Here is a 72,089-nt window from a genome sequence, read left to right as displayed (position 1 = left end):
TTGGCTGGAAAAATGTACAGCCAAATTCTCTAATGCTTTTGGAGATGGAGCATCTGGGGCATTGAGTTTCGACTGTGTGATAAAATTGCACATTTTTGCATCTGCCTTTTATTGTGGCCAGCATATAACATATGAAAGAAAAAGGTATTTTATGTACATATGTTTGTTCTCCCTGTGCATCGCAGCAAATATTAGTATTGTGTGTATATTTTTTTGAGTCATTACCAACAATGATACTCACCAGTTTGAGAATGACGTAGTACATAGAAAAAAAGCATAATGCAAGCTTCGTTCTTCACACGGGGGCGCCCTCCAAACTCTACAGCTGCTGCCGCTGCCAGGGCCTAAGTTTCTCCAGCCATCAACACTATAATCTATCGCAGTCTATCCCAGTAAATTTACTTTCTAAAAAAATAAATGTAATAATTTCTCTCACTTACGCGTCAAAAGCAGCGTTTGTTTTAAAACGTTTGCTCAGGAACAACACAAACACCGCCCGTGTGGGTTATGCAAGTACTTCAAAAGGAGCGCTCACTCACAGCTACTTCTGACGTATTCACTCTCGCGGAGTTTGACATGCTAGCAAAGAAGAGCACAATGTGGAGAAGAATTAAGCATTTAATTGGAGTATAAGTACGCGGGTAAGATGACGATTAAGCTTGCAAGTTGCCTTCTACCAGCCTATGTTTACTTCACATACGGTCAGTGACAGTTAATATTAGCTACACGTTTGCCGTATTCCAATATGATCAGATATCAGAATGCGCGTTCCTTGAAGTAATTGTAAAATGTAAGAATGGTGTCAAATTAGAGTACAGCTAAGAACGGTGACATAGGTCGACGCAACGCTTGTAAATACTCAATTGTTCTACACTTCGAAACTCAAATTTTCACATCCAGGCCGCTTTATGTGTTCTTCGGCTTTGTAAAACGTGGTGACGATCAAGGCATTAAACACATTCCTGCTTCTAGCGACCAAGAGTAGAAGTGCAACAACATGCAGGATCCATGAAGACCGTTAATCCTTTTTAGTTTCCTTTCTTGAGTAAGTTCCCATATAACACAGCACTATATATTCATTTTAAATGATTTGTCTTGAATTCAAATGGATAACAAGTGTTGTAGTTTGTCTCCATCCAGGTGGCTTTTAACCGCATGTCGACATTTTATCTTGTAACATTTGACCATTGTTTTGACCGGAGCTACATTAAATGTTTTATGGTCGATTGTAATTCTATGGTTATAACTATAAGATATAACATTTTCCAAACCTGCTATGCCAGCCTTAGCTACGTTTAAAAGTGTATTGAATTGATTTTTAGTTCCGACAAACCAAAGTCTGAGATAAGCAAAAAACTCTACAAAAACCAGCCTAATCTATTCTTTGAGGGGAGGCCCACGGTGCCACACTTTGAAAACCCCTGTAATGGACAACTTTTCGTTCTTACCAGTTTTGGATTTGGTCAGTGGTTTAATATTTGTTTTTTTTTTCTAGATAAATGTCTTCACCCAGTGAAGTCGAAGAGGATGACATGGGAGAAGTGGAGTTCGTGTCTGTAAGTTTCCCATAATTGTAGTAGTTGGCATATCTGCCTCACAGACAAGACCCTGTATATATTTTTGACCTGTGTTTTTCACAGGAGGGGCCACTCAGGCCAGTGACGGAGTGTGTGGACCTGCTGAGTGATAGCGGTGAAGAGGGATGTTCTACATCGACAGGAACAACAGTGAGAAAAACAATATTGTATTGGAATAAGGTGGTAAAGACACAGAATTTGACTGATTCATCAACGTGGTCTTTCTTCTCTTCAAGATCGATGATGAAATTGACCGCCAAAAAGCACACGTGGCATCTACTTTGGATAGACTGGTACAGCAGGTGGCCCTGGAGAAGCGGCAAAGAGCAGACAAATGTAGAGCCTTCAAGGTAAGGAAGCAATGCATTGTTGTGCATCAGCAGAGTCAATAAATCTTTGGCTTTCCACATACTGGCAACAGGCATGTCCATAAATATGGACAATACTGTTATGATTTGTTTTTTTCCAGGAAAAACAAATACAACAAAGAATCCATGGACAGCAGGAGCTTATGATTAGGTCAACAAATCCAAAGACTCAAGAGGCAAAGCGCTGTGTGGATGCGTGGCTAAAGATGCCTGGTATGTACAACAAAATATGGAGCAGATACATTGGGAAATGTCCCCAAAAACACACTTTTTAAAAATAAATAATTTTTTTTCCAGGCCTCCAGTTTGGAGTGAACAATTCTGGTTCAGGAAGACGCAGACGTCGACAGTCTGCTTTCCCACTGAACCCTTCAGTAAAACACACATGTCCAGTTATTAATTGTGGTCGGGTTTTCGAGAATGTGTTTCTCCTTGATGGTCATCTAAAAAGGTGCTAGTCTTTTTTTCCCCAATCAGAATGATTTGTTTATATTCATGGTTGTTTTTTTTTGTTTGTTTTGGTAGGTTTGACCACTCACCGTGTGATCCCACCATCAGTCTTAAAGGAAGTCCCACGATGCTGTTTTCCTGTGTGGTCTGTTGTCGTCACTTTCAGACCAAAGAAGAGTGGAGGACACATGTTCAATCAAAGGTTTCCCATCTCAGAAATGTTGAACTTTATTCATAAAAATAGCACATTGTTGAATGGATTCATTTTTCAGGCATCCTCATCTAATTCTGGAGGTCACTGCACGTCCCAGAACTACCAGCTCATTGTTTGCTTCGCTTGTCCTGCCTGCTACCTCCTCTTCAACCTGCGAGATGAGTGTCTTCAGCACATGTCAGCCAAAAACCACTTTACAGAGTCCCTCACTATGAGCAGTACTGGTAAAACTAACCTTGGTCCTCAAAGTTATCCAGTAACAATGTCAATTCAACACAAACCACATCAAGTTAGAACTCCTGGTAAAAACCATAATGAGTTCTCTTGGTCTTGTGTTCGTTCCAGACAGTAAACAAGGAGCAGTACCTGTACCCATGCCACAACACGCTAAAAATCGCCTCATCGCACTGTGCAAGGATGCCCCGTTCACCGTCAAATGCACTCTGTGTCAAAAAGTGTTGAGTTCGCATCAGACAGCGCAAGCTCACTTTAAGTAAGTTTTTTTTTTTTTTTTTTCAAATTCCAATTTCTGTCATTTCATCCATCTTGTCGAGGTAGGTACCCCTCACAGGTACTGTGGTGTTTTACTTAACGAATATTTATGACTGAATACATCATTGCCATCCATCCATCCATCCATCCATTTTCCTCCGCTTATCCGGGTCCGGGTCGCGGGGACAGCAGTCTTAGTAAGGAAGCCCAGACTTCCGGGTCCCCGGCCACTTCCTCCAGCTCCACCGGGAGGACACCGAGGTGTTCCCAGGCCAGCTGTGAGACATAATCCCTCCAGCGTGTCCTAGGTCTGCCCCGGGGCCTTTACCCAGCTGGGCATGCCCGGAACACCTCACCTGGGAGGCATCCAGACTAGATGCCTGAGCCACCTCAAGTGACTCCTCTCGATGTGCCTTGATGTACATAATTGCATCCGCTTTAATTAAAATATACCCAATTATCTATGTTTTTGCGGTAAAAATGACATATTGTTAAAATAAATGGTGCCAATGGATATTAATTTAATATTTTCAAGTTCCACATCCAAAAATAATACAATTTGACAATTTGGGACTGCAATTTACAATGGGATTTTACAATTTTACTCTGTCAGAAGGCGTTTTTATTATGAGTGTTACCAGAATGGATTATTTGATGGTAGTTTACTATATCTGCAAGATATAAAGAAAAACATGAAAATTGAATTTGACCTTGATATTCAGCAGACACTCACATGTTCACATTGCTGTTGATTCAGTGGATTGCTTTTGCTATCTGTCTGTCCACAGTGTGCACTGCAGACAGGGCTGTGCTGTGGCCATGGCTGATACAACCGTGGCGCAAGTAGCAAAACAGCTCCAAGTGCGAGGCCAGTGCTCTCTCTGCTGTTTAATCTTCCTGAGCGAAGAGGAAGTGGAAAGGCACAGAGAAAACACCCAACATCATGTGGAGGTCAACAGGACCATGGAGCGAGCTCTTCTTCAGTTCTGTAGGTTTTCTGAAAATCAACACAGGGCTGACAATGAGGAGAAAAGGCCAGTCTCGAGCAAACAGTTTCAAAAAAGAAACAAGAACGGCGGTGAGCGTGATGAGTGTCCCACCAAACGACAAAAACTAAGAAGCTCTATCACCATGTGGTTTTGTGAGTGTGGTCAGAGGTTCTCAGAGGCTGGCTCCGCCAGTAAGCACATCTTGGCTGTCAATCAAATTAACTTTCAGTGTGGCGTATGTGGCAAACTCATGGGAGAGTCTTCAATCACCCGCCTACACATGAGCCGCTTTCACGGAGGAGCGCACCTCTCCAACTTCTGTTTCTACTGCCGCAAGTGCAAACTGGAGATGCCTCGCTTGGAAGATATCATGTCACATGTGTCGGACGTACACCAAGGGCATACTTTCTTCACCGAAAAGGAAGTACCCGCGGAAGCGGAGGCCAAGCCGTCCATCAAGGATCCATGCTCTTCCTCCACACTCACACCCGTCCCAGCGGAGGTGGCATCCGTTTCCAAAGCGGCGCCGACTTGGATGTGCAGGATGTGCGAGGACGTCTTTGACTCGGAAGCAGCCGTCCACAAGCATTGCAGTGATGTGAGCAGCCACAGCTTCCAGAGATTCGCCTGCGGCCACTGCCCGCAGAAGTTCTTCAAGGAGTCCACCGTGCGCCGGCATTGCGCCAACGAGCACAACGGGCAGATGAAGAGCGCACACTTCTGCGGCCTCTGCGATAGCATGTTGTTTGAGTCTGAAGGCGAGTTCCGGCAGCACTATGAAAGCCTCCACAGCAGAGACTACTACTGCATGGACGACGGCGACCGTGTTCAACCTGCTTCAGCTGCTGAAAGCGTCTCACCTGCGGACTCATGTCCATGCATGGGCTCAGAGAAGACCAAAGATGCAATGAAAGCCACATACACGCGCTGCATGGTGAAGCTGGCCTCTCAAGGCCACTGTCAGTACATGTGTGCGCCTTGTGCTGTAACTGCCCCCTCCTATGCTCAGATCAAGACTCACGTCCAAACCACACACGCGGCCTTGAACCTGGACAAAACCTTTGAAGTAGAATGCAGAACTTGCGGGGAACACTTTGCAGATGTTCCAAGTTTCCATAAACACCATCACTCTCAGCACTGTACGCTGGAACCATGCATGAGCTCCAGGACCAGTGGGGACAAGGTCGAAGGAAAACCCCAAGTACTGAATGCTGTGGAGGTCAAAGAAGAACTGCATGGTAAAACACCTTTTCATATTTAGTCTATGCAGCATTTCGTTCCATTAAATTAATTTAATCCAATTCTACCAGGAATTTGCATTATAGATTTTTTTTCAAACTATATTTGTGTTGCGTTTTAAGTTAATGTGTTTGCATGAGTTTATTCAAACGTATGATTCAAAATTCGGTGCCATTTTTCTCGTTCGTATTTGAATTTAGTTGAGTTCCACAAAATCGTCATAGAAAGGTTGCAGTTGAGCGACGCATTGATTTGTGAAAAGACATCGGGCATGCATTAAAAAGGTGTAACATTGAAATAATGTTACACCTAAAATAATGTTAATGTTAAATAGTGCATGTATGTGTAGTCTCAGCTCCAGTTTCCATACATAATTGAGCAGAATTATGCTCTATAGGTGGGTTTCTATAGTATGGATGCAGGTGACCTTTCCATTACATACAAGTTGGGTGGAACCTTGGTTAGCGTTCACCCCAGTTAGCGTGTTTTAACATTAACATCAAAAATGTATGGCACAGTTTTGCGTGCGTTCATTGCACGCACTGGATTGTCGTGTTATGAATAGAAAGGCCCCAACTGCATTCAGCACAGTCAGCACCCCCAATGTTCTGGCATCCGTCCAAAAAGGGACGGGGGGGACGGGGCAAAAGGCATGGGGGCAAGGAAAATCTAAATCTGCTAGAGCAGTGCCGTGCGAGGATTGGAGCGCCACTACCAATGGAATCTTCAACGAGTGTGCCTGTCTGTCCTACATCAACAGGAACTGTGTTCAGGCACACTCATAATTGGGAGTTGTAAGTCATTTTGATGCTGGGTAGACTTTGCAGTTGTGTGTTTCAAACAGTAAGGTAAATAGGGAAGTTAACAGGTTCCTGCAGTGGAAAGGGGGGGTAATGTTGTTCTGTACATAGCAAAGTCAGTCAGCAGCTCCTCTGCTGCTCGCATCCCAGTAGTGCACTTCATTTTCCCTCATTTGACACAATTAATCAACCAGTGGCTCTCATGGAACATAATTCTTATCACTGTTTGTTCATCCCGAGCTCTTTGTTTATTGAAAGTATTTTTTTCTTGTCACGCAGAGATGAAAGATGAGATGCTGCAAAGGTTTTTAAAAATGGAGCAGACTGAGAGAGATGTCTGTCAAAGTGTGGAACAAAACCAGCATGGCTCTGACTCAACAGGTATGTACAGTAAACCTCGGATATATCGGATTAAATTGTTCCCACTGGTTTTGTCCGATATAAGCGAAATCCGTTATATGCGTATACCGGAAAATGTCCGTTTTACGCATATATCAGATTTATATCCGGTATATGCGTAAATCGTATTTTATCCGTTATAAAAAGGCACTTCCTTGACTATGTTTCCAATGTACCTGGACTGGGCAATGAAAAGAGACGTAAGGTAATGAGAATTGAACTTTATTGGACTCTGAGCATAACAAATTGTTAATTAAGCTAGGCCCTGTTACGCCCGTCAGGCCTACGTTATTTCCAATAGTGAGGTTAAGATCTCATTCACTGCTGTGCTAGTATTATTGACGTCACTCACTTTTATATTTGTCCTAAATCTGGAGCCAGGAGAAAGACAATAGCCAGTGACATCAACAAGATTAGCATAACGATGCGGCCATCCGATATATGCCAGGGAAATTTAATGGAAATGCATTGGAACGGGACTGGAGATTTTCTCCGAAATAGGCGAAATCCGTTATAAAAAATCAGATATATGCAATGAATTTTTATTGGAAATGCATTACAGAAAAATGGGTTCTTTTTTATCTGTCCGTTGTGAGCGAATTTCCGATATATCCGAGTCCGATATATCCGAGGTTTACTGTATTTCAAATTTGTAGTCCTCACTTGCTGAATGTTTTTTGTTATGTATCTATTATTGTGCATTTTAAGTGTTTAATTTCAATATCTTAAGCTCGGCCCCATGTTATCTATGCTAGCCTCTCTTACTGATATTTGTGGAATTTTCACTTTGGAGCTTAATTTAGACTGATATGGGAGCAGTTGCTGCTATGGTGTTTTGTAGCTTGTATTTTCCATGTTTGTATTCTTCTACAGATGATGATGAGGTGAAACAAGCACTTGCTTTGAGCGTAGAGGAAGATCAGCAAGAGTCGGCAGGTATGTCATTTAAAGGCCAAGCAAGAGATCTATAAATTGCAGGGCTCGACAATAACGATGTACCGATGGCCCGGGGCAAGTTAAAACAAAATTGGGGCAAGTAAATCCAATCAGTGATATTCCCGTGGGGCAAGTGTACTTTAGCATGCCATACTGCCAAGAGTTTTTTTTAAGCGGTTCTTTTTGGGTGTTGGTAAAACACGGACTGCGTAATTCCGGTGGTAATTTACAAACCAATCCTTGCAAATTTTGAAATGGACCAATCAGAATCGTTTATTTAGACCGCAGTCCACATTTTACCCACACCCGTTATTGTTCGTGATGAACCGATCAGCGATGGTTTGACTAGGAAAACATCTATCATGGCGTCCCTGCCAGCATGGTCTAATTCTTCAACAACTTGTGAAGGAAAACAGCAAAAAGTGATGAAGCAGTGCCTCCTAAACAAGTATTTTATTAGCGGCAGCAAATCAAATGATGGCACAGGTGAGTGAATCACATTGCTGTGACAATTTGAAGTGGTCACAATGAAACACCACCCATTAGATCCAATACCAAGTGCTGATTTTGCACAAGCTACAAAATCTACCTTTACTTCACAAATTATTGTTTGACCATTGAGCATTTTTTTCTGGATTCCAAACACTTTTCTTGTACACAAATGTATCTATTCAATAATGTTTCATTGTGGTGCACAACTTCTAAAAGGCAAAGTGCCTAGAAGTCTCTTGACAATCCAGATTTCCATACATCATCATAATCTATGTAGGATAATCATTTCATCTTTATTTGAGATTCTCATGTGATGCCACAAAAATGAGATGATATCATTATGGCAGTCTTTTCATTTTACATGGGGCAAGTTGGGGTAAGTAGGTCTCATTTAAGGATTCTTAAGTCATTTTTGTTTTTAATGTAGAGCCCTGAATTATCAAAGCTAAAAACAAATTTTCAAACAGGGAATCTGTGCAGAAAGAGTAGGTACCGTTAGTAATTGTGTCTGACATGTTTGCTTAAAAGTAGTAAAACAAACAACCATTGAGACGGCTGCCACTTTAAACATGGCACGCTACCAAACTAACCAGTTCACCACCAATTAGTTTATTCTAAACTTAGGAAAGGCTTTCAAATAGAGTGGGGAAGAGGAACTAAGTAAGAAGCCAAAAAGTAGCACTTCCACACGGAATGGGAGAAGTCGGACGTGTCATGGCGAACACCATGCAGTGTGAAAGTCATCTAATCTAATGACTCTATACATGATGTATACATCTCTAGAACAAATACAGTGTGACATACAGGTCAATACAGTACAGTACACCGCCCACACCTCCGAGTTGGTAAAAATGTTTCACAACAGGACACACCACTTTTATGACGCCCTCATAAAGTTACACGTGTATAAAGAGTCTTACACATTGGTTAACTTCAATGTTAAAATGGCGACAGGTTGACTTCAGCTAACCGATTATTTTGGTTTCCACTACTCTGTCAGCAGAATGGTTTTAAATTATATCTGAGGTAAACAACTAACACTAATGCTGCCTCAATCTTTTACAGAATTTGCCGAGGCTCTTAAAAGAAGTCTTCTGGAGTACTGAGGAGACAACTGTTGCACCTTCCGCAGAAGGTTTTTCAGTTACATGACTAAAATATGTCAAAAGATATTCCACAGTGATGTTGTCCTGTAATACAGGACACGACAGGTCAGAGATGAACAGTTAGTGTATTTGCAGAGCTGCTGTTTGTGTCTTCGCTCTGTGGGGGGGGCGAATGGAGACGTGCTATTGATGGCATCGATGACGCTGCAGGATGCCACCGTGCTCGTATGACCACACTTGTTTGTAACGCCACACTGCTAACTAGCCAGTTGCTTTCTCTTTCATTTTTCATTGCAACACTGAAAAGCCTTTGTTTTGTATGCAACCTTAAGGAGTGAGTCCTGTTTAAAGCTAACTACTATTAGCAAGGATGTGTTTATTTAGGAATGGAAACATGTTTAATGCCTCATCAGAACAGAAATAAAAGAAACTAATGAGATCTACAGCTAGGAGACCCGCGTTCAATTCCACCCTCGGCCATCTCTGTGAGTTTGCATGTTCTCCCCGTGCATGTGTGGGTTTTCTCCGGGTACTCCGGTTTCCTCCCACATTCCAAAAACTATTAATACTTTTGCAACTATTAATGCAAAAGTACAATGAGCTGCATTTGAGTGTGCTCGGAAATCCCAGAAAATTCACTCAAAAATTCACTCTTCTAATTTATCTTTCTTTCAATAAAACACAGTTAAAAGTGGGCATATTTCAGACATAGTTGCAAATGGTAATTAATCGTGATTAATTGAAAACAGCAATTGTCTGAATTAAACGTGATTAAATGTTTTAATCATTTGCCAGCCTTATTGATGATTTGTGCTAGTATTTGTGCAATTAATTTACTATTAGTAGTAGTCGTGATAATGGCACCCTATTTGTGTATTAGTAATAGTAATGGTGGTCTATAAAGTATACATATTTTTAGTAGTAGATACCTATTAATACTTGGCTAATAAATGGCTATCATTTATTGAAGTAATATTGTTTTATATTGATAGTAATATATTTCTGCATTGTAATTATTACTAGTGATACATTTCGTTAGCTATAGTAATTTTCTATATAGGTAATTGAATAGTAATACTTAGTAGTATACTGTAACTGTCAAACACAGACTCTAAAACGTCTACAGACATCTGGAGGTCCCGGAAGGTAATCGAGTGTTCGGGATTCATCGGTAAACTTCGGCGAGGTCAAGGAGAGGAAGTCGCAGCCCATGTTAGGAAATGTTTCCCGGGGCAGTCAGCTGCACTCAGCAGTGTGTCGCGCGGTCACTTCCACGGAGGTCCATTGTAGAAAATCCCACTTGAAAAAAATATCGACTACATTTACGACGCCACCGTCATGGCTCAAGCTAAAATACAAGCCAAACTCAACGAGGTGTCCTGCAGCAAGTTCAACAGAACTTTGTCTATGGCGGACCGGGCTGGACAACTTTTGGCCGGTTTGGATCAACTGGAGATAAGGTAATGGACTGTAGATTATACTACATACCATATATATATATACGTGTTCTATTGTTACAACTTGTAGCTAATACTCGTGTGTTTGAGTCAGGGTGGAGGCTTTACGGGAAGCAGCCTCGGCCATGGAGCAGGAGAGGGAGTGCATCCTGGAAATGATTCAATCTTTACAAAACAGTCAAGAAATGCACAACATCAGTGCTGGTGAGGACAATACTACATATATAATATATAATATATGTATATATTGCTGTTCTTATTGTCATATTGTGTACTAAGTAGGTGATTGTTTTCTGCACCTTCAGTGGTGAGTGGGTGTTGAGAAAAAACAAGACAATGGTGTTTTTTTTTTTTTACCCTCCACCCACTCTGAAATATGATGGAAGGAACACTGGTTAATGCATCACAACATATCATAGCAGTCAGCCAGATAACAATGCAAGTGTGCCCTCCAGTGGATGGAACCATTGAGCGCGTGTAAACTGCATTTAACCTTCATTTAACCTTAACAAAGACAATGGTTCTACTTGTGTTAATAAAATATCCGTAGGCTAATTTAAAGCTAGCGTGTTGTTTCACAGGCGAGAAAGAAGAGTTAACACTGACTGCCGAGCGTCTACTGGGTCGTACGTTGTCGGTGGAGATCAACGTGGGCACCATCAGGAGCAGCCAGCAGGAGGAGGCCCTGCGCAAGGCCACGTCTATCATCGACGACATCGTTGAAAAGCTCCTGGCAGACATGGCTGGCTCCAGGCAGCGGCTCCTGGCGCTGCACTCGGCCTGCGTGACCGAGGCGCCGCCCGTGCCCGTCGACCAGAAGTTTCAAGCCATTGTGATCAGCTGCGCTCTGGAGGACCAGAAGAAGATCAAGAGAAGGCTGGAGATGCTGCTGAGGAACGTTGAGAACGCACAGAAAAATATTAAGATCATGGACCACCATAAGGTAGAGCATCCAAAAGCCAATGGCAGTCAATGAGGTCACATCCGATCTCCTGCAGCCTCTTCAGATGCACCAATACTCAGACCCACGTTTGTTTTGTACCTGGGGGCCAAACATCTAGCATGCAGAAGTGATTTCCTAGCATGTTCATTTTTGGGCTTGCATGAATTACTTTTTGTATGAAGCCAATTCATAGTCGCATTCATTTCAAGATTTCAGCACGTATTTGCAGAAAGATGTTTTTGTCTGAATGTATCATGTGGTTCTAATAAAATGACACCACGTATATTTGTCTATTGTCTATGCTCTATTATGGACTACAGAGAGTATCAGGCAGTTTGGAACTTCTAACGTCTCAAACTCAATTTACCTGGGGGCCACTGGAGCTAGAGTCTGGGGGAGGCTGGGCCGCATCAGGTTTTCAAAAAAAAAAAAAAAAAACGCATTTATTAAAAACAGAAAAATGAATAAACTTAAAAGCTCTGATAAAACATTCCACTGTTCTCAAATATCTTAATTTTTATTTTTCTACACAAAATAAGATGAAAAATAAATAAACAAATCAAGAATAAAGAAAATTGATCAATCAGTAATAAATACATAAATATTAAGATATGCCTTTATTCGTCCCTCAGTGGGGAAATTTGTAATATAATATAATATATAAAATATAACAATAATAAAAGGGCAAATAATAAAAACTTAAGAAACCACATATAGTTGGTGGGTAGACAAATTATTTTTTCAGATTAAAATGAACAAAGGGGCGGCACGGCGGTCGAGTGGTTAGCGCGCAGACCTCACAGCTAGTAGACCAGGGTTCAATTCCCACCCTCGGCCATCTCTGTGTGGAGTTTGCATGTTCTCCCCGTGCATGCGTGGGTTTTCTCCGGGTACTCCGGTTTCCTCCCACATTCCAAAAACATGCTAGGTTAATTGGCCACTCCAAATTGTCCATAGGTATGAATGTGAGTGTGAATGGTTGTTTGTCTATGTGTGCCCTGTGATTGGCTGGCGACCAGTCCTGGGTGTACCCCGCCTCACGCCCGAAGACAGCTGGGATAAGCTCCAGCACCCCCGCGACCCTCGTGAGGAAAAAGCGGTAGAAAATGAATGAATGAATGACAATGAACAAAGCATTATTAGAGCCCTGTAGACATGACAAAACACGACTATAGTCACATTTATACTCTTTTTATTTACAACATATTGCGCAACTGCAGGGTCTTGAGACACATGCTAACTCGCAAACTAGAGAGCTAGCGACCTAAACGGTAGCCTCCAAGTTATTTCCTTTCAACTTAAAAAGCCAAAAACGTACCACTTCCACACGGATAGGGAGAATAACTATTAACAGTTATTTAACCTTTGACATGAACATTAATCAAACTTAATAATTTTTTCTGGGTACATGATACCATACAGCATCCATATCAAACTTGCGCGGGCCGCACTAACATTAAACTTTCATATCAAGGCGGGGGCCTCAAACTAGGGTCCTGCGGGCCACGTTTGGCCCGCGGGCCGCGTGTTTGAGACCCCTGTTCTAACATCTTCCTTGTCAAGTGCACTGTTCATTGTCGTTTTCTAACACTAACAGTATATACTATTTTAATGTGCTAGGAGGAGCACGGTTATAACATAACATTATAGTATGTATTTGTAGCCTCCATTTTCCTTGTTGTCATGGTGATGTGATCTTTTGGCATTGCTGCTTTCTCAAGTCTGGTGTTTTCTGTGACGTCAGTGTTGTGTTTTGTCTCATTTATGTATGTATTTATTTGTACCTTTCAGCTTATTTCCCTGTTTTGAATTAATAATCATATATAATAATCATTTAAGAATGAAGTCATAACATTACCAGCAAAATAAACAACTTTATGAGAATAATGCATAAGATTAGACACATGCAATCCAGAAAATAAGTAAATGTCGCAAAAAAGTGAGCTAATAAATTGACACACAAAGACTGCGGATTTCAGAAAATAACAGATGAAATGATACAGCACTCTACAAGAAGCAATGAAGTCTGTAAAATTAAATAATTACAAAAAAAATCACAAAATTTTTAACTATAATGATAAAAATGGTAATATTAATGATGATTATAATGATGGTAATAATGATAAAGATTATAACAATAATGATAATGATAATAATAATAATAATATTACAATGATAATAATAACAGGGGAAACAAGACAGTGGCATGAACATGATTATATCTTGCAAAAAGGGGTAGGCATTTATAAGCTTTTGCTTCAGCCTACTCCTTTTGGGCTTGTGATCAGATAGTTGAATACAAATGTAAATAATGGAAAGTTATATTTTGATTGATGTAAGAAATGCACTGTAATGATTCATATATTTGCCCAAATAAAGGAAAAAAAAAATCAGAATATAATGAGGTAAAATGTATGTAACGTTGGGAGAAAAGAGTATTTAAGCCATCACTAATCAATATTATCACTTTCTTTTGTTTTTATTTAATTGTTGACATAGTTTGGAAGATCTTGGCCTGATGCTTGAGGGAAAAACATTGAGTCAAGAAGGTAATTCCATAACGACGTATTTGCAGAGCTTGTTAATGAAGTGTTGACTGGCACGACATAAAAGAGCCTGACAACAATGTCATATTTATTCCAGATTTCCCACCTTCACCATGTTGACCATGACAGCTGGAGCATAGCTGAGTGGCACATGTTAGCTTACATTGGATTCAAACTCAAAATGCAACAATGATTAGTCATTTACATCAAAAGACTTACGTCAAACTTTTTTTTTTTTGTTTCTAAATAAACGCAAGAAAGTACACACAGATTCATTCAACACCTGAGTGGCAGCACATATCACTATGATTTATCTCCGGGTTATTATTAATATTCTCTGATATGCTATTTTATCGATAAAGTGCGTGAAATCCATCCCATGAAAAAGCAAAAGAACAAAATAAAGAACAGATTCTGTACAAATGTGAAGGGTTGAAAATATAAGACGATGTAAACACGATTAAGGCATTGTGGCGTTGCAACCGTGAAGGAATGAGACGTTCACTGACTTTTCACAAAAGGTTTTTGCATGCATTACAATTACACCACTTGTTTTTTTGATCTCTTTCAATAGTATCGTTGATAGTGTTACATCATTAAATGTTTGAATGTTAGACGCAAGCATACTAGTGACAATCAGTTCCATGTGAGCAAAAATAAATAAATGTAAAAAAGTAGTTTTAATGATGATTTGATATTTCTGCAACAGCTGTGTTACTGTGCTTGGTAAACCCACCTAAACCCTAACCCTAACCCTAACCCTAACCCACCTAACCCTAACCCACCTAACCCTAACCCACCTAACCCTAACCCAAACCCTAACCCTAACCCTAACCCACCTAACCCTAACCCTAACCCTAACCCACCTAACCCTAACCCTAACCCACCTAACCCAAACCCTAACCCTAACCCACCTAACCCAAACCCTAACCCTAATCCTAACCCTAACCCACCTAACCCTAACCCTAACCCTAACCCTAACCCACCTAACCCTAACCCTAACCCTAACCCACCTAACCCTAACCCAAACCCTAACCCTAACCCTAACCCTAACCCACCTAACCCTAACCCTAACCCTAACCCTAACCCACCTAACCCAAACCCTAACCCTAACCCTAACCCTAACCCTAACCCAAACCCAAACCCAAACCCTAACCCCTTTTATATTCTATAGAGAAGCTACTGGATCCAAGTATCGTTCTTACTGGGAAGCCTGAAAACTGAAACGAGTTTGGACTAACTCGGCAACACCTCTGCTGGATGCAACCAAGTGGCACCCGATCAATTCTACACAATCACCCAATGCTGAAAGGGGACCTGTTATGCTCATTTTTTGCTCCTTTGTATTGAGTTGTGGACTCCTACAGAGGAGCTACACACAATAACCCGCACACAAAGCTTTCCAGATCTTACAGATTCAGCACCTCTCTGCAGTGTTTCCATGGATCTCCTGCTTCCCACCCAAACGATCTGTTGAATTTACTCCACTCCTGCCCCCCCCCCCCCCACCCCCCACGGGTATAGTCACACTTCCAAGCGCTCCTGATGACTTCCAGACTTTGTCCGATTACTTACAGAAAATAAACACAGGACACGGATAAATTGCTACTTACAGCTTCTGACTCTTCAACATGGCCAGGAATGGTAAACTCCAACCACTCATGCCTGATGCTTACCTCTTTAGGAAAGTTAGCTTTCCCTCTCACCCCAACAAACATTTCCAGGAAGCCATTGCTCCGTGCTAACATGGTGATAAATTTGACAAAAGTGTAAAGCAGAGCAGGGGGCGGGGCTGCTGGCGTACAGTGTGTCCATATAAGGAAGTCTGGGTTACATTGACATTAGTAGAACTCAGTGTTAGAAAAAAGTGTAAAACCAAGCGTTTCAAGCCATCCCAAACTTCTTTCAGTGCTCACAAACCTCCTGATCTGAAACGTTGGCGTGGTTTAACAAGAGAATACAACATTCGAACGACATTTATAGGTCAGCAAAGCAGAAAAGCATATTAGGTCCCCTTTAGTGATCAATCAATGATCGGAGCTTACAATCTTACATACTGAAAATAATTCCAAATGCTTATTAATGGCGAACGAAAGTGTAAATGAACATTTAAGACATGATGTTGCAAGAGCAACACTTCCCTGTTCAGCCATGAGTTATTTCCTGAATTCAATAGTCTATATCTCACCTCAATAACCCAAAATGACGCCAAAGAAAATCACAAATGCCAGCATTTTGATAAAGAATGTGAGAAACACTATTGAATTCAAGAAATAACTCACGGCAAAACAGGAAGGTGGTGTGGTGTTGATCTCATTGTGTCTCTGGGAACAGTTATATGAATTCAGTGAAGGTATTTATATGCATTGAGAATTGACTTATGTATGTAAATCTATATTTATGCAGCTATAAAAGTGTGTTTTGTGTAGGAATGGCATGCCATTTTGTCGGCAAGCTACTCACGCATGTTACACTTTGCCTTGAACGCATCGTATCGCTAGTAACGCCGGCTGAGCGGTTTGCTCCTAACGACGATTACAACATTTCAGTGAAAGAGAGCCCAGTTATTATTAAAGTCACTTAAGTTATCGATGTGTTTTCAAATTTCAGAAATAACAGCCTCTCTCCAATTAACCCCCGACCTCTTTGCAACTAGCATAACTAAAGACCTTATAATAGAGCAAAACCTCAACAGCCAAACAATAAAGAAGTGTTGTGCTTTATATAACGTATGGAAAGGTCTAAAGCAGGGGTGGGCAAACTACGGCCCGGGGGCCACATCCGGCCCGCCAAGTGTTTGAATACGGCCCGCCCAATCTTTCCAAAGTATTTCATTTAAACTCAACATACAACCTGGCATCATGGCCTGAGCCAACCTTTTGATGGTTGTATCAATTTCGTTGTTTGACATGGTCTGTTGTTTACAAAGTGCTCCTGAAAAAAGGGACACAAGCACATAATAATAATAAAAATTAAAATAATAATTATTTTATTATTATTATAACTATTATGATTATTATATTTATTATATTAATGCTAATTATTATATTAATTATATATAATATTGTTATATTTGCATATTTTACATAATAATATTATAATAATAATTATTTTAATTTTAGTTATTATAATATTTTATTATTTTTAAAATATTTAAATATAAATATAAAATAATAAATAATAATAGCAGATTGCATGACAATTTTACAGATACAATAATACCAGGTGGACTGTTACGTGTAAAATATATAGTCTGCCCCCCCCCCCCCCGGAAATTTTGTTATATCAATGCGGCCCGCGAGTCAAAAAGTTTGCCCACCCCTGGTCTAAAGTGTGCTTGGTAAAGGATTAATTAAGATTGAGTAAGGAAATCAAACAATGCACAACGATGAGCCAATTCAAGAAACAATACAAGCAGTTGATGTTTGCTAAATACAAGGATGAAGAGTCTTGAACCAGTCATGATGTGCTATATATATCACTATATTGACACGCACTATGGTACCCATTATGGCATTGGATGCTCATATCACCGAGTACTTCGGTACGAGGTGCATTATTAAAAAAAAAAACAAAAAAAAAACCTTAAACTGTATTATGGAAAGCAGGAAGTGAACAAATGTAACAGTTAGTGATTGTAAAAGTACCAGATGGAGGGGTAGGATTTAATAAGCTTTGCTTCTTCCTACTCCTTTTGGACATGTGGAACTGGGAACTGATTATGGGATGCACTCAATTGGAATCTGATGCATATTCAAATGAAATTAAACCATTACCAATTAAAGTTGTACCAAACATTAGAACCTCCAAAGTCAAACACCCATAAAGTACAGTAGTATACCTCGAACCAAGGTCCCGCAAGTGATCTCATTTTCCCAAATTCAGGATGAACTGCACATGCATGTTTGTCCATTAGTTGTGATGCCGGTGATGGCAAAGGGGAAAAGTGTGATGATAATCATAGAACAGAAAACTTACTCCCATTTATCACAGGATGTGTCTGTACACGGTTAATAAAGATTCACTACTTACACAAATCAATTTGACAAGACGTGTATTCATTCCAGCAGTACCTATAAAACACCACTAGGTGTCAGTATTACTGTGCAAATAGTTTTATAGATGGATGCACTTTGGAGGTTCCATTGTTACTCAAATTAAAAAAACAGCAATGTCATGCAAGTATGTCAGCCTCCTGTTAATGAACGTTAAATGGGGTGGCGTTTACATCCCGACGTACATGTTACCACACGCACAGGCGCCACAATTTGTTGGACGTGGACAACACGTCGAGGACGTAAGGTGATGAATGCATCGTGTGACTCGTGCGCTTCATGTAAGGCGCTCGTATGTTTCACTCACCGGGGACGTTCGTGCGTGGGCATTATACGAGGCTCGTGCAGCCCACTCACTTCGATTGCAAAATGCCTGCAGCTCCTACGTCTATGGTTGCTAGCAGAAGCAGAGTGTTAGCCGGGGGAAGCCGAAGACGCATTCACATCAGATACGCCATACGTATGTACAGCCGGTTTGATGGTTTGATAATCTGCGTGGGCCACATGCGTGTCTGTTGCCATTTTGCCCATTTTTGCACGTACATTGGGATGGAACTCCCCCTTCAAATGTGCTTAATAAATCGACAGCGTGAAGCACATATTTTTGGTTAGCGCAATTGATTATTTAAAAGTTACATTCAAATCCAAACATAAAGTCATTGGCACCATGAAGCTGTTAACACTTCAATATAGCATCACTCAACACTTGTATGAGTTGTATAAAAATACATCTAACCGTACGACTGACGCTGAATTCAGGAGGGAAACCGTACGCGTACTGGTGCGTGTATTAAAATACTCAGCATGTCTCGGGTAGTACATCCAAAGATGCAGCAAAACAATGACCAATCAAACAACGAGAGGGGAGGGGAACACGAGAAGGTCAAAATGGGCTTATGTTGTTAAATGGGATTATATGCTGTTAAAAGTTAAACACCAGATGACAATAAAAATACAGTAGATCCCCAATTTCCACAGCTGTGCTGTTCAACACATATAATGGAGTAATTGATATGCCTTTTAAAAAAAATGTCACACACAAATCACCCCTCCGAAACCTCCTGCCCGCTGGATATTGACATTGTCCTCTGATTTCAGATCAACACTTGCAATAAAAGTAATTACTCGATTAGATTCAGCTCCAGAACGCTCTCTTGTTCACTATTGAGGGAAGCTAACAATCTAAATCAGGGGTGGGCAAACTACGGCCCGGGGGCCACATCCGGCCCGCCAAGTGTTTGAATACGGCCCGCCCAATCTTTCCAAAGTATTTAATTTAAACTCAACATACAACCTGGCATCATGGCCTGAGCCAACCTTTTGATGGTTGTATCAATTTCGTTGTTTGACATGGTCTGTTGTTTACAAAGTGCTCCTGAAAAAAGAGACACAAGCACATAATAATAATAAAAATTAAAATAATTATTATTATATTATTATAACTATTATGATTATTATATTTATTATATTAATGCTAATTATTATATTAATTATATATAATAACATTGTTATATTTGCATATTTTACATAATAATAATAATATAATAATTATTATTTTAATTTTATTTTAATTATTATAATATTTTATTATTTTTAAAATATTTAAATATAAATATAAAATAATAAATAATAATAGCAGATTGCATGACAATTTTACAGATACAATAATACCAGGTGGACTGGTACGTGTAAAATATATAGTCTGCCCCCCCCGGAAATTTTGTTATATCAATGCGGCCCGCGAGTCAAAAAGTTTGCCCACCCCTGGTCTAAATGCATAATCCAGTTTAAATGGTTCTCACCACGAGTGAATGAGCCGAACAAAGTGTGAAACAACATAGCAATGAAGTATAAAGACTGGGATATGTATGCTGTACATTTTACCTGTATTATCACATATTTAGAAATTGTTACCGAATGAGAAATGATTTATCTGGAAAAAAACATTCCATGGAGGAAAAAAATATGAAAAACACACAAAAAAATCAGCAAATTTGCAGGGCTATAAATGCCGATTCCCAGTTGGCGGGGGATCTACTGTAGTTATTGAATCATGCAAAATAAGTATGAAGATTGTTATTAAAGTAGCATTAGTGAGATGATTCCCAGTCTCTGTTTCTAACTTTGGTTTCTACCTGCTACCTGTCCATGGTCAGCACAAAAATGAGCTCATGTCGTCTTTTAGAGGAGGCTGCAATTCCCAAATGGATTTTTACTCTTCTTGGTCCTTTGTTTGTTAGGTCGCAGTGTGATGACTTCTCTGCCGTTGCTTGAGCTCTGGTTGCAGACATTACTACTTGTGGTATTAAAAACACCTACATGGGAACAGTACAACAGTACATGACTGACGTTAGGCCGGGAAAGGAAATGTACATATGATGTACATATGATGTACGTATGATGTTCTTACCTATTTTATTGCTGGTGGTGTGTACCGCCTCCGTCTCCTCTGCTGTTTGCAGTTTGAGTTGTTGAAGATACTTCTCAGCTAAATACTTAAACACTGCAAACAAAAATAGCAACAAATAACATTCCAAATTAAAGCCTTGTTTACAATATTTTTAAACATTTATATAAACAGCCAAAATGAGATAGCTAATATAATAATATATATATAAATAACTAATATAATAGTAATATTATATATATTATATAAATAACTAACATAATATAATAATAATATATATATATATAATATTATATTATATTAGTTATTTCATTTTGGCTGTTTATATTAATGTTTAAAAATATTGTACAAACTAAAAAATTATTCTATATATATACACATACATACAAAAAAAATATATATATATAGACACATACATACATACATACATACATACATACACATACACACACATATATATATAATATTATTAGATTATATTAGTTATTTCATTTTGGCTGTTTATATTAATGTTTAAAAATATTGTAAACAAGGCTATATATATATATATATATATATATATATATATATATATATATATATATATATATATATATATATATATATATATAAAACTATATATAACTAAAATAATATATTTTTCAAAGTATGAAATGTGAAATACTGATGTTAAAATATGTAAAAAACGTATAAAAATATGGTTAAAAATATAAACAACTTTAACTGGAAAACACACTAACCGAGGCTCCGCTGTACATGCTATACAGCTGTAACATCATGTGTCTTTAGGCAGAATATTTAATACAGCTCTTGCAGTGGCTCCAATTGTGCAAGTGTATCGCTGTATGCGAGTATTATTTACCAACTCCATGTTTGGAAGGTTTTGTACAGTTTTCAATAACTTACCCTCTGTGACATTTAGGTCTTCTTTTACTGAAGCTCTGTAAAATCTCAACTTAAGCCTCTTTGCCAAACCCTCTGCCTCCTCGCTGTAAAGGGAATTAAAAAATGACTTACTATACATTTCAATATGTAACTAGACTGTTACATAACCTACTTTTTTATAAGCGTTTCTTCCAGGAGGTCAATTTTATTCTGCACCAGGACTGTCGGAATATCTCCCACCTCTGCTTCTATCTTCTCCTTCCAGTTGTCTATCGCCAGGAAAGAATCCCTGTCTGTAGTGGAGAAGACCAGCACACACGCTTGGGCGCCTGCAAAGTTAAACACACACGGCAGGCGCCATGCATCATTTATTCTTCACACCTGCACGTTGTCGGAACAAGGACACAGGAGATTTGCTTTGCAGGTTAAATGTAACACCCGAGGGACACTTCATTAGGTACACCAGCACAAAGTAATCAGATCCACTTCATCACAGATAACAGATAACTTTGTTGAGGCTCACTATTAAAAGACGTCAGTAACAAGTAGAGCATTTTTTTTCTATGCCGCTTATCCTCACTGGGGTCGCAGGTACGCTGGAGCCTATCCCAGCTGGACTGGTGGCCAGCCAATCAGAAGGCACATATAGACAAACAACCATTCACACTCACATTCATACCTATGGACAATTTGGAGTCACCAATTAACCTAGCATGTTTTTGGAATGTGGGAGGAAGCCGGAGTACCCGGAGAAAACCCACGCATGCACAGGGAGAACATGCAAACTCCACACAGAGATGCCAAGCAAGAATCGAACCCAGGTCTTCCCGATCTCCTGACCCCTGGGACATACTTACTAAATATTGAACGGTGGACTGCAGACGTGCCATGAAATGTGTACTGTATTGTATAAAACGCCACTTGACTGACAGCAACACGTGTCTTACCGCGGTAGTACGCCTTGGTGATTGCATCGAACTCCTCCTGACCAGCGGTGTCCCACAGCATAAGGCGGACATCTTCATCGTTCACGCTAAAACCAACGGTGCAGCGAATGAGAAGAGATAATAATAACTGCTCTCCAGTCACCATGACAACACAATCCCACAAATTGTCACCGACTGCATCAGGGTCTATCGTGGCTTACATGATCTGTCTTTCCAGAAAGTCCACTCCGATGGTCTTCTTGTAGTCCTTGGTGAAGACTCCTTTACAGTAACGCTGGATCATGCTGGACTTTCCCACAGCGCCGTTGCCCACCACGACCACCTTGATGGCCACTTCCATGTCCTCCTCCAGCATGGCGGCAACGGACCTGTCGCTGGTCTCACTTTCTTGTGGGCGGAGCTCTTACTCACCAATGGGATGCAGGCACATAAATACACTGTAAGAATAAAATAAAAAGAAACTGATTTTAACTCATTTCATCCCAGCCATTTTTCAAAAAACAACCCTTTCAGTACAGATGACTTTAGACAAACACAAAAAGTGCTTTTTAACATCAATGTAAACATTTATTTACAAATATAACACCATGAGCTATTTACAATGTTCACATTCGGAACTAAGTGTGTGTGCATGCATTCAAATGTCTGCAATGTTTAACCTTCTGCACGCTTCACTCCTCCACTCTCGCCCACTTCCTCCTTCCTTCCTTTTTTTCAGATTTTTTTCAAGGGGGCATTTTTGTGATGCAAATGTATTGCTCTTTTGAAAGCATTGTGTTTTAAGAAGCCAAACTTTTTACTTGAGTGGCTCCACCATCTAAGCGGAACTTTGTTCACGTTTCACATAAGGATTGTGAATGATGTGCAAAATACCCCCAAAAAGTGCAGTTCCCCTTCAATTGAAGACCCCTGGTCAACAGTGTGCGTCAAGCCCTCAATGGTCCGATAATGCCTTGCAAACAGCCACTTCCATATGACTGCATTATCATTCATAGTAGCGATCCTGTAGTTTATAATCCAATATAATCCGAGAGCTTTTCGAAATCTCATCAAGTTTTTATCTTGCAAGATCTTGACACCCCTACTATTTATAAAATTAATAATTTTGTAGTTAGAGCATCAAAAACTTTTTACAACCTGTTGAATATGATTTTTTTTAACATTATTATTGCTTCTAAACATGACATAACACCTCTATAGTGACATTGACAATTGTATTACCCATTACAGTTTGTGCAGCAGGATGATCAACAGCGATGGTCACACCACAGTGTCTTTAAACTACTGTCACACGGCGAAGAATTATTTTATTGCAATTTAAGTGACCTGGAAACATGCAAAAAATAAAAAATAAATAGTGTGGTGTGAATGGTCATTTGTTTATAGTATGTGCCCTGTGATTGGCTTGCGACCTGTCCAGGGAGTACCCCGCCTCTCGCTCAAAGACAGCTGGGATAGGCTCCAGCATACCCGTGGCAGAAAATGAATGAATGAATGAAAGTCATATACGTATATAAGTAAGGCAGTGATGTGTGTAAAAGCTTGGAACATGAATACATTTATTTTACAGCGAGTTTGTTTGGAGAGGCTGTCCGATATGTTTATTCTCCCATCAAGAGGCTGCAGACGCCACATGATAAGTCGGACCGTGGCATGTTTGCGGCTGCTGGGTGTAACGCTAAACAACATACTGAAGGAAATCTGTTCCTGATGGACACTGGCAGTGTCATCGTGGCGACCAACAGGCTGCCAGGAATCCACTCACAATGTGTACGCCACCAGAAACGTATTAGTCATTGAGAATCATTCGGGAGGATGACGTTCACAAGTGAAACTAAAAGCAGAAAAATGAAATATTTTGGAAAGCAACACATGTAGATATGCTCAGATGTTATACTGTAGATAGATTTGAAGAAAAAAAAAGTGTACTATTAGTATGAACTTAGTACATTTTCTTTTTTCTCATTTTTGCTGTGATTTCCCACACAGAAGACCTCAAATTTCTTCTTGTAAATGTTTTTGATTCTCAAATTTGTATTACATTTTAATAACTTTTTCCGCGAACAAATTTGAAAAAAAATGAAACTTTATTTTGTTTCTCATATTACTTCAAAAACACATTGTATATATTTTAAGTCTTAAGCCACTAATGGAAAGTTATTTTTCTTGATATTAGGAGTTTATTCTTGGAAAATTTGCTATTTTTTCTTGTTTGAATATTTTCACTCGATACTGGTAAAATCACAGCTGTTTTTTGTAATTTCCCAACTTTCTCCTTGTGAATTTTATTCCCATAATATAATGATTTTAGTCCCATACAATTATACTGTACCTACTTACTGTCTCTCCACAGCTGAGCACCACCACAACCACACCTCTGAACGCAATTACAGTGCTGTTATTTCACGCAGGCTCCCACTCAGCGCTGTTAAAATCGAAAGTGAGGGGATTCCACGGACAAAGTGACATGATTTATGTCCGCTCCTTTTACTGACGCCTGTAGCTTCTTCATCGTCTTTTCTTCAAGAGGCTCCAAAGTGGCCAGCAGCTGCTCACGTCTACGTGCAGTTCTGCTGGCCAGCGTGGGTGACAAGCAGACAATCAAACCAAAGAAGAAGACATATTACTTACCTTTACAATCAGGTTGAAAGTCACTCGGTGTCACACACCATTAGATGAAGAAAGTGACTCTTGACACTGACTTGCCCAGGTTAGCTTTTCTCAGGAGAGAAAACGCTCCTCCTGATACTCTCGTCTTGCAAAAAAAACTACTCACACACATTAAGATAAGCCTCATAACAACAAGTAAAACCAGATCAGCGTCGATATGTGATTAATATCTGTGCCATTTTCCAGCTCGAAATGCATCGCCCCCACCCCGATCTTCAAGGATCCAAGCTAGCGACGTAGCGCATGAGAGTGGCTAGGTCGCATTGCTAGCTCGCTAATGTTTGTTGCTAGGCAGCAGAGACTGGCGGAGAGCGACGTTACGTCAGTTCTAGAGACTCATGGGAGTTGTAGTTCGGTTGTAGTTCCCGTTTGTAGAACTTCAAGTTACAGTTTTACGATACAATGCGGTCTATAAAGTTATTTATTCACTGCGGTCATCATTCCTCATACCAAATCTAGCCACTCAATATGATAAAAACTGTATTAAAATATAAATAAAATGAACATACTGTATTTATGCAGCAGTTCCAGGCCCGTCAGTTGTGTGGCTGTTGTCGCTTTTCTATTTTCAACATAATAGCTTTTAATATTCGCCAAACTTGAACGACAACGAAGGATATCTTATTTCAAACGAGAACAAAAATAGCGGGACGAAGAGAACAGCAAAACAAGTGCTCATTTGACAAGAAGGGGCGGAGCCTAACGAGTAGGACTTCTTGGTTTGGCCATTTCATCTGTTCATCAACAATTGCCCGCGTTTCTCCAACAGCCCTCCCTCTGTGTTTGGCGGGATTCAAGCAGGAAGAAGACGCGATTTCATTATTTGCTAGGTAATTCACGTAAACATATTATATTGTAAATGTTATGACCCTTAGCGTTGCTTTTATGTTTGAGTTCGTTATTTTCCCTGCTGCTAAGTTATGAAGGCTAGTAGAATTGTCTTATTCCTTTGTAGACCTAAAGCTGTTAAGTGTATCATGTCTTGTTTGCAACAAAAGTATACAGCATTACAATAAATGTAACCTTAACTGCGTCAAGCTAAACTGTTTCTCACCCAATATAAGACATTTACATTCGGATTGCCAGCTACCTTCACAAAATGTGCTGCTGCTGTATTGTGATCGAAATATAGACTATTTTGCTCCTCCCGTAAAGGTAAATAAGATCCAATCAATAGATAAAAGCCTCTCAGTATGTTGCCACTTTCGGCACTGTAAACAACCACAGCAAGACCAGTTGTGACTTAAAGTTTAATCATATTTGTCGTACTTTGTCGTAAAATGTGGTAATTAACCTATGGATTACCATTATTTAGGTAGTCCCTCTTTCTTGATTTGCCATGCCAAATAGTCACAGTGGTGGTCAATGATTGTAAACCACAGAAACGTTGCTATTCCTCACTGGTGCTGTATACTGTATGTCATAATCCACCTTTGCTTGCAGACAACATGCTGTTTTCCGGCAGACAGAGAAAGTCTGCTGTTAATCCTCAGACGGAGCTCTATGGACATCTTTTGCAGTTCTATGGACAACCTCCACTTGAAAACCTCCCTCTTACAGAATTTGAGACATTCGCAGTGGAGAGATTGAAATGTAAGACATTTATATGTATATACGTAATATTCCTGTAATGCAGGGGTGTCCACTATGATATTCATTCATTCATTTTCTACCGCTTATCCTCATGAGCGTCGCGGGCATGCTGGAGCCTATCCCAGCTGTCTTCGGGCGAGAGACTGGACTGGAGACCCTGGACTGGTCGCCAGCCAATCACAGGGCACATATAGACAAACAACCATTCACACTCACATTCATACCTATGGACAATTTGGAGTCGCCAATTAACCTAGCATGTTTTTGGAATGTGGGAGGAAACTGGAGTAGCCGGAGAAAACCCACGCACGCATGGGGAGAACATGCAAACTCCACACAGAGATGCCTAATGGGTAATTTAACCTGGATCTCCTAGCTGCTTGGCCATGTGTGCTAACCACTCGATCACCGTGTAGCCCACCTTGATATTTAATTGTTTTATAAAACGACTTAAAAATACACATTAATGGCCAAATCTATGGGTTGATTATTATTATTATTAACATTTCAAAAATGTTTTATTAACATTGTGACTTTTTGCTCTACATTTCCCATTTTTGCTGTTTTTATGGTTTAATTTTATTTGTACAAGGTGCTGCGAGTCACAGGTCACATTTTTGACACCCAATTCTCTATTGTTGATAGAAAAAAAAAGTTCTTCCTCTCTTTCATGTTTTGTTGCCCCTGCAGTGTTGAAGACTGTTGAGAATTTGGGCGTGAGCTACGTCAAACTTTCCGACCAGTACATCAAGAAATTGAATCATGAGATTAAGAACCTGAACTTTCCTTACAGAGCTGAGATGGTGAGTATGTTTGGCACTACTGTACACACATCATGAACAGGGCTGCATATACAGTATGGGCTCAGTAATTCCCTGGCTTAAACCCCAATTACACATGTCCTGGTGTGTCCAAAAACACATAAAAAACCTGCATACATACAATGTACTCAGACACACTGATTTTTGGCACACATGCACCCAAACATGTAGTATGTTTATATTACAGGATGACAAAAAATCTCAGAGTGGGGTGAGTGAATATGAGAAACGTAGAAAGGACCACATCTCCCACTTCATTCTGAGACTCGCCTACTGCCAGACGTAAGTAATGGTTTTATTTCATTTGAACATGCATCAGATTACAATTGAGTGCATCCCATAATCAGTTCCCAGTTCCACATGTCCAAAAGGAGTAGGAAGAAGCAAAGCTTATTAAATCCTACCCCTCCATCTGGTACTTTTACAATCAGCAACTGTTACATTTGTTCACTTCCTGCTTTCCATAATACAGTTTAAGGTTTTTTTAGTTTTTTTTTAATAATGCACCTTGTACCGAAGTACTCGGTGATATGAGCATCCAATGCCATAATGTGTACCATAGTGCGTGTCAATATAGTGATATATATAGCACATCATGACTGGTTCAAGACTCTTCATCCTCGTATTTAGCAAACATCAACTGCTTGTATTGTTTCTTGAATTGGCTCATCGTTGTGCATTGTTTGATTTCCTTACTCAATCCATTCCATAGTTTGATTCCACATACTGAAATGCTATGGCTAGCATAACGTAGTCCTAGCATAGAAGTGTTTCAAATGTACTTCTTCCCTGAGATCATATTTCTCCTCTCTTGTAGAGAAGTATTGGATGACATTTTTAGCTAACTGCTTATTTTTTAGCCTTATGCATTATTCTAGCTGTTCGAAGATGAACTATATCAGCAAGTTGAAGTATTTGTGATTTTAGAAATAAGGAGTTAGTATGTTCTCTGTAGGCGGCATTATGAATTATCCTTACTGACCTTTTTTGCAGTACATTTAGCGAGTGAAGATTGCTTTTATAGTTATGACCCCATATTTCCACACAATAAGTAAGATATGGTAGAACCAGAGAGCAATAAAGAGTGTGGAGTGATTTCTGATTGAGAACAAATTTTGCTTTGTTCAATACTGAAATATTTCTGGCCACCTTATGTTGTATATTTGTAATATGAGGTTTCCAGCTCATATTTTCATCTATTGTGATCCCCAGAAATTTATTTTCCTTCACCCTTTCAATGTCCACACCGTCTATTTGTATTTGCTGGTGCGTGTCCTTTCTGCTGTTACCAAACATCATGATTTTAGTTTTACTTAGGTTCAAGGACAATCTATTATCATCAAACCATCTTTTTAGTGTGACCATTTCTTCTCTGACCTTTCGAATGATTTCGTCTGTACTCCCTCCAGAACAAAAAGCAGTGGTATCATCTGCAAATAATACCAGCTTTAAGTCTTTCGTAACTTTGGAGATATCATTGATGTACAAGTTGAACAGTTTTGGCCCCAGTATTGACCCCTGGGGAACTCCTCACGTAATATATGAACTTGCAGATGTGTATTCTCCTAGCTGTACGCATTGCTTCCTGTCAGCTAAGTAGCTTTTGACCCAGTTCAGAACTAATCCTCTTATTCCGTACCTTTCTAATTTAGTTATTAGGATGTCATGATTGATTGTATCAAAGGCTTTTTGTCAGATTCATGAATACTGCGGCTGCACACTTCCTCTGATCTATAGTGTTAGTGATTTCCTCTGTAATTTTAATCAGTGGCATGGAGGTAGAAATGTTAGCTCTGTATCCATACTGACTTTAATTCGTTGGCATTAATAAATTTATCCAGCCTGTTGTGATGAGTTTGTATGTGTAACGACATAATAACTAAAATGTTTTATATGGGATCATCACAGGGAGGATCTCAGACGATGGTTCATACAGCAGGAAGTGGATCTGTTCCGTTGCCGCTTTAATGAACTGCATCCGAAACTAAAGCTGGAGTTCATGCACAAAAATAATCTTCAGTATGATCCGGTAAGATGTACTATGGATGCCCGCACATTGTGCGCACACTGCACCACTAATTTGCTGATTTTTGGTTGGAAAAAAATATATTAAAAAAATATTTTATCTGCAGAAAAACACAACCCGCATCACAATCTAAGTTGCTAATAATGCATTATTAAAAATATGCGATAATACAGCTAAAATGCAAAGCATACAAGTAGCACTGTTCAATAAAAGGCTCCAGCACCGCCTGTGACCCTAATGAGAATAAGCAGCATAGAAAGTAGATGGATGAATAGTTGTATATGTTTTATTGCTATTTAAAACAGACAGAAGTTCAGTCACCCCCAACAGAGGTTCTTCATAGCGTCACTAGATGGCGCTGTTTGACCACAATGACAACCTTTGGATTTTTATTCTGCTGAATAGTAACAATACTGCATGTTTTAAATATTATGGAGCTGAATAGTGAACCTGATTATTTCAACTTTATTTAACACATAAAAGCTCTAATGGTCCATTCAATCCAGATGTCAATTTTTTGCTTTTATTGATTAACTTTTCAGATTAGTGTCCAGGAGAAGCGAGCCCTGCAGGAAAAACTTGTCAACTCCAGCTACTCTGTCAGTGGAGTCACTGTGGAGGATCAAGATTTCTACAAAGTGAGTCTCCCTCATCTCTCTCACCCACTTCTTGGGCGGTGTAGCACTTCTGACAGTAGAACATTGAGCGTGTATTTTCAGAAGTCAGGATAACTTGTCAAGCCTTTGACACTCCTGCAGTGTAATAACAATGTCTGGACGTAGCTCTTGATATTGTTCAGCTTTGTTCTTCTCTGTTCTTCTTTGCTGCTGGGTATACAGTCATGGCACCCATGTGCTTCTGTCAGAAAATGCACCACTGCTCCGAGTATTCATAGCTTTATTTCTTTTGTTTGCATTGGAACAATACAAAAAAAGCCAAATCTGTTCATTCCACACAGAACTCAAAAAATGAAATGGGCAAAATTATTAGCATTTTATTGGAAGAAATAATTGTATTGCAAGCATGCCATGCTCTTTTAATGTGTAATTGACTCACTTGCTGGCAATTTAGAACTCCTCCTTGCAGCCAGTTAAAATAGGAAAAAGGTGACTCAACCTTTGTGGTGTGTGTGTGTTTGTGCACGCCACAGTGAGCATGGAGAAAAGAAAGAAGAGCGACAAATTGTCACAGGATTTGAAAACTAAACTTGTGTAAAAAGCATAGCTGCAAGTCCATCTCCAGAGATCTGAATGTTCCTGTATCTACTGTGCCAACATCATCAAGAAGGTCACAGCCCATGGCACAGTAGCCAAACTCAATATGCGTGGACGGAAGAGAACAATTGGTAAAAGATTGCAACAAAGCATTGTTAGAATGGTGGATAAAGAACCACCATCCACTTCCAAACAAATTCAAGCTCATCGTTTGAAGGGAAAGGGACGCTGTGGTAGGAGTCCCAGGTGGACTCCAGACATATTAAAAAACAGGCTGGAGAACCCAAAATTTACAGGTTACAGGAAGCGACTGATTTCAATTATTTTTTCCAAAGTTGAGGGTGCTAATAATTTTATCCAGTCCATTTTTGGGGTTCTGCGTGGAATATCAGATTTGGCTTTTTTCTCTGGTTTTCTCCGGGTACTCCGGTTTCCTCCCACATTCCAAAAAGCTAGTTTAATTGGCCACTCCAAATTGTCCATAGGTATGAATGTGAGTGTGAACGGTTGTTTGTCTATATGTGCCCTGTGATTGGCTGGCCACCAGTCCAGGGTGTACCCCGCCTCTCGCCCGAAGACAGCTGGGATAGGCTCCAACATACCGCGACCCTAGTGAGATAAGCGGCATGGAAATATAAATGAAGCGGCATGAACATTACGTTTAAGCACATATAATTGTTTCAATTGTTTGGAAGAAGTGGTGCATTATCTGACAGAAGCTCAGGAGTGCCAGTGTTTTTGGCCATGATTGTATACTGACTAGTAATCACCAAGTCATAAACTGTAAATTGACATTTTAAGTCTTACCAATAAATATTACCTTGGACTCAGTAAATCCTTTTAAGCTATGAATGCTCCAAAGCCATTCATGTCTTAACTCCCTACATGCATATGTTGAATTGATATGATGAATTTGAATAAAAACCCTACTCTTCTACATTTCTTGCTTTTCAGGTGCCTTTTCAAGATGCTCTGGATCTGGTCCGAACCAGGAAAGTGTACCTAAAGGCAGGCTACGTATACATCCCACATCAGGATATTGTCACCATTGTGCTAAATGATTTTCGCACAAGGCTGTCCAAAGCTCTTGCGGTAAGTCCCTGCAGCTCTGAAATGTTTGACATGACTATAAGGCTGTGTAGAAGGATAGTGGGAAAATTGCTGCTATGAACAAGGAGTGCATGCTAATAAATAGACCGGGGTCACAATGGTCAGTGATTCAACCACACCTGTCACTGACTGTTTTCTGTGAATCATACTGCACGGGCTATGCGGTATTTACAATAGCTGTTGTTATACTGTATGTGTTCATCTTTGTGCTGCAGCTCTGCCTCTTTGCTTATCGCCCCGAGGCCTAGTGAAGAAACACAGGGTTCAAATGAGGGAAATGAGTATGCACATATGACACAAGATATCTGCAGGCTAGGCCAAGCATAGCAAGTCTATATCCACCCCCACGCACATAGATACAATAATCTTGTGCATGCTGTTGTTGTAGACACACTGAATGCCCTCAGGTGCATGCAACATCATGCAACACAATGGTTCTGGGGGAAGTTTTGAGGGAAGCTGGAGGCCTTTTGTGTTAAAAGTATGAGGAGACGACAGTCCAGTTATGTAGTGGTGCTGGGAAAACACAAACAACATTGTTTAATAGTTCTGAACATATGTACTGTACTATAGCTATGAGACCTTGGTTCGACTCCCCCCTCGGGCATCTCTGTGTGGAGTTTGCATGTTCACGCCGTGTGCGTGGGTTTCCTCCCATGGTCCAAAAACACGCATGCTAAGTTAATTGGCCACTCCAATTGTCCGCAGGTATGAATGTGAGTGTGAATGGTTGTTGATTGATTGGCTGGCCACCAGTCCAGGGTGTACCCCGCCTCTCGCCCAAAGACAGCTAGGATACGCAACCTAAGCGGTATTAAAATGGATATGGCCGAGGGTCTGCGTGCTAACCACTCGACCGCTGTGCAGCCGTTATGGAAATCTTCATCATATTTTCCATTTACAACATTGGACAATATCACAACATGACTGCCAACACAATGAACCGGAAATGTAGCCAAGTGTTGTATACAAAGGCTGCAAGAGGAGAGGCACTACAAGGAGAATCAAACCTGGTTCAATGGCAATTACTGCTATTATTTGCTAAGTTGGCCTGCACATCCTTGTCATGGGACTGCTCGCCTTCTTTTTCAAATAGGAGAAGCAAATGAGAAACCAATGTAACTATGTGTAATGTCCTCCACTGGGGACATGGAGCGCTGGTGCAGAAAATGTAGCACTCTTAAAAAGCATGAAAGCCTCCTGCTCAAATTGAAGCGTTTTGTGGCAATATGTGCAATACTTTACCCACTGTTGATTAGCGTCCTATTCATTAAATAGGAGCTGTGTTTACAGGGATCCATAGGCTGAGTTAATCAATTAATTACAACCAGGTCACAGTGAAATCCAGAAAGTGTTTACAATTTCATCAACTGCATAATTTCTTCATTTTTTTGCATGCCGGTTTTCCAAAGAAAAAGGTTATATAAGCCAAGCTACAAATCCATGTTGTTGTGTTGTAATTAATGCCCTCCACGGTACTTAATCTTTGCACTCAAACGCCGTGTTGGCTGTTCTCATCCTTCGACCCACCCTGTTTGCCATTACTCAAGAGATGCCAATCTCCCCTACAGCTGACGGCTCGCTCGCTACCGGCGGTGCATTCTGATGAACGGCTCCAGCCACTGCTTAAACACCTCAGGTAAGCAGCGGGATTCATAACTTTTAGCTGACCCTTCCACCCCCTTCCCCAACACCCCCCAAAAAAGAGCTGTTGTGGAATTGATTCTTTGCACCCAAGAGGCATTCCTGGTCCTGCAAGTGCAGATGCGGTACACGCAGTACACACAAACAGCAAATAAACCGCGGAAGAGCACACATAACACAACACGTTTTTCATAACTCGGACTACAGTATGAGCTGCATTTTCTCAAAGCAGCACATCAATCACACTATTGTTCGAATCAATTAAAAAGCAAATAATCGTTCATTTAAATATTGCCTTGTATTACCGACAAAACACTCTTTTGAACAAAACCACGACTTCATGGACAAATCAATACCTAAATAGAACAGCTCAGAACACAGTGAGGGTGGCGTCTTTGTGATAAAGAGAATCACATTAATTGGGCGGAGGAAGCCATGTCGGCTCATTGTTGTGATGAGCGTTAGTGGGCAGGCCTTTAATCTCTCTGGTGGCGAAGCACAATGTGATGAAAAGCACTGCCGCTTGAGATTGCCAAAATCTGCCGATATTGATTAACTGCCTTTAAGGTCGTGGTTCTTTTTAAGATTTGAGGTGAGGTTAATGTGGCAATCATAGCAGTTACTAGCAGCGCACAGGATTCATGCATTGCATAAAGTCATTCCAGTCATTCCCATTACTTTTTCACCTAAATGACTGCCATTTTACCTTAATATTCCGACGGCCTGCAACATGACAGCAGATTCCAAACGATTCTACCCTGAATAAACCCACTTTCCATTGAAACTTTCTTCAGTTTGTTCTTTTTATAGCAATAAAAATGTATTTTATAGACAACACGTGCGGGAAAACACTGTGAAATACGATAAACAAAATGGATAAATAAACATCGCACTGCAACAATTAATACACGATTAATCGGTTATCCAGTTAATCAACAACAATTTTGGTATTTGTTTTTTATTATCTTGAATACGCCTGTATGCTTCACAGCTCTCCATTTTGTTGCATTTTCCTGGTTTGAGTTTGGAGTTCGGTCTGCACATGAATAAATAAATATCGGTTTCTCGATAGTATTTTAAATTGGGGGGTCGTGAAAACCTTTATGTCCCAGCGGGGAAAGGAGCAGAACAGCAAATAATTGTGATCCACTGGTCTAGATTCTAACAGACTTTCTACTTGATTAATCGAAAAAACAAGCTTGAAGTTAATCGGCGAAGAAAATAATCACTTTCACCTTTCCTGAAGAGGGTGGTGAGGCGGGGGGGAGAGAAGAGACCTTTACCCCTTTTGCCACCTTACCTTCCTTGTTTTGTTTTTGTTTTTTTTCTGCCAGGATGGAACAGTCTAGTTTGTGTAACATCCTCATGAGTTTGTCAAATTAATGAGCCTACCAAGATACCGGAATATTGCATTAACTAAGCATTGTGAGATCTGGTGTTGGGTGTGTGAATAAACAAGCAATGCTAGGAGTAGTATGTCCACATCATCCACGTCACTACCAGACATTTTAATGTGCCGAAGTGTAAAAAGGTTTCTGTGCAATATTACATAATAACCTAGACCAGGGGTGGGCAAACTTTTTGACTTGTGGGCCGCATTGATTTAACAACATTGACGGGGGGGCCAGACTATAATATTTTACACGTAACGGTCAATTTTTACACGTATATTTCACACACGTTTTACATACTGCTATATGTGCACTTTGAAATTATTTATTTGATATAAAGTGTGTTAGAAATTAAATGTATAATAATAATAATAATAATAATAATAATAATGATTATTATCGATATTTAATAACTATTTTTATTTATTACTATTATTACTTAATATCATTAATATTAATAATTATGTTTAAATTAATATTTTACGAATTAACATATTCGTATTAATTATTAATGGTAATAATTAATAATATTTATTGATTGTATTATTAATATAATTATTATTTATTTAATATTATTGGAAAAAATATATATTTTTATATTTATTATTATTATTATTATTATGTGCTTGTGTCCCTTTTTTAGGAGCATTTTGTAAACAACAGACCACATCAAATAACAAAATTGATAAACCAGCTACTTCAACCATCAAAAGGTTGGCTCAACCCATGATGCCAGGTTGTATGCTGAGTTTAAATGAAATACTTTGGAAAGAACAGGCGGGCCGTATTCAAGCACTTGGCGGGCCGGATGTGGCCCCCGGGCCGTAGTTTGCCCACCCCTGACCTAGACAGTATATGAGAACCAAAGCAAAATGTTGGTAAAACTTTTTTCATTATTTTCTATTAATTTCCTCCTAAATCTTTGATGAAAACCAAGGTGATTTTTCCCATAGGAAAACCCCTAAAATGTCTCAAATGAACAAAACGTGTATATAGAGAAGATGTGTATGCTTACATGAAGAAAATAAATCAAAATAATAATAAAAGACGAATGGGTGGAACTTGATGCGAATGTCTTTCTGGAAAGATCAAATTCAACAGTGTTTCTCAAATTGCTGTCACTTTCTTTGGCCCCGTGGCAGGTTATATATATAGCAGTTACGCGCAATGAAAAAATGTACGGACCACGAGTCAGCAACTGCTTTGTTTGGCCACTCGATTTTGTGGAACAATACAGTACAGAATAATTGGACTAGTTTGTTCTGTGTAATACTGTACCAAAACCAAGGAAAACAATGTCGCTAGAGGTTTTTGACAAAAAAAAAACTAAACATGAAAACTGGGGCAAAACCAAAGTTTGACTACATTGTAATGATGTTGGTAATTATGATACGTAACACTGCCTGCCCAACAATGCTTGCTTGTGATTTGGTGCACAAATAAAATCCAACTATACTCCTATATCGTCACCTTTGTCTTTCACAGCAATGCCTATTTGGGACAGGACTACAGCATCCAGAAAAATGTTGGTAAAATCTCCTTGGAACAAATAGATTCGGTAAGTGGCTTTTTATGTTGTTTATGTGGTACAAAAACAGAGGAGAACATGAATAAATAAATAATCTCTTTTTGTTGATGTCCACCTGTAGCTCTCAGGCAAGTCCTTCCCCCTGTGCATGAGGCAGCTTCATCAGGCCTTAAGAGAGAACCATCATCTCCGCCATGGTGGCCGCATGCAGTACGGCCTCTTCCTCAAAGGCATCGGCCTCTCTCTAGAGCAGGCGCTGCAGTTCTGGAGGTCGGAATTTATTCGAGGCAAAGTGGATGCAGACAGGGTAATACTTTGTTTTTGTTGACAGTTTTGTTCAATGAGTCGAGTGATTTTGATTGCTGTTTTCAACTGCCCTCAATCGGACTGACATACTAATGGTGTTGCTTTGCTGAAAAGGACGTCTTTGGTCATTATGTACTCAGGACTGTCTGCATGTCCACATTATGTTTTGAAAGCACAATATTAGTGGTTTTTACATTTGACACAGGCTCTACCAAATGAATCCACAAAGTCAACAATCAATTATCACTTCATTGTTTTAGACTTAAGAGGAAAGCGGTAGAAAGTGTGTTCTTTCACTATTGAATATTTATTCTTTTTCAGCTAGTCTTGCAAAAGGGGAAAAACAATGGGATGTTGGTCTGTAGCTTAGTTGTTTATTTATTATTGCTTTGATAAACCTAACCCACCTGCTCTATTGGTCCTTAAAAGGGGTGTCCAAACTTTTTTCCAGTGAGAGCCATGCATGTTTTCACATATTTGAATAAAATGCAACCAACACTGGTTGAAACAATGAATGAATGAAGAGGTTAGGCTAAAGTCGGTGATTAATTAATCTGATAAGACATGACCTGAACTTTAATTTGATACATCATTCACTTCTTAACCCCAAATATTAAAGAATTCAGAGCAAATTTCATACCATACCAAATAGTGATTATGATTAATTGATGCATACACTGTGATTGTGGAAAATCATGACATCCATAGTTTATGTGAATATCAGAGGGAGACATTGAGTGTATTTAACAAAAATAATGCACATACAATACACCGCTATCTCGTGGCTTTGTGTTCACTAACTATAACCCCAGCAATTCCACGCACCAGTTTCAGAGTTTAATTCTCAACAACATCTGTTAGGCGTCCCCATAAACACATTATTATGGGGCTCGGCTGGGGTGGCAGAATTCATAAAAATTATATGCACATGCGTCACGGCCAATAAATTAGACGTCATCTACAGATACAGTATAATACCAGCTTGTACACCTCATGCTTGTAAGTAAATACCTAGAAGTGCTATAGTGAAGTCCAAAAGCAAAAAAAAAAAAAAAAACCTTTACTCTAAACAAGATGCAGTGTATTCTGTCTCGGCTGTGATACATGCAAATTCAGGTCGTTCTTCATTCATATTGTAAAGAATAGGTCTCACTGCTTGCACCTGTATTGGAGTGTAATATAATACCTGTGGGAGAAATACAGATGTGGTTCCATAGCTCATCTGTGAAAATCCATTTTCAGCAATGTCAGTAATGGTTTGTTAGTTTTGTGCTTGCTAAAAAACACAAATGATGTCGGGCGTTATGCCTCAATGTCCTGCTGCCATCCAAAAAACACTCCAGTGGAATAATTAACAACTTGCTCATCAGTTTTCTCCCGCCGTCCCTCGTGTCTTCCACCATCTGGTTGTCAGGAAGACTCATGTGAATACTCCAGTGCACTGCTGTCACAGTACAGGTGTCTTTTACTCTATGTTCAATTCCCAGGGTGTGTGACGGTGGTCTTTTTGTGCATTAAAACACGACACAGCAATGACCAGCTTGCCATGCACTCGCTGTGTGTGTGTGAGTCTGGTCTTTGTGGTGGGCTGCACAAAGTCGCTTCATTAGTATGCGACACGCGTGGTGGAGCGATGGGCGCCAGCGATGCCGAAAGGGAGGCCCGGAGGGAGAGAGGGGGGTGGGGGGGTGATGAAATCTGTACATGCTATGCATTGTTCTTGTAGAAGAATTTGATGGTGGGAACTCTATGTGCTGCATGTGTGTGGCAACACATTTGGAACATTGTACTGTTTGTGTTGTGCAGGCCTTGGCTGTTGGTTTAATTGACTTTATTGATTTACACAACTTGACAGCAATATTCATTTTACAGCCAGGATTTCCTGCGGTGTCTTTGCAACAACAGTTGTAAATATGCATTACACTCTCTCATAACTGCGCTCTTATTACCAGTGCACTTTTTTTATATTACCACTTTGTAATAATTCATTTGATTTTTTTTTTTACATGGGAAGAAAAACATAATTACATCATTTTATAGGTATGTTTACAAAGATGATCGTCATGATGGTTCCTAATGTCACGTCTGCAATGAACACAACACAGTAATCCCTCGCCATGTTGCACTTCCAATTTCAAGGTTTCACTGTATCATGTTTTTTTCCATTAGTAATAATAATAATAATCATTAATAAATCATCCTCTTGTTATTGAATATGGCCTATTATTAGTAAAAAATAAAATTTGAAATTTGCAAGATTATAAATGGTTAAATCAAGTAAATTACAAATATGAGGCATTTAGAAGATGCATTCAAAGATGCTACACCGGTCACTAGTTGTCAGTAATGTTACTGTAATGTCCTGCAAGACACACAAGCACCAGACTTGATTGCTAGAACAACAGGTTTACATTTGCAGATTTGAATGATCTTAAAACACAAGCTACTGTTGCATCCGTAACCTACAGTAGGCTAAAACTCAACTTTGAACACTCAACGTAGTGCCTATTCGCCACCCCCTCCCCCACTTAACTTGATATACTGAAATACCCCGATTTGAAATACTAGAGAAACTGATATGTATTTATTCATCCGCACTGTACTTGAAACACCAGGAAAATGGAATAAAATGGAGAGTATACAAGCATAGTCATGAGTCAAATTGCATGTTAAGTACTATCAATTTGTACATGTAGGTAGGTCTGCATTAAAATGAAAGCCTTTTCACTTCCTGGTTTCTGCAGAACATGTATTTCTATGAGAGAGATGCTGTCCAAGCCCTTATGAAACGCACTTCTGCTACCTTGTGGCTGTTTTGTCAGGTTAAAAACGCACCAAAATGATCTCTTGTGTAATTCCATCAGTACCTCTTTGTGCCTCTTGTGCAAAAAAAAACAACATAAAAGACGTATAAATAATGTCTTTGGGAGCAAGCAGTCTGGTAAAAAAACAAAACAGAAATGCATCTTTGGTAGCGAATGAGTTAAAGGCCACTCCAAAATGTGTCGTCTAGCCATATGGAGAGTCGGTGTGAAACCCATTTGCTGAAATACCATATATGCCAATCCAATACGTGACATGTCTGGTGAGTACGCTGGCCATGCAAGAACCGGGATGTTTTCAGCTTCCAGGAATTGTGTGCAGAGCCTTCCAACACGGTCCCATGCATTATGGGACCGATGGTCATGGATGAATGGCAAAAGGATGGGACTCAATCAAATCAAAAGGCCATCAATAAATTGCACCTGTGTTTGTTATATCATATCACTGCCACCGTGGGTCACTTCATACACAACACAGTACAGCATACCCACTAGACAAGTCAAGTTACATATTGGGATTGGAAGAAATACTCCTTTTGTGTTGGTGTAATGCAAATAGCCGCATAATTTTTCGATTCTAAAGACTCCCTGTGCACTGTGTCCTGGAATGACTTGGAAAAAGTAACTTTTACTTGTACAACTTGTCTGTTCTATATTAATCTCGTACCTTGTTTGTGTGTGCAAATGCCTGTGGTGTAGATTATCAATGGAAGTATTTTAATGAAATTACATCCAAGACAGATTGGACCTAGAGGGAGATCAGTCACTATGGACTGTGCCTAAGAACCTATGCCAAGTTTATACATACACACTTGCACATAATCCCTTTGATTGTGTCCTATTTCGCTGTGTGCAACGCCGCAGGTTTTTGTAAATGCGTCCTCATGCAAGGGGGGGTGGATGATCAAGAGCTCATGAGCCAAGATGCTGCACGAGATGCGTCTCTGTTAATGCATCTTTTGTACCCCCTTTTTTTTTAATTTCCCCCTCCCTGTTAGATGTTCTAAACTCCTCCAGAGGTCAGCTAAATTGCGGGTACATCCAGGATTATCGTTATCACAGTTGGAGATTAAATGACAAACTCTAAACTAATTTTTCCCATCCCGGGCCCCATCAGCAGTACATGGCCTGTTAAGTTTGCCCTTAACTCATATTATTAACTTTTGCATTTGATTATGGCAACACATCAGGGGGGGTTCAAATTTGAATTCAACCAATTCAATTTACAATGATTGTAAAGTGCTTCCTTCAATACTTGTAATCTAATATCACACCACTGGAAGAATCACAAAAGGAGTCACATGCAGCTTGCATCCCTGCAGCAAAATGATAAGCGACACTTATTGCATTACTCCAGAATGGCATACTGTACACTTTTCATACGGGTGTTTGTGCCACATAGAAATGTGCAGTTTCCAACTTGTATAGTTACCAGCATTGTTTAATTTAATATTTTGCAGTATTTTGTTATCTGACACAAACATAATGTGTTAATTCATTACATTAGATGTAATCTGATTAGTTTGTAATCTAGTTTGAGGGAAGTGCTGCTGTATTGTATGTATCTGTATTGGATGATATACGTATCGGACATAAAGTGCGGTCGGACAGCCAATGTCAGCTGTGTAGTGTAAATGTGAAGAGACTCACTTCCCAGGTACAAACGGTAATCAGTGTTAAGAGTGACTACATAGTTTATACGTTCCAATATTGTTGACTTTTGAAGTTGAAATTTAATATTTTTATTAGAAAATGTAAAAACTCGAGGTCAACCATCCCCCCCCCCCCCCCCCAAACGGATGGTGAATTGGCTAAGAAATGTATTGGATCAACATTTCAAAAACTGCAAAATGGTGATAAATAGAGGACGTGGTATATAATTGGTAGAATCTGTAAAGGAATCGTAAAGAATCGGGGTCACTGCAGTACTTCCAGTTTAGTCTTACCTGGAAGATACAGCATGACATCATCTGGCACACGAGGTTTTTATGTTCTAATTTGATGTTGAATAGCCATTAAACACACTTAACTGGCAGCGGAGTGTCAAAGTTCATCTTCATAAAGGAGGTGGGGGGTCTTAGACTCCAGAGGCTGCCTCTCATGAATCCCGAGAGCCTCTCAATAATTAATAAGAGATTTATTGTACTTGGAGAAGACTTGATGCGTTTTAAATTGCCATGCTTAAATTGTTACATTAGCAAGTTCAAGGGCTTTATTGCATCATGAATGGGTTATTGCATGTGTTTATGTGAGAATGTAGAAGCAATATACTATTTGAGTTTTAGAGGCGGGAAACCTTAATTCACTTTTAATGGCTGCACAAAGGCGCTCCGTCACATTCTTTTGAAGCATGCATGAAAATGCCAATGTTAAGACAAAAGCATGGGCAGGAAAATGGCTGTTAGCCACCACTCCGCTAGCTTCACCTCCACCACAGGTTCCATCTAATAGCGTCATATTTCTTTGAGGGACAACAACAGCGTCAACACTGACATGATGTATAACAACATCTCTTTTCACCCCAACCTTGTCCCCCCTCACCCCGTCCTCCCTTGTTTCGCTCCCTTTTTCTGTCCTCAGTTTGACAAACAGTACGCTTACAGCATCCGCCACATGTTTGGCAAAGAAGGCAAGAGGACAGACTACACCCCCTACAGCTGCATGAAGGTGATTTTGTCAAACCCACCCAGCCAAGGCGACCATCATGGTGAGTTGACAGCTGCTAGATGGAACATTGAAGCAGATACTACATTTGAGGTACATGATATGGAAAAAATACTTTTGGATCATCAATTCATTAATCAATCCCTAGTGAGGATAGACACCTTAGTTCCACTTTATATGTCCTCACTCGCCACAAAAGCTGTCAACTTCTCGCAAACTGCTGTAAAATATGCGGTATACTTTACACACGCTCAGTCTGCTTGGAAAAACAAACAAAACGGAAATTATGAAGAAATAAAGAAATAAATCCTTACTTTTATCCCTGTAGTTGTCTTGCACACCGGAAGGGGCGTTGCAAAGGAGGGAGAGATAAGGTTATCTGGAGGAGGACGTTTGACAACAGAAGATCATTTGCCATCTTTAGCCTTCATGATGGTCGTGGCGTTTGAGCAGCTTGTAACGGGCATGCAGCCAACCGATGTTGATGACTCCACTGTGTGTTTTACGATGTCTAATTCCACTACGTTTTAATTTTCACTTTCTTTTACAAGCTTCCCCCAGAGCCTGCCTCACGCTTGGGGAACATAATGAAGTGCAAAAAATAAATGATTACACAGATGCGAATTACACACACACACACACACGGTATTCATCCATCAAGCGGGACCTTATAGAAAGAATGGTGTGACATTTTTCTGCATGCTTTGAATGGGACTCAGTCGCACCTCCCGGTGGAGAAATATAAAAATAAAAGGCCGATATCGTAATTTCCGGACTATTGACCACACATGAATATAAGCCACGCCCACTAGATTCAAAGAGAAAGAACCATGTGCTGACCGGTACGTGTTAACATGACTGGTTAAACAGTAGCCGACCTGAAAAGTCACCGTCATTGCTGTCCTCATCCTCCTCCTTCCACACTAAAACCACTAAAGTTGTCATCTTCGGTGTCGGAACCCGAAAAGCCCCACAATTCCGTTGCCACACACCCCACCAGTTTTGGTCCCTCTTTTGAAAACTTAAAAGCACAGAATATAAATTTGGATACGGTATTTTCAACAATTTTATGCAATGGGAACAACGCAAGGTCTATAAAGGCATGGTTGGATAATTTGGCGTGCAAGAAATTGAGAGTGAGAATCTTTAAACACCAAGCATTTGTGACCTCTGACCTCTTCCGAATGAATGGCCCAAACAAATCCCACAGACACACTCCAACACCTTTTGAAAAAAAGTCTTACCAGAAGCTGTTTCCAGCTCATGTCCTCCTGTTCCTCTTGTGTGTTCCAGGATGTCCATTTCGACACAGTGACCCCGAGCTGCTCAAGCAGAAGCTTCAGTTCTACAAGGTGTCCCCCAGTGGGATCAATCAGGTAGGTGGAGTCCTCAGGCCTACATTGTCACTCCTGATCCCCGCTACGCTGCCATCGCCGCCTGCTGTAGTTATTGATTTCACAGCCGTGCCAATGAGGCGACAGCTTTCGGTGCTTTTCTTAATATTTACTCTTGAATCTGTTTATTCCAATGGCAATCCATCCCGGTGCTTAATGTTCCATTCAACAAAAACAAAATCTGTAATTGCCTCCAAAGTTAATTCAACTAAAGGTCAACTCATTAATCTAAGAAAAATCCTCAATATACCTGTCAGTTTGTTAATTATATCTGCGGGGAAGACATGTTTGTTTTTGTAAACATCATGACTTTTTCTTCCCTGTCCCTACAGATTTTGGAGTTGGTCAAAGGGATGCACTATCAGCTGGCCTGCCAGAAGTACTTTGAGCTGACACACAATGTAAGTCAATATATTTTTTAAATTGGATGTTACCACGGAGAAGCTGAGGCTTGATCTTTATCCTCAAATGTCCCTCATACCTTCTGCTGATAGCTAACGTCTGTACATTTTACAGGATTTTATTGCACCGTTGAATTATTTATTCCAATATGTGTTGATGCTGCACTCAGCATTACTCCATATTGAGCTACACGGAAGGGGGAAATATTAGAAACAATGTAGTCAGTCATAGATACTGCAATGCAAACTGTTGACTACTTTTAACAGTGCATTCATTATTTCATAGATTGTATTGATAGCACTGTTTTAACTATGAGCTGAGAGTGGAATGCGCTGAAGGGGCGATCCACACGGAAACGTGAGGATAGCGACCACGGCCCTGGTGAGGACAAGCGGCATAGAAAATGAAGGAATGAATGTTACTCAGTCACATTGAAGCTGCTGACCAAATGTCATCACATGTTTTGTTTGTAAACAAAGCGATATGGCATTCAATACCGTATCTTTACCAGCATCTGCTATTTCATTGCAAGCTAACCTTGAATGAATGCATTTCTCCAGATAGAGGATGCCAACTTCTCCCTTAATCACCCTAACGAGTACTTTTTGGAGAGCCAGAAGACTTTGGGGGGAGGCAAGGACACCAAGCAAGAGACGGACACCCCGCAGAGGTCGCAGGGTAACAACTCTGCTGCCAGAAACTCTGCTGCTACTCAAGAAAAGGCGGCGGTCAACACCAGTGCATCGCAAGATTGTTCCGAGATTACAGAAGACCTGGACTCGTACTTTCAGGATGCCTGATTCGCTCATTCGTCTATTTCTATACATATAAACATATCCATCTAACGCAGGGGTGGGCAAACTTTTTGACTCGTGGGCCGCATTGATATAACAAAATTTCCGGGGGGGGGGGCAGACTATATATTTTACACGTAACAGTCCACCTGGTATTATTGTATCTGTAAAATTGTCATGCAATCTATTATTATTTATTATTTTATATTTATATTTAAATATTTTAAAAACAATAAAATATTATAATAATTAAAATAAAATTAAAATAAAAAAAATAAAATAAAATAAAATATAAAATAAATTAAAAATAAAATATGCAAATATAACAATATTATTATATATAATTAATATAATAATTAGCATTAATATAATAAATATAATAATCATAATAGTTATAATAATAATATAATAATTATTAAATTTTTATTATTATTATGTGCTTGTGTCTCTTTTTTCAGGAGCACTTTGTAAACAACAGACCATGTCAAACAACAAAATTGATACAACCATCAAAAGGTTGGCTCAGGCCATGATGCCAGGTTGTATGTTGAGTTTAAATTAAATACTTTTGAAAGATTGGGCGGGCTGTATTCAAACACTTGGCGGGCCGGATGTGGCCCCCGGGCCGTAGTTTGCCCACCCCTGATCTAACGGCATTGGGCTCTGGGGTCACCTTGAAGTGTACTTTATGGTACTTTGGTAAAAATGTAGTCCTTGTGAGGCCAGCTGCCTTATTACCAATGTCATTTGTATTTGCTGGCAGGAATGTGGATGAATGGTGGCAGGAGGTTGTATGGTTATATGGAAATAAACAATTCCCCGTAGTTGTATTATGCTGCCTTCCCCAAGAATATTGCCTCACGGTGCACAATATATTCCTCGCAGACGTGGTCTTGCTGGCAAATTTTCTTCCTTTCCTTTCCTCGTTTTAATAATTTGTGAAAAATGGTGGCTGTCTAAAAGTCGGGAACCTTTTGTCCCGCTAGAGTAGCGCTTTGTCTGTGTGTGCCGTGTTGGCAAAGCAGCCTAATCTTGCTTTTTCAGGACATACGGTTTTCAGACGCTTATCTGCACATTTTGCAATTTATTTTTTTAACACCATTAGAATTTTGAGATCCAATTAGAGTCAGTCCTTTATTGTATGCATACAAATATGATTTGCCAAAGGAGCGTTGACTTGAATGGTTGAGTGTAGTTTAATGATTAATTTAGTGTGTAATTTAATCATTTCTGGTGGTGTTGAACATTCAAAATCAAGCTGCTTTTCTATGCCAAGACAGTATTGGACCAGAACTCCTTGCTATTAAACACTGATGTTTCACCAACATTAGAACAGGCTGCTCAAACTGTAGCTTGTGTTGGGTCTAAGCGCCGAGCATGGTGCTTAACGTGGAGGATTTGTGGGTAACTGGTGCCGTCACTAAGAGGACGTTGATGGGTTTTTTTTTTTTTTGGTAGATCACGACTCCGCTATTAGAAAAAGCTGCCAGTTGATCTTCTCAGAATGGATTTGCAATCATTAGTCATGACCTTCGTCGTTGGTACGGTTGCTACATGGTGTGGGCAGAACACCTTTGTAACATGCTGACAAGAAGGTATTTTTGCATCTACATAATACTACAGTATAGGCAAGCTGAATTTTAATCACACTGCTGTGTTACGTATCTCTTACTCTGCATCATCTTCTTTTCCATATTACATTATTGTGCGTCTTAAAGCGCCGACCACTAAAACATTAAGAATAACACCGTTTGTTGTACGGTATATCTGTCTGATTGATCATTTTAGATGTTCATGTGGTTGAGGTGGATTATGAATTATAAGCTTTTCTTCTAGAATTACCTGTGCAGCTCCTTAGTTTAATTCCCGCTCCACTGCAGGCTAAGTATCGTTTCCATTCATTCATTTCATTCATTTTCTACCGCTTATCCTCACGAGTCGCTGGCGTGCTGGAGCCTATCCCAGCTGTCTTCAAGCGAGAGGCGGGGTACACCATAGTCTGGTGGCCAGCCAATCACAGGGCACATATAGACAAACAACCATTCACACTCACATTCATACCTATGGACAATTTGGAGTGGCCAATTAACCTAGCATGTTTTTGGAATGTGGGAGGAAACCGGAGAGACACAGACACAGAGATGGCCGAGGGTGGAATTGAACTAGCTGTGAGGTCTGCGCGCTAACCACTCGTCCACCGTGCAGCCCCCCAAATATACTGGCCACAACATTAGGTACTCGTGTCCTTTCTGCTGGGCATAATCAACTAAATCAAGCAGGGGTCTCCGAACGCCACAAGCCCAACACATGGAACACGTACTGTATGCTAAGAAGTTATATTGTATATAATTGAAAAAAAAAAACATCTGAGTTTTGTGATATAGGTGAAAAAGGGTATTAGTATGAACATGTTTTATAAATTACACTCTTTCCCCATTTTTTGCTGTTTTTTCATCATATGTCAGCTTTCTTCTTAAATAATCTTAGTAAATATTTTCATAACATAATTTTATTCCAATTGTATTTCACTTTTTTGCCAACTTAATATTAAAAAAATATTTTTTAATATTTCATCTGTATGCTACCAAAATGTCATGATTTTACCTGTGATATGAATTTATTAATTATAAAAGTATATAGCTTTTTTCTTGTAAAATTGCTATTTCAATTTTGTATTTTGCAACCCCATTTCCTACAAAGGACACTTTATATGTTGTTTTGTTTCTCATAATATCACAACGTTATAAGGAACACCTTTTTCTTTAATATTTAAACATTCTATTACTAAAATTATGTTTTCCTCATCATATTACAATAAATGTATGGCATTTTCTGTTAATGTTTTTACTTAGTTTTGGTCAAATTACTGCTCATTTGTCCATTTTTGCTGCTGTTTTGTTTTTTTGAAGTTGTCTTGTTAAATGATATTTTTAGAATGTGCCACAGGCCAATAACGGAAAAACAGACACGGGCTACAGTTTGGACACCACTGCAGTAGAATAACAGATCTGTATTGTGTGCTGTAGCATATCACTGTCAAAATATGGTGTCTCGGGGGCACGAGTACCACACCTGTAGAGGGCGCCGATGTGCAATCAATGTTTGATGAGACACACAAGCACCAGATTTGATCGCCGGAACAATAGGATTTTATTTATTATTATTTGTTCTATATTATGTAATATGAATGTCATGGTGACTGTAGGGGTGTTATATCATGTGCAGTCTTCTCATAATGTGAACATATTTAGAAGGTCATAAATAGGCTTTCTATGCTCCAACAACAAAATATTCCATTCATGAATAAGGAACCGTATTTCCCAATTATCACAGTTAAGTCTGGAACCAATTAAATGCAATAAACAATGGATTACTTTAATTTTTAATTAATTTACGGCACTTTGCAAAATACTGAGACAAAAGGAGCGTTTTTTGGGGATTTTCTTTTCTTTCCCAAAAGCCAAATTAAATTGACAATGCTTTTATTGTTAAAAGCAATAAAAGGCTAAAATGTCCAAGGTGAGTGAATACCTTTACAGGGTACTGGAAGTGTGCACAGAGGAAGTGTGTGTGTATTGCAGTGTCGGAGTGGCAGCTGAACGCACGTGGTGTTTCCCTGCAGGGCTTGTTGGGCAGACAGAGCACAGGAGGTCGCTGATGCGTCATGAACTGACACCAGAGTTAGTGGCGGCAACAGACGGGAGATAAGAATCCACAAGATTGCCTGAGGGGTAACCGATGTTGGGAACCATTTCCTGGATTTCCCTTTTGACATTGATAGGTGGATGAGATGCTGCTTAAAGCTGTCCAGCAGATTGCCACCTGGGGATTGATGGATCCACAAAGAAAGTTTCCTCCCTCCCTTGTTTCCAGGTTAGATATCCTCCTCGAGGGTTGCTTCTGGACAGGTTCTTACAGAGACAGAAGGTCAGCGTATCTCATTCTATCTGTTTCCATTGTAATCCACCATTCAGAAGCATCCCCCCTTCCTCTCTTCTTTGGTTTACTTGTGCAGGAGCAGCCTTCGTCCAACTTCACGGAATACCAAAAGGAGGACCAGAAGTGAACCTGATGCTGAACTCTGACCCCCATTCTGGTCTGGAAACCCACAAAGGTATGTATAGTACAGACACCTACCCGACTTGATGTTGCTCGTGCAGCAAGTGAGCGCCATCCTCAATGTGATCATGTTTACAGTAGACAATAAAAACTGTGTTCAGATGTAAATACAGTAAACCTCGGATATATCGGACTCGGATATATCGGACTCGGATATATCGGAAATTCGCTCACAACGGAGAGATAAAAAAGAACAGATTTTTCTGTAATGCATTTCCAATAAAAATTCATTGCATATATCGGATTTTTTATAACGGATTTTGCCTATTTCGGACAAAATCTCCAGTCCCGTTCCAATGCCTTTCCATTAAATTTCCCTGGCATATATCGGATGGCCGCATCGTTATGCTAATCTTGTTGATGTCACTGGCTATTGTCTTTCTCCTGGCTCCAGATTTAGGACAAATATAAAAGTGAGTGACGTCAATAATACTAGCACAGCAGTGAATGAGATCTTAACCTCACTATTGGAAATAACGTAGGCCTGACGGGCGTAACAGGGCCTAGCTTAATTAACAATTTGTTATGCTCAGAGTCCAATAAAGTTCAATTCTCATTACCTTACGTCTCTTTTCATTGCCCAGTCCAGGTACATTGGAAACATAGTCAAGGAAGTGCCTTTTTATAACGGATAAAATACGATTTACGCATATACCGGATATAAATCCGATATATGCGTAAAACGAACATTTTCCAGTATACGCATATAACGGATTTCGCTTATATCGGACAAAACCAGTGGGAACAATTGAATCCGATATATCCGAGGTTTACTGTAATAATAATAACACTACTGACTGCCAAATGCTGTGAATTTATTTTTATTATATTATTATTTTTATAGTTTTTACATTAACAGGAAATCGACTTAACCAAATTCCCTTCAACTTTAATGGATGGGCAAAATAATACATTTGGCAATTATTTGATAATAGGTATTGATTGAGTTATGGATTCGATAATTCAGGATCTATAGCACTTATAAAAACAGCAATCACTGGATAAATCTGAACATGAGTATAAAAACACCAATAGTATGTATCTATAGAATAGAAAATACAAACAAAATGTACATGATACAGTCCCTCGTTGCTGCGTTTTGGATATTAATTAATAAACGATTTTGTGGTCGAGTATGGTCTATTAGTACTAGGGCTGTCAAATAATGACAATTTGTAATCAGATTAATCACAGATTTTAAAATAATTAATCATGATTAATCACCACTAAGAACTTTGTCTGAAATATGTCCATTTTTACTGTATTAATGAATAGAAAGGGGCGGCACGGTGGTCTAGGGGTTAGCGCGCAGACCTCACAGCTAGGAGACCAGGGTTCAATCCCACCCTCGGGCCATCTCTGTGTGGAGTTTGCATGTTCTCCCCGTGCATGCGTGGGTCTTCTCCGGGTACTCCGGTTTCCTCCCACATTCCAAAAACATGCTAGGTTAATTGGCGACTCCAAATTGTCCATAGGTATGAATGTGAGTGTGAATGGTTGTTTGTCTATATGTGCCCTGTGATTGGCTGGCCACCAGTCCAGGGTGTACCCCGCCTTACGCCCGAAGACAGCTGGGATAGGCTCCAGCACCCCCCGCGACCCTCGTGAGGAAAAGCGGTAGAAAATGAATGAATGAATGAATGAATGAATAGAAAGATAAATGATGATACACATTTGTAAGTATTAAGAGCTCCAAATGAGCTAAAAAAAGCTAGCACATAAGTCTAAGAATCCATTTGTCTGATACTAGTTTCTTGAATAGTACAACCTTTGAATCCCATGTACTTTCAACTTTTATTATTATGAGCAAATAGTGATTTTGGTCACAGACATCACATAGTTGAAGGAAAATGGCATTTTTTTCAGTGTCATTTCAGCCTACTTAAAATGTAGCAAATTGTACGTCTGAATTAACCCTTGAGGCGCCAGAGTTTTGATACTAGTATTTGAAATATGCTGAAAATGATTAGCGATAAAGGCATATTGTAAATGAGAAAAAAGAGCCAAAGTTAGTATATTCAGTCACCTAATGTGCACATTGTGACATCATGATTATTTACAGTGGGTCTTGAACGCCACTCCGTCTTCTCCTTCATTAGAAGTGTATTTTCCTACGCGTATTCTACCATATTCTGTCCCTGTTTCCGCAATGTTCTTTGTTTTTTCATCCCCTCCCCACCTCCACTACTTTAGCGGTGTTTTCACTTCTTCTTCTACACCGTATGTTGTCTTTTAGGAGAATAGAAGCCGTGCGCTTCAGTGTAGCGGCATTTAAATCTCGGAAGTGAGTGATAAGAATATCCAAGTCATGCTTTTCTTTATCTTCCTGTTTATTTACACAAACACATGCATTATTAAGTCGTTATTGTGATGCTGGGAGTGTCCCTGAATGCATCTTGCGTTCTTGTACTGAGAATGGGAAAGAAAGGAAGAATGATCTATAGAGACGTGGTATGGAGATACATACAGTATATAGTGTATATCTAATTGTACTGCAGTGTATGACGTTATAAAACAGTGTCAGGCTGTGAAGACGCTCCACAGTGCAAAAAAAATAATAACGTCATAATAAAATTAATTAATTAACACATTATTTCTGACATGCCCAATTATTATTCTAAATATACTGAAATACACATCATATTCTGGACATTGGAGGCGGCAGTAATTATCATGTATAAAAAGTTGTCCTCCCATTCCGTGTGGAAGTGGTAAGTTTTTGAAGTTTAGAAAATGTTTAGAAAAAATACAGTAAATTTCAGGTTTAGCCGGTTAGCTTGCTAGCTAACCAGTTTTATTAATGTTCAACTTCACCCCGTATGCTGTTTCCCAGGTGCAATGAATGCACCATCATTACTTGGCCTTTTGTATTGAATACGGACGGAAGCCGTGAGGCACATACAACTACTAGTAAAACAGCATGGACGTTCGCACGCAAGCAGCAGCGAGGAAGTTTCTATATTTAACCCCCCCGCAACGTTTAAATGGTATGTTTGGAAACACTACGGATTCTCAAAGAACACCGGAAAGCTCGACAAAACGTCCGTCATGTGCAAAGAATGCCGCATTAAGAAGCCGTACAATGGCAGCACTACAAACATGCAGACCCCCTCTTAAAAAGGGGACACCACAACACGGACAAGTCTACCGCCGCCTCCCCGTCTAGTTCCTAGTCGGACACAGAGGAAGAACCAAGCAAATCAGGTCAGAACAAGTGGACCCCCCCCCCAGTTGGCTTCTTCCTGTATTGTGAACCAATTTTAAAAGGGTAAAAGTTGTTTTCCACTTCCTGCTCCCCACTACTGTATTAGCCTAGCTGCTAGCTCATTCATATTAGCAGTATGTTTTGCAGACAGGAATATAAACAAACATTGATTGCACTGTTGAAGGTGTCACTTTAACGTTGTTGTTGCTGTACTGTATTTTTTACAGCAGTAATTATTGTTTGTTTGACTCCACCACTGAACCACTGCTATTGGAATTGCATAGCCGATGTGGAAGTTGTTTTTGAAAAGTTGTTTCTGTTTTAAGATGGCAAAAAAAATGCTCAAGAAGTGGTGCAAAGTAAAAAAAAAAGACAAACAGCACTTTAGTTGAAAGTGCCTAGAAGGAATAAAGCCAAATTCCATTTTTTCCATTATGTTGAATTGCATTATATCGCAAGAAATTGCATCATATCATATCAGATTGCATTGATTTGAACTGAATGATTATTGCATCATATCGTGAAGAGGGTGAATCGTATGGCATTGTATCGCCAGAAAATTCCATGTATCGTTAAAGTATCGTACCGCTGGCAGTGCATCGAGATGTGTATCGAATCGTCCACGGTGCTGAGATTCACACCCCTAATGTCTACAACGCTCATATAATGTTACGAACCATATTTACAAAGTAATAACTTGTTTTTTGTTTTCTATTTATATTATATTTATCTTTTATATTTATATTTTCTTTTTACATTCAATTCCGTTGAATCCCATACCGTGGAAATTCATATCTCGTCGTCATGTTTGGGAAGGAATTAACCACTATAAACATTCATACATATGCTAGATTTAGAGTCATCAATTAACCCAACATGCATGTTTTTGGAATGTGGGAGGCAACCGGAATACCCGGAGAAAACCCATGCAAATTCCACACGGAGATACCAAGCGGGGAATCGAGCCCATGTCTTCCCGATTCAGTTTACTTTGACAAACACTATCATTACTGGAACAACCTGCCTTTTTTTGGGCGCCTTTCATGTTGGCACAATTTATTTGTAACATTAAATCCCAGCTGACACCAGACATTTATTAAAAAAAATAAATGGTTGTAGAAATGATGGCTTTGCGAGGGAAGCGATGCACCGGCAGCCCACGTCCATCACATCGGTGGATTGGGTAATGTCTTTCTTGGGGTCTGTAATTTCACCCCCTTTAGAGGCTAGGATTTTTTTCCCCCACCGCTGACACGCATTTTCCATCTTCACAGCTCCTCTCGCACGTCTCAGCATAGAATGGCAATGTTGTCTTTTTTCATGATTATCAATTGTTTGACAGCTGAGGTTGCAAAAGCACCTGATCCACCCACTCCTTATTTTCATAGTCCATCCAGGATCAGCCACTTAAACAATATATTCTTCATCCAGGCCAGGGGTGGGCAAACTACGGCCCGGGGGCCACATCCGGCCCGCCAAGTGTTTGAATACGGCCCGCCCGTTCTTTCCAAAGTATTTCATCATCATCAAGTCAACATACAAGCTAGCATCATGGCTTGAGACGACATTTTCATGCTTTTATCAATTTTGTTATTTGATGCGATCTGTTGTTTACAAAGTGCTCCTGAAAAAAGGGACACGAGCATATAATAAAAATATTAAATCATAAATTTATTCTTCTTATTATAAATTGATAACACACTTTACATCAAATAAATGATCTCAAAGTGCACATATAGCAGATTGCATAACACTTTTACAGATACAATAATTTCGTTATTTGATGCGGTCTGTTGTTTACAAAGTGCTCCTGAAAAAAGGGACACAGGCACATAATAATAATAATAATAACAAATAATAATAATAATATAAAATAATGATAACAAATAATATAAAATAATACTAAATTTATTCTTCTTATTATAAATTTATAACGCACTTTACATCATAATAATAATAAAAATAATGAAAATAATAATATAAAATAATAGTAACAAATAATATCAAATAATAATAAATGTATTCTTATTATTATAAATTTATAACGCACTTTACATCAAATAAATTATCTTAAAGTGCACACATAGCAGATTACAATAATTTCGTTATTTACAAAGTGCTCCTGAAAAAAGGGACACAGGCACATAATAATAATAATAACAAATAATATAATAAAACATAATAAAAAATTCTTCTTATTATAAATTTATAACACACTTTACATCAAATAAATGATCTCAAAGTGCACATATAGCAGATTGCATGACACTTTTACAGATACAATAATTTTGTTATTTGATGTGGTCTGTTATTTACAAAGTGCTCTTGAAAAAAGGGACACAAGCATATAATAATAATAATAATACAATTAATAATAATAAATAATAATAATATAAATAATAATGCATTATTATAAATTTATAATGCACTTTACATCCAATAAATGATCTCAAAGTGCCCATAAAGCAGATTGCATGACACTTTTACAGATACAATTAATATATTTTAAGATATGCCTTTATTTGTCCCTCAGTGGGGAAATTTGTAATCATTCAATCATTCCAGGTCGCCTCTTACGTGTAAAATATCGAGTCTGGCACCTCGTCAATTTTGTTAAATCAATGCGGCCCGCCAGTCAAAAAGTTTGCCCACCCCTGATCTAGGCCTTCATAGCCTGCAGATGAAAACTGCGAGTATTAAACCAGATAAGAAACCCTCCAAGAATCCATCAACAGATTACTTTTTTCAATTAAAATTCCCTCTATTGTCTAAGACTTCTCCATATAAATACATTTGTATTTTACTTTTCATCCCATCCCAAAGAAGAAACACTAATGCAACCCTGCGGCTGCCACACCGATAAGATGAGGTCAACTTGAGCTCATAATTGACTTCAACAGTTTACTGCTGCAGCCCTCCAGGGCACGTTACACCACCACCATGAAGCACAAGCCTGGAAATAATCCACTCATGTCTCAGCTACAGATTGTGGAATGCTTCTGCTGCTTGGATTCTATCAAGGTTATGATTAGGAATACAATCACAAATACCGAATGGCAGCACCGAGACCTCCATCGAGGTCAACTCAAATCATCCCTTTTTTCACCACAGCGCCATCTACTGGATGTGGTGTGTTACTCGCTGTACCATTGCTCAATAAGCACCTTATTCCAGAAGGTCCGACTCGATGCGAAACAGCTATGAGCCGACTACATTTTTCACGATAGGAAATTATGTAAATCCACTTAAGCTAAAAATTTTAACACGAAAACACATTTTTATACAGTAAACCTTGGATATATCGGATTCAATTGTTCCCACTGGTTTTGTCCGATATAAGCGAAATCCGTTATATGCGTATAACGGAAAATGTCCGTTTTACGCATATATCGGATTTATCCGTTATAAAAAGGCACTTCCTTGACTATGTTTCCAATGTACCTGGACGCGCAGGCAACGCTGCAAACGCTGCAAATGACGTCGTATAGCGGCCTGTCACGATTCGGCGAATCGGAGCGCCACGATGCGGCCATCCGATATATGCGAGGGAAATTTAATGGAAATGCATTGGAACGGGACTGGAGATTTTGTCCGAAATAGGCGAAATCCGTTATAAAAAATCCGATATATGCAATGAATTTTTATTGGAAATGCATTACAGAAAAATCGGTTCTTTTTTATCTGTCCGTTGTGAGCGAATTTCTGATATATCCGAGGTTTACTGAAGTTTTACATACAGAGAACAATAGTGTTTTCTGTATGTTGTGTTTCTCACCTCAGTAACCCTAAAAAAAGCCAAGGAAAGTCACAGGTTCCAGCATTTTTATTAAAAAAAAAAGTGAGAAACACTGTGAATTAAAAAAAATAACTCATGGCAAAACAGGAAGGTGGTGGTCATTCTGTTTGCCACATTGTGTCTTTGGGGAATAGTCACGTCTTCAGTGAAGGTAAAAGGACCCTTAAAGGCATAGTTTGTTTTTTGTTTTTTTACATGAAGTTGTATGACATCCTCATCCTCATCGACAATGACCTTTCCCCACTTGGTCCCGTGACCCAAGTGTTTTTTTGGTGTTTTAAGACAGTAGTTCCGGCTAGCTGGTGGGGTCACTGAAAAGTATTTTGTATTTTGGCCATCATTCACAATGCTTATGTGAAACATGAACACATATTTATTTCCCGTTTCTGTGCATTACAACACAAGTTAATATGAGCTAGCTAACAACAGATGGCATAGGAAATACTGATTGACGATGCCCCGAGAAAAGAAGTTTTGACTTTAGACTTTTGAGGTGTGTTGGTATTGGCCTTTATTTCAATCCGATATCAAGAAATAATTTAAAAACTCTCTTTTCCTCCCTCCCTACTGCCAGCTGATACTTGTATCCTGAGCATTCCTTCACCCACGGCACCATCACCACAGCCCGCGTTAGTGGCAGAGCCAGTCTCAGCCAGAGCGAAGAGGAAAGTTTTCCCGCGTGGAAAACGTTCTTAGAGCAACTTTTTAGCGTCATCTTAGAGCAAATACAAATGTCAAGGTAAACACTCTCAAAATTGTAATAAAGAAAACATCCCAGTGTGGTACATCTGACAAGTACGACTACAAGTACCACTACAGTGAGCAGCAGAATAATGTAAGGGCAGAGTAAACATTAGTGTAGTACCACTTGATATGCATTTGGCATATTTGAAAGAAGTCTGCTGATATTGCTGATAAAGACGACTTATTATGCTTTTTCCACTTTTCTGACCTATAAATGTAGTTAGAATGTTGTATATTTAAGGATAAACCGATACATCGGCCGGCCGATATTTCGGGCCGATATTTGCGTTTTTTCCTTGTATCGGTATCGGCCGATACGCGCGTGGGTTCGCCGATGTATTTTTCCACCGCATGATTTACAGGCATCAGCTGGGGCAGCTTTGTGTTGCGGTACCCCACCCCCACTGTTGAATGCAGTCATCACATTGATGCTATATAAATTTAAACTACGACAGAAATGTTTTGCACATGGTTGAATATTTATTCCTTTTAAAGTTGATAATGCCGTTTAAATGATTGTTTAAGAAAGCTGAATCCTACTGTGTTCAGTGTTTACATTTCAATAAATATTTGTTTAAACATGAGACCTGGAATATTTGTTATCATGGTCATTTTTTCATGTAAATTGAGGGATCAGAAGCAGTATCGGCCACAAATATCGGCTCAAGCAAAATCAGCCATCGGCAAAGAGTGATGGAAAAAAAATCGGTATCAGCATCGGCCCCAAAAAAACCATATCAGTCGATCCCTAGCTGTATTGCCATGTTAAATGATGCCAAAGTTTCATATAATGAGGTTTGCGCATTTGGAAGTGAGCCCTAAAAACGTTCGGGATGCCTCAAAACGCTCAGTTTCAGAAGGTGTGGTAAAACTGCCCCTTTGTGATGTCACAGAGGAGCGGACTTCCTTATATGGGCGTAGCTGTAAGGCAGATAATCTCTCTGCCCTCCCCCAAGGTCTGTTTCCCCCCGCCCTTCCTCAAGCTCTCCTTCTCTGTTTACTTGCTAGCAATGGCTCGTAAGGGAACACCACATTTGTTTACAATTCCTAAAGACACCACCATCAGGCACAAGTGGTTGGAGTTCCTGATTCCCTACCAGCAAAATAAATGCATTTTAATCTGTCATCAGCATTTCACACTGGACTGTTTCGTAAACATGGGACAGTATGCAACTGGACTAGCCGATGTAGCAAAAGCTTCATGACTACATGAAAAAAAGCTACATGAAAAAAAAACCAAAAAAAAAAAACTTTAAACTGTGTTAGGAAAGCAGGAAGTGAACAAATGTAACAGTTAGTGATTGTAAAAGTACCAGATGGAGGGGTAGGATTTAATAAGCTTTGCTTCTTCCTACTCCTTTTGGACATGTGGAACTGGGAACTGATTATGGGATGCACTCAATTGTAATCTGATGGTACATTACCATTACCAAAAGTGCTTGTCTGTGTAGCACTATATAATGTGCATACAGTGAACGGGGTTGCGTTTTTATATCTTTACAACACACAGAAAAGAGAAAGAAATACAGCATGTGTTCATGTGTCTCATAAAGATGGTGGATGATGAGCAAAATTCCCAAAAAGTGTTTTCCTTTCAACCTTGAACCATCATGTGCAGAATAGACGTGTTTTTGTGTCGGCTGTGAATTAGAAGTTGTCCCAGTCGATTCCGGCAGCTCAGATGTGAAAGGAAATAAACAACAAAAAACATTTCATTAGGGATCTTGGTGATGCTGAACCTGACACTTCCATCACAGGCGCTGTCGTCTGAGGCGTTTATCTGACATGTCATTGCGCTGACCTCAGAAAGGGGTGCACGGATGAAAAGAAGTGGGAACAAAACATCCAGGCCTGCGGTGCCTTCATTGTCCACCGTGTGTACGCCGCGCGCAAGCTAATGGGACTTTCGTGATCGTGGCGCTCTCACCTGAAATAATGACTTGGATTTCATTTGCATTGTGAAGAGGCTTTGGAAGATGATCAATGAGGTGCCGGTGAATGAGGTGGAAAGCTCATACAGGAAAGTGAAGGACGTGGTAAACAAGAGCGGGGAAGAGACTTATTTTCAGCGGCATGTCAGCCACAGTTAGGAGGACATCGTGAGAGGACAAACTGGTTTGTGCTGCTGAAAAATCAAACTTCCTCACGAGGGTCGCTGGCATGCTGGAGCCTATCCCAGCGTAGGCGAGGTACACCCCGGACTGGTCGCCAGCCAATCACAGGGCACATATAGTCAAACAACCATTCACACTCACATTCATACCTATGGACAATTTGGAGTCGCCAATTAACCTAGCATGTTTTTGGAATGTGGGAGGAAAAACCGGAGTACCCGGAGAAAACCCACGCATGCACGGGGAGAACATGGAAACTACACAGAGATGGCCGCGGGTGGAATTGAACTCGGGTCTCCTAGCTGTGAGGTGATCCATTTTCCACCGCTTATTCTCACGAGGGTCGCAAGCATGCTGGAGCCTATCCCAGCTGTTTTCGAGCAAGAGGCAGGGTACACCCTGGACTGGTGGCCAGCCAATCACAGGGCACATATAGTCAAACAACCATTCACACTCACATTCATACCTATGGACAATTTGGAGCGGGCAATTAACCTAGCATGTTTTTGGAATGTGGGAGGAAAAACCGGAGTACCCGGAGAAAACCCACGCATGCACGGGGAGAACATGCAAACTCCACACAGACATGGCCGAGGGTGGAATTGAACTCGGGTCTCCTAGCTGTGAGGTGATCCATTTTCTACCGCTTATTCTCACGAGGGTCGCAAGCATGCTGGAGCCTATCCCAGCTGTTTTCGAGCAAGAGGCAGGGTACACCTTGGACTGGTGGCCAGCCAATCACAGGGCACATATAGTCAAACAACCATTCACACTCACATTCATACCTATGGACAATTAACCTAGCATGTTTTTGGAACGTGGAGGTGGAATCAGGTGTTGTCACAGCTGGCTGTTCAGCAACGATGCCGGTTTTCGCCAAATCTCGGACATCAGTGAAAGCAGATACCTTAGCCCAAGCATCCACAATCTGCCTCCATATTCGCCGCCTCTCACGGCGCTTGCAGCTTCACTTTGAACGCGCTGTTTACGCCAATGTCTAGCAGCTGGAGTTCTTTTGTTAATGAATGATGGCAATCTCCAAATGAATTTGCGTCACTTGGTTTTTCACAGTAGTGGAGAAATGGGGGCAATGTTGTTTTGCAGAATACCGCTAGTATGCCCTACCGGAGGCCTGGCGGACGTTGTGGCTTACGTAATGTTCTCTGATTGGTTTGCCGCTGGCACGTCATTTTCTGGCAGTCAAGTGGAGCACAAACCGAAGCAGCACAACAACATTTTGACACATTTTGGAACTCACTGCAAGGCATTAAAAAGTGCATCGTAGATTTTGGAGAAAATTAACATAGACCTAGACTTTCTTTATTGGCATTGCGCAATAACACAGCAGTGAAATTGCCAATGAAATGTCGTTGCCTGACTCCCGTGTAATAATAAATAATAAATAATAAATAGGCGGCACGGTGGTCTAGAGGTTAGCGCACAGACCTCACAGCTAGGAGACCAGGGTTCAATCCCACCCTCGGGCATCTCTGTGTGGAGTTTGCATGTTCTCCCCGTGCATGCGTGGGTTTTCTCCGGGTACTCCGGTTTCCTCCCACATTCCAAAAACATGCTAGGTTAATTGGCCACTCCAAATTGTCCATAGGTATGAATGTGAGTGTGAATGGTTGTTTGTCTATGTGTGCCCTGTGATTGGCTGGCGACCAGTCTAGGGTGTACCCCGCCTTACGCCCGAAGACAGCTGGGATAGGCTCCAGCACCCCCGCGACCCTCGTGAGGAAAAGCGGTAGAAAATGAATGAATGAATGAATTAAATAATAAATAATAAATAATAATAAATAATAAATAATAAATAATAATAAATAATAATAAATAATAATAAATAATAAATAATAAATAATAATAATAAATAATAAATAATAATAAATAATAAATAATAAATAATAAATAATAATAAATAATTAATAATAAATAATTAATAATTAATAATAAATAATAAATAGATGACATCAAATATGAACAACAATGTACAGCGTAAACAGTAATTTGTACAAATAATTTAAATAATTTAGAATAAATAATAATTTTAAGTTTTGGTTTTATTATTGGGCTTATTTGGCTTTCAAGTGTGCCTTATATTGAGGAAAATATGTTATCTTAAATTTACACCTCGAAAAGTCACACATCAGAACAAATATGTCAAGTCAGCAATACAGTACAGTAAAAACTGTTATATTATAAGTAGTCTTGATGCAGTGCTCTCGCCGATTAGTTTATCCACACAACCTGTCAAAACTCATCATAGTTGCAAAAATAGCTCTAATTAGCTGCAGGGGGAAGGCTTTCAGATAGGAGTCGATTCACGGTAGCGTGCAACTTGAATGTGCAGCCCAAGTTAAACACCTTCACCCTCCGTCAACTGGCTTAGATCCCGGCTTGCTGTCACTGGGGGAAATAGAAAAATCATCACAACCCCGTCAAGGATTCGGCACACGTTTTTAGAGTTAAAGCTTTTTTGTGCTATTTAAAAATATATACTGTATCTAAGCCTTTATTTTATATTGCAGCTTATCATGTATATATGTAAGCACTGCTGCGTTAGCCCAGGTAGATCCTTACTACCTTTTTCAGCAATGGAGATTTGAGAACACTCTGACCCACTTTAGTGGCTTTGTGTTTCTAATATTCACATCAGGAGTTATGGGGGGGGGGGTCTGGAATAGGAATAATTATACAAGCCAGAATTAGGCTGAAACATGAAAGCACGAGCGTTTGAGTCGATTTAAAAAGTCACACTACGTTTTACCATCGTTATTAAGTTGGGACCCTCTTCTTAAACAATACTGTTATTTAAGACTGTATTATTAGCTCATAACATGCTAATCATGGAGGTGACGACTCCGGGAAAGACAGGTAGTGTCCCGGAGGAGCTGACTGCTTTGGGGTGGGGTGGACCTCTTGGACGCCTGGAAAACGCCCCACATTGCTGGTCGCTTTTGAGAAAATAAATCGTGAAGAGGCACTGAGACTCATAGGAGATTGTAAGGAAGTTGAACAAATTGTTCTGTTCTCCGAATTCCAAAATAAACAGGATTTTTTTTTCAGAAAATGAAAGAATGCGGGCGGCACGGTGGTCGAGTGGTTAGCGCACAGACCTCACAACTAGGAGACCAGGGTTCAATTCCACCCTCAGCCATGGTTGTTTGACTATATGTGCCGTGTGATTGGCTGGCCACCAGTCCAAGGTGTACCCTGCCTCTTGCTCGAAGACAGCTGGGATAGGCTCCAGCATGCTTGCGACCCCCGTGAGAATAAGCGGTAGAAAATGGATCACCTCACAGCTAGGAGACCCGAGTTCAATTCCACCCTCGGCCAACCCTCCGGTTTCCTCCCACATTCCAAAAAACATGCTAGGTTAATTAGTGACTCCAAATTGTCCATAGTTATGAATGTGAGTGTGAATGGTTGTTTGTCTATATGTGCCCTGTGATTGGCTGGCAACCAGTCCAGGGTGTACCGAAGACAGCTGGGATAGGCTCCAGCATCCCTGTGACCCTCCTGAGGAAAAGTGGTAGAAAATGAATGAATGAAAGAATGCCTCTTTCTGCAAAGACAGTCAAGGACAAGACCAATGGCGACAAACGAATGGGCTTAAACGGTATTGATTAGTGAATATGTGAACTCTGATGGGCTTTTTATGTGAAAGTTTGCTATGTTTGGTTGTAATATTACGGGGACCGCTCAGAAAGACTTACAGAGTTCAGTGTTCAAGTTCAGAGTAGGCCTACGTGTCCACACTGAGTTCAATTTTGTTGTTGGAACAGGTAAAGAAAAAAAAAAATATGACAACTTTACAAAGTTTATAAGCTGTGTAAGGTTAATGGAAGCTGTTTTGATGGCAAAGTTTGCCGACCCCTGGTTGAGTTTGTACTGTAGATGCGGCAAGCCTATTATAACATTTAGCCTTGTGCTACTAATTCCCTTCAATCCACTCTTTATGAATCCTGCAGGCAGATTGTGTCAACACACACATGTGACATCCTCCATGATGCTCTCGCTTGAGATGTGGCCTACAGAGCCAGGGACAATCAACTTGTCCTTGAGCTCCAGATGGAAAGAAAATGACCTCCTTCGCCTTGCTCTTTTTTCAAACAAACACATTTTCCCTTCTCGTTAGGAACAAAATAGGTGTGTTTATTTGAGGATGTGCCATGAGCGTTATCACAAAAGATCAACAAGCCATCATTTATTTGTTTGCACGCGCGCTGCATGCATTAGCAAGTATACGGAATGTTTGGTGTACGTGAGGACGCTTCCTGCTTCCTTGGCCAATTTAAACACATAAGGAGATGATATCATTACTTACGCCCCTGCACAATGCTGCACAAACTAGTGTTTTGCAACCTTCGGAGTTTACTTGTTCATATTAATATTTAACATATTCTATTTCTGTGTCACTGTCAACCACGGCAAGGTTTTTATTCATTTATTTTAGTTTATTCCGTGACTAAAATACACAGAGGCAATAGTTGGACAAAACACTGAGCTCATTCTTACAGATGGAAGACCAGCTAGGTCAGTAAAACAGGTAAATTGATAAAAAAAAAAAAATGTTACAAACCCTTAGTATGTTTTTCCATGGCTGTTTGGAGGTCATAAATCATACTGTAAAACATACAGTAATTGCAGAGAAAATGCAACAAAAGATATCTCAAGTCAATGTACAAGGACCAAGCACTACTCGAGCAATACCGGAATGAAGAAGTTGTAGTAAATCCTTCATATTTTGTTTGGGATGACAGAAATGTAATATTATTACTGTCAAATCTCTGGGTTTTTTGTACAATTCACTTCTCTTTGAAAATGTAATTTTGGTGTTACAGTAAACCTCGGATATATCGGACTCTGATATATCGGAAATTCGCTCACAACGGACAGATAAAAAAGAACCGATTTTTCTGTAATGCATTTCCAATAAAAATTCATTGCATATATCAGATTTTTTATAACGGATTTCGCCTATTTCGGACAAAATCTCCAGTCCCGTTCCAATGCATTTCCATTAAATTTCCCTCGCATATATCGGATGGCCGCATCGTGGCGCTCCGATTCGCCGAATCGTGACAGGCCGCTATACGACGTCATTTGCAGCGTTTGCAGCGTTGCCTGCGCGTCCAGGTACATTGGAAACATAGTCAAGGAAGTGCCTTTTTATAACGGATAAAATCCCATTTACGCATATACCGGATATAAATCCGATATATGCGTAAAACGGACATTTTCCGGTATACGCATATAACGGATTTCGCTTATATCGGACAAAACCAGTGGGAACAATTGAATCCGATATATCCGAGGTTTACTGTAGTACATCCTCTCCTTTTCATAATAAACCAGTCCGTTTTCACTGAATCGTTCTGCAAAATCTGGTTCCCACACAAAGCAACTTACGAATCACTGACTCGCTCTTTGTGCGTTTTTAAAAATTGAGTACCACTGTTTCATAACCCGCCATGGGGCCAAAGGCAGTTGTGACCGCTAGCAATTTGATAAAGGTGAGACAAACTATTGAATTTGATGTTATAATTTGGTCTGTATATTGATCTGTATATTCAACACTATATTGACACGCTTACTCACACATGAGTATGTCCAGTACGTATAACTCATACCTATCCATACCTATCCATAATGCTCACATACATTGTAGAAATCCCCCCCTGAGGACTCTACGTGGGTTTCGAATAGAGGATAAGGCAGGGGTGGGCAAACTTTTTGATTCATGGGCCGTGTTGAGTTAACAAAATTGTCCGGGGGGGCCAGAATATATATTTCACACACACTATTTTACGCTTATAATTCTAACAGTCCACATTTGAATTTTATTTTAAGTGTCATCCTATCAGTTATATGTATGTTCTCAATTCCCTTTTTTTCAGGAGCACTTTAAACATCAAACATCAACAATTTGCCAAATTGAATTTTACATAAAAAAAAAATTACTGAATAAGACAACCGACATGCAAGTCATGTTGCCAGCTTGTATGTTAAAGGGATAATACTGGCGGGCCGGATTCAAACGCTTGGCGGGCCGCATGTGGCCCCCGGGCCGCACTTTGCCCACCCCTGGGATAAGGGGATCTTAAAGAAGCAAATTATTGAATGAGAACCAGATTATTTATTCCTGACAACAATACCTAATACAGACGTTCGGGCTTATCTGCAGTCCCTGTATGCCTACAAGTAAGCGGGTCTTATTACAGCGCAGCTGCAAAAAAAGCACCCTTCCTTTCCCTGCCCGTTTTTTTATACACTCAAGATTGTGTAAGAGGCTGGAGTCCTGGACCAATCAGCTTTCGTCACCGCCCTTGCTTGAACCGCTTTCATGGTGTTTCTGCTTTCGTTTGTTCGCTGGGGCATCAAGGCATCTTTTGTTTGTTCGCTGGGGCATCAAGGCATCTTTTCCTTTGCAGGGGCATCGAGGCGTCTGGAACATTCGGCTTTTCCTTTGTTGCAAAGCAAGCTGTCATATGCATACTCGATGTTTCCACCTTAACTGTCAGTTGTCACGTTAGTCCTTTTTTTGTGTGGGTGTGTGTATAAGTATCTTTTGTATGTAGTGGGTGCGTGTATAAGTATCTGTTGTATGTATTTGTGAGACTGTGTTTGTTTTAGCTTTTATCTTTAGCTAGCAAAATTGAGCAACTACCTTCAACATGTACTGTATATTCTACATACGGATGTAGAACTAGTACAGTCCCTCACCAACGTCACGGTTGGAATTTCCTACTCCATGTGCATAACTTTTGGTGAAAATTGGTGCTGTAGAATCAAAGTGACTTGGCTTAACACTGCAAGAAAAAACATGGACGCATCAGTACACCGCCAGTCTGTATTTCAAACCTTCAAAGAGCTGATTACTTTTTTTTTTCTTCAGGGTTGAGACTGAGAAAATGTAAAGTTTTATAGTCAAGGGCAATGGAAACATGGCTACTCAATGGAATCCCCCAAAAGTATCATGTGCATGGGCGTACGCAGAGGTGGACAGACAGGTTACACCTATACAAAATATACAAAAGTATACAAAAGGTTTCCAGTATTTTATTGTCACCTTGCTTCACAAAACCTATTTTACAATATTTGGACTTTTCTAGAAGCTAGTTTTGATCAAGTCAACCTCAAAGGTAACAACAGACCACATAGAGCAGGGGTCGGGAACCTTTTTGGCTACGAGAGCCATGAAGACCAGATATTTTAAAATGTGTATCTGTGAGAGCCATATACATTTTTTTAAACATTGAATGCAATAAAATGTGTGCATTTGTATGTAAGACCAACAGTTTTAGATATAATGGGCTCTAATTACGTAGACCAGGCACACTACCCCACGCCAATGGGGTGTGGCCAGCATACTTTCGTGAGCAGCGCAGTGTCTAATAATAAATCAAATACTTGCTGCCATTAATGCAACTTCTGCTGCTGCATGGTTTTGAACCGTATTCAGTATATTTCATTCTTTTGGCCATCTTTGCCAGAAGGCTTGGTTCTGCAGCTTTAGCTAGGTGACTATTTGACTAAAGGAGGAAAGTCTACATTTACATCTTAATGACCGAGGTACTTTACCGCATTACCCAGTAATAATCGAGTTTTGGTGTTTGACCTGGAAAATATCATCAGGAAAGATAGATATGGTCGGCCGTATTGCAGTAGAAAATAGATGGACGAATTAAAATGCATAAGAAAGTTGTTGATTTTTAATATTTTTAACAGTGACTTCTGTGATGTTTACTTTAAAATGTTAGCAAAAATACATTTTTATTGTGGTAAGAAATGCTTGAGAGCCAGATACAGTCATCAAAAGAGCCCTACCTGGCTCCCGAGCCATAGGTTCCCTACCTCTGACATAGAGTTTCTTAGGGACCAACAGTGCTTTCAAGCCCGGCTAGCTGGTCTTGACAAGCCACTGTCAATCAATCAAAGTCAATCTCTTTCTTATAATATAATGGTTTGCACCAAAACAAAATAGTCCAAACAACCTGAGCTGTGCAGAAAAACAATCGATGACATCACAGAGGCTCAGCCCACTTCTTTTTACGCCGCGTTCTTGGCCGAGGGCTGTGTACCGTATAAGACACACACAGAGTGGCTCTTTGAAGGATAAAGAAATGTGATGACAGCTGCAAAGTCTTTAAGCACCTTAGACTCCAGCGTTTCTGCAAAACAAGACAAATGCACACGGAGTCCAATGAGCCTTTTCTGGAAGACCCTGCATGTTTCATCAGTTGTGTGCACAACCTTCCTGTAAAACTGCACCATGGCTGCTTAACGGCTGCCAACGACCGCATTTAGCAAAGGATGCATGCATACCTCTAAACAACAATAATACTACATAACAGTAATAACTGATGACATTCATATACCGAATGCCCGCAATAACAGGAGTTTGATACCAGCTCATGTAGAATAGCAGCAGCGCTACGTCTATAATATAGAAAACTTCTACTTTCCTGTACATTTTCTGGAAAAAAATATTGAATTCTTACCATGGTGTTGATTGGACCAATGACAGGAGCTGAACCCGTCACATGGAGCAGATTCTGTTAGACATTGCACTGAAAGAAATAAACATAATTAGTAATAGTTAGATAACGATGTCACGTCTCTAAGAATAACATGGAATAAAATGTATGTAAGCATAGGAGGTTAGGGGTGGTCTGCATAGCTTACTCTTTCGCCCATAAGTATATGATCATTATGTACATTTCATACATATGTAAGATTTCAGCAACACTGAATAAAAAATACAACAAAAAAATTTGTTAAATGTTATAATATTTTTAGAAAATTTTTCGAGAAAATGCTTTAGTAAGTACAGAAATAGTCATATTTATTTTCTACATACACTAAAAGTAGACTCAATGTAGACTTTTTACTTACAAAAAGTTTTTTTTTTCTTAAAAAATATCCATCCATTCATTTTCTATACCGCTTATCCTCACTAGGGTTGTGGAAGTGCTGGAGCCTATCCCAGCTGTCTTTAGGTGAGAGGCGGGGTACACCCTAGACTGGTGGCCAGCCAATCACAGGGCACATATAGACAAACAACCATTCACACTCACATTCATACCTATGGAAATGTGGACAGATGGGGGGAATCGAACCTGGGTCTACTAACTGTGTGGGCTGCTAACCACTCCTGCGCTGTGCAGCCTTAAAAAATATTATAATACCAAAGAAAACAAATACATTTCATATTTGTAAGTTTGCAACTTTATTATTGTAGTATAATTGTATTTTTTCTATTTTCAGTGCGGTACTAATACTTCAATACTTCAATACTTCATGAACATGATAGGTGAAAGCTGTGGCACGTTTCATTCATTTATTATTAACTAAAAATCATGTATGTCATATCTGACAATCATATATCATGACAAGCAATTAAATACTCTTCCGCTATGTGGTGGAAGGTATGCAATAACTAATTGTACATTTTCCAATGTAATATATGTGCACATTGGTATATTTAGTGTATACAGTATGTACTGTTTATTTGATCCATCGGGACTGCCTGCCTTTAGCATTGCTCCTAAACACACCGCATACCACTACACTACAATTGATTGATTGGTGTTAATTGCCTCCAGTCAAATTGCAGTTGAGGAAAGTGTATGTTTATTCGTCCTGTTTCCACCACTACTTTATTGCAAGCCTGTGTTTTATTGTTTTTTAATGGGCTGTCAAGAGTTGTAAAAGCTGCTCTTTGCAGTCGTTGCAGGAAGTTCAAAATGAGCTGAAAGTGTGCAGAAATGTTGCAACCTACATTTCAGCAAAAGGGTTAGGTCGCTTGTAAAGTAGCTGATAGCACGCAGCTTGAAAGCACATGCTATATTTCCACTTGTAATGAATCCAAATAAACATGAAAGCCAAGCACTACTTGAGCAATACCGGAATGAAGAAGTTGTAGTAAATCCTTCATATTTTGTTTGGGATGACAGAAATGTAATATTATTACTGTCAAATCTCTGGGTTTTTTGTATAATTCACTTCTCTTTGAAAATGTCACTTTGGTGTTACAGTAAACCTCGGATATATCGGACTCGGATATATCGGAAATTCGCTCACAACGGACAGATAAAAAAAAAAACGATTTTTCTGTAATGCATTTCCAATAAAAATTAATTGCATATATCGGATTTTTTATAACGGATTTCGCCTATTTCGGACAAAATCTCCAGTCCCGTTCCAATGCATTTCCATTAAATTTCCCTCGCATATATCGGATGGCTGCATCGTGGCGCTCCGATTCGCCGAATCGTGACAGGCCGCTATACGACGTCGTTTGCAGCGTTGCCTGCGCGTCCAGGTACATTGGAAACATAGTCAAGGAAGTGCCTTTTTATAACGGATAAAATCCGTAGCTGATAGCACGCAGCTTGAAAGCACATGCTATATTTCCACTTGTAATGAATCCAAATAAACATAAAAGCCACTGGAAAATGACAATAAGCATAATAAAAAGCAAACCCGATGACGTATGCTTGCATGCAAGATATTACAGACTCTGTTAAAAATGAATTCTCTCACCTGATTTATGCCTCTTTGTCGTGAGAACTACCATGCTTTTCAACCTAAAAAAAACCCAAAAAAGATTTAGATTTTATTTTGCAAAAGTAAATCCAAAAGTGCATGCATTAAAGAAGTCATTGCATTTCATCACTGTGAAAAAAGTAAACCAACTCAAGGCATTTGTGCTGAAATTTAGTATTAACGTATTATCTTAATTCATGTGAAGTTTAGAACATCAGTTTAGTGTTGTTTATCGTCATTTATACCAATGTAGCATTTAGAAGCGTCTAGTTAGAGTGGGGTTTATTCTGGGTTAAAAAAGGGCAGGTTTACTTTTTTGTTAGTGGACGTTAGATTAAAATATTAATATTAATATTTTAAGGTTTACCTGTTTAGAGTTTAACTGGACGGCAGCCATGAGGTTTAAAGATGCATTGCACGATCTCAAGTTCAGTGCCAGAAAAGTTAGGAAAAAAAAAGGTTAGAAGAGACATTGCGGATAAAAGCGCTGCAATTTGTCACTCAGCAATCACATTTCTGATGTCTTGTTTGTTGTGCTCTGAATGCACAGCTCGTGTTTATCGTTAAGATAAGAGAATATAAGGCCACTTCTTACCTCTTTAACACCATGGGCTCTATTTTCGTAGACCAGGCGCGGCACATCTGCCCTCAACAGGGTGTGGCCAGCGCACTTTGCAATTTTCATGTGATTCAGTGCGGCGCACCCACGCCTCCATCCCACCCACCGGCGCAAGTGGCAAAGAGGGAGGAGAGAAGGCGTGAGAGGATTTAACACAGCAGAGTGTAATCGTAACCACTCAAATGAATGCTTCTCATTGCCTTTAAATATGCTGGGCCCACTGGACTGCGCATCAGAGGCGAGTCCAGTAACGTCATGGACCACAGAGACCACCTTGTGGGACACGTCATCGGTTCCTCACAGTTATGTCTGCTGGTTCAGCCCGTTGTGCCGTTGACCGTATGTGCCTGACACTCTGAAAAACCTCCATGTGAGGTTTCGGTGTGCCTGGCTGCGCTTGGCCTGCGCCAAGAATAGACCTGTGCTGTTTTGTCACGGAATTTTCACTGCACCAAGCTGAAAATGTGGACATTTCCCTCTGGTGCGCCGCCACACTCATCTTGGCGCAGCCCAGTCGACTAAATGACCAAATTGGCTGCGCACAGTGGTGCGCCGGACGAAACCGCCACCCTGCGCTGCACCACGAAATTAGAGCCCTATATGTCAATCTCTTTACTGATGTCAGGATGGGTAAAAAAAACATGGATTACTTTGTAAATATGAAATATATGAATGTTACTCAGGCGGGTAAACTGAAATTGAAATTATAAAAGCAAAGGTTACTTTAGGACAGGTTAATACTCTGTTTATGCAGTGAGTTAGTAGAAATCATGCAAATATTTATTTGTAAAAAAACAGCACCAAATACATTTTACAGATTAAATCATAAACATCCCCACTTATTTAAAGATTCTAAAACATGGTGCTGGTTTTGGTTTTATTAAATACTCTATGCACAAATACAGATTGGACACAAGTCACATAAGCACTCATATAGTACACACTGAAGTACACACTGTATAATGCTTGATTGCGTTCAACCCCCCCAAGAAAAAACAATTTTTTTGCATCGATTGTATCTTAGAGGATGAAAAAACACAGACGGAGATTTAGTCTAGGCGATAAAGTCCATTTTAACACAACTTCAGGTAAAGATTTCGAGCGGCACAATGTGTTAGAATCTTTTATTCACTTTCGATTGGACACAATTCACAAAAGCACTCATTATAAAGTACACACTGTACAATGGTTGATTGCTTTCAAATCCAAAAGAAAACATTTTTTGCATCGATTGTATCTCATTGAACGGAAAACCACATTAAACCAAAATTTGGTCTACGTAATAAAGTCCTTTTGTAACTTCAGGTAAAGATTTCGAGCTGCACATTACGTTTTTTATTCTTTTATTCATTGTCACCAATCTGCGGTTCTTGGTACCTGTGCTTCCAAATCCACATTCACTAGTTAAAAGTGGTGTGCAGAGTTTTTGATTAGTTTTAATGAGGATCGAGGTTGGATTTAAGGGCAAAACTATTATTTTCATGGTATGTGATTAGCATGGCTTTAAGGGTAATAAAAGGGAAAATGTGTAAAAAAGAAATGCAATTGCTAATCATTGTGTACAAAGTTTTTTTTTTCACTTCAAAGGGAACAAGATAAATAAATGTATGTGCACGAAAGCAGTGGTTTTCAAAGTGTAAATTTGAGGAATTTTGAAAATATTTAGTAAACACAGTATATGATACCTATTATTTTGTTATGGTTTGTTGTTGCCGTTTTTAAGGACCAACAGAAAAAACACCTAGTCAAAATCCACTATAAGACAGTAGAGTTTTGCAGGACCTAATACAAAAAAAGTATCAGGGGTCCCCAGGTACCCCCCCATCATCATTTCAATTTGTTTCTAGACCAAAAACAAAAAACGGATAACAAAATTTTCGATTTTGCGCACAATTGGAAAATGGTCAAAATGGGCAGTCTTCCAAAGAACATCACTTTCAGGTCACATGACTTGCATCAAATCAAAGTTGGACAATCCGCCGATTTATGTTGTGTCTATTTTTCAATTGTGCACCAAGTCAGAAATTGGGGAAAAAAAATGGTTATTATTGTTGTTCTTTCGTTTTGGTGCATATTTGAACTGCCTCAAGTGAATTGATGCCAGCACAACAAACAATGACGTTATGCTGATATCAGTGGTGACGCTGTAGTCATTCTGTGTTCCTACTCTGGCGTGTGCCACATTGTCGACCTTCACTGACCTTCACCTTCACTTAATGCCTTAAAAGTCGTAATCGACATCAAGCTGTCAGCTCGGGCT

At 39.7% G+C, this 72,089-nt stretch overlaps 5 protein-coding genes across 10 annotated transcripts in view; 3 read left to right on the top strand and 2 right to left on the bottom strand.

Annotated features, from left to right (window-relative positions):
• The first annotated feature begins 534 nt into the window (after positions 1-534).
• On the top strand, positions 535-9,501 carry znf451 (zinc finger protein 451). Of its 4 annotated transcripts, XM_058059033.1 has the most exons (14): positions 535-641; positions 1,496-1,556; positions 1,641-1,727; positions 1,814-1,927; positions 2,047-2,158; positions 2,243-2,396; positions 2,471-2,597; positions 2,668-2,833; positions 2,955-3,102; positions 3,890-5,328; positions 6,409-6,510; positions 7,402-7,464; positions 9,022-9,091; positions 9,198-9,501. In XM_058059033.1, the coding sequence occupies exons 2-13, from the start codon at positions 1,500-1,502 to the stop codon at positions 9,060-9,062; spliced, it is 2,610 nt and encodes an 869-aa protein (XP_057915016.1). In that variant the 5' UTR covers positions 535-641; positions 1,496-1,499; the 3' UTR covers positions 9,063-9,091; positions 9,198-9,501. The 4 variants fall into 4 exon arrangements, with proteins under 4 accessions (XP_057915016.1, XP_057915015.1, XP_057915017.1 ...); XM_058059032.1 differs by having other exon boundaries at positions 9,022-9,501; XM_058059034.1 differs by having other exon boundaries at positions 576-701; positions 9,022-9,501.
• Positions 9,502-9,658: 157 nt separating this feature from the next.
• bag2 (BCL2 associated athanogene 2) lies at positions 9,659-11,794 on the top strand. The gene is made up of 3 exons (XM_058059036.1): positions 9,659-10,522; positions 10,614-10,723; positions 11,101-11,794. Exons 1-3 carry the CDS (start codon positions 10,401-10,403, stop codon positions 11,493-11,495), a joined length of 627 nt encoding a protein of 208 aa, XP_057915019.1. The 5' UTR covers positions 9,659-10,400; the 3' UTR covers positions 11,496-11,794.
• A 5,398-nt stretch (positions 11,795-17,192) lies between these two features.
• On the bottom strand, positions 17,193-25,412 carry rab23 (RAB23, member RAS oncogene family). The gene is made up of 7 exons (XM_058059143.1): positions 24,934-25,412; positions 22,503-22,739; positions 22,303-22,388; positions 21,528-21,684; positions 21,377-21,459; positions 20,474-20,566; positions 17,193-20,378 (listed from the first exon to the last, which is right to left on the bottom strand). The coding sequence occupies exons 2-7, from the start codon at positions 22,655-22,657 to the stop codon at positions 20,245-20,247; spliced, it is 708 nt and encodes a 235-aa protein (XP_057915126.1). The 5' UTR covers positions 22,658-22,739; positions 24,934-25,412; the 3' UTR covers positions 17,193-20,244.
• Positions 25,413-25,675: 263 nt separating this feature from the next.
• Positions 25,676-44,792, top strand: prim2 (DNA primase subunit 2). The gene is made up of 14 exons (XM_058059112.1): positions 25,676-25,802; positions 26,416-26,565; positions 27,256-27,368; positions 27,574-27,668; positions 29,295-29,415; positions 29,955-30,050; positions 31,581-31,718; positions 33,308-33,375; positions 36,257-36,329; positions 36,421-36,606; positions 42,008-42,134; positions 43,385-43,467; positions 43,818-43,886; positions 44,448-44,792. The coding sequence occupies exons 2-14, from the start codon at positions 26,421-26,423 to the stop codon at positions 44,685-44,687; spliced, it is 1,554 nt and encodes a 517-aa protein (XP_057915095.1). The 5' UTR covers positions 25,676-25,802; positions 26,416-26,420; the 3' UTR covers positions 44,688-44,792.
• Positions 44,793-65,719: 20,927 nt separating this feature from the next.
• khdrbs2 (KH domain containing, RNA binding, signal transduction associated 2) overlaps positions 65,720-72,089 on the bottom strand; it is an 87,676-nt gene continuing 81,306 nt past the window's right edge. For 2 of the 3 annotated variants that reach the window (XR_009120386.1, XR_009120385.1), the window contains exons 10-12: positions 69,208-69,251; positions 67,164-67,232; positions 65,720-66,833 (exon numbers count right to left, since the gene is read on the bottom strand). The gene's annotated coding sequence lies outside the window, so the exon portion shown is untranslated. Of the gene's footprint in view, positions 66,834-67,163; positions 67,233-69,207; positions 69,252-69,370 lie in introns of those variants that run through there. The other variant, XM_058058717.1, reaches the window with a different exon arrangement.

The sequence above is a fragment of the Doryrhamphus excisus genome, chromosome 20, assembly GCF_030265055.1.
Source record: "Doryrhamphus excisus isolate RoL2022-K1 chromosome 20, RoL_Dexc_1.0, whole genome shotgun sequence".
Lineage (NCBI taxonomy): Eukaryota > Metazoa > Chordata > Actinopteri > Syngnathiformes > Syngnathidae > Doryrhamphus > Doryrhamphus excisus.
Note: the sequence above shows the minus strand (reverse complement) of the source record. Positions and strands in the feature narration are given on the sequence as shown.

Excerpts from the sequence above, each read along its gene's own strand:
- znf451 (XM_058059033.1), top strand. The coding sequence starts at position 1,500 with ATGTCTTCACCCAGTGAAGTCGAAGAGGATGACATGGGAGAAGTGGAG. Across the intron at positions 2,397-2,470 it reads CTTGATGGTCATCTAAAAAG|GTTTGACCACTCACCGTGTG; the intron begins GTGCTAGTCTTT and ends TTGTTTTGGTAG. Across the intron at positions 2,598-2,667 it reads GGACACATGTTCAATCAAAG|GCATCCTCATCTAATTCTGG; the intron begins GTTTCCCATCTC and ends TTCATTTTTCAG.
- bag2 (XM_058059036.1), top strand. The coding sequence starts at position 10,401 with ATGGCTCAAGCTAAAATACAAGCCAAACTCAACGAGGTGTCCTGCAGC. Across the intron at positions 10,523-10,613 it reads TTGGATCAACTGGAGATAAG|GGTGGAGGCTTTACGGGAAG; the intron begins GTAATGGACTGT and ends TGTTTGAGTCAG. Across the intron at positions 10,724-11,100 it reads AATGCACAACATCAGTGCTG|GCGAGAAAGAAGAGTTAACA; the intron begins GTGAGGACAATA and ends GTTGTTTCACAG.
- rab23 (XM_058059143.1), bottom strand. The coding sequence starts at position 22,657 with ATGCTGGAGGAGGACATGGAAGTGGCCATCAAGGTGGTCGTGGTGGGC. Across the intron at positions 22,389-22,502 it reads TTTCTGGAAAGACAGATCAT|CGTGAACGATGAAGATGTCC; the intron begins GTAAGCCACGAT and ends CGTTGGTTTTAG. Across the intron at positions 20,379-20,473 it reads CACCACCAGCAATAAAATAG|GTGTTTTTAATACCACAAGT; the intron begins GTAAGAACATCA and ends GTTCCCATGTAG.
- prim2 (XM_058059112.1), top strand. The coding sequence starts at position 26,421 with ATGCTGTTTTCCGGCAGACAGAGAAAGTCTGCTGTTAATCCTCAGACG. Across the intron at positions 33,376-36,256 it reads CCACTGCTTAAACACCTCAG|CAATGCCTATTTGGGACAGG; the intron begins GTAAGCAGCGGG and ends TGTCTTTCACAG. Across the intron at positions 42,135-43,384 it reads CAGCCAAGGCGACCATCATG|GATGTCCATTTCGACACAGT; the intron begins GTGAGTTGACAG and ends TGTGTGTTCCAG.